Genomic DNA, 72,089 nt, shown 5'->3' with positions numbered 1-72,089 from the left:
CCTTGCTCCAATGAGCTTTTATTGTCTTACTGGGCACATTACAAGAAGGTCCTTATTAACTATGCACAGGCTTGCTTTAGGTGGTTACCTTTTACAGAAAACAAAGGAGCCAATGCTGCTGATCACATCACAGAAGAGGGATATTTACAAATGAAAAGGCAAAAGTAGTTGGACCAGTTACACTAGTCCTTGAAAGGTTTAGCATGGTTTTTAGGAAGTTGCTTTGCAGTAAATGTCCTCAATTCAGGGTGAGGGAATTTTAGCAAAAAGCAAGACTCATAGTGGCCTAGGTACATTGCAGGCCCGATTCCCCACAGGAGAACCTATCCGTGGGCATGGGTCCTGTGCACCTATGAGTGGGAGCTGGGCCCAAGCCATGCAGAACAGTCTACTACAACATGGCTTTGGGGCTCCCTTTGCCATGCAGCTTAGGAAGCAGGAAAGCAAGATGAAGCAGTGATGCAGAGTGCTCTCTTAGCAGTTTGGAAGAATGCAGGAGAGATGCTGTGGGAAGGAAAGGGGTGAAAGGACTCTTGCTGGTGGGCCATCAGAAGGTGCTACATGGTTTTGGATTAACTGGAGACTACGGCGGTGACACAGTTGATGGTGCTGGGAACTGAGGGATGCCTGTCAGCTGAGCATGGATTACTGGAAAGAACCAGGGGCTACCCGAGCCACAGACTTCTATTTCTTTTCCTGAGACATGGTACCCCTGAATGGGCAAAGCAGGTAAGGAAGGACTGCATGTGTCTGTGGGTGTTTTAAGGGACTTTGGGATCTTAATAAATACATTAAGTCATTGCACTTAAGTCTGTATAACCTTCGAATAAATAATTCCTTTTTACCAATCTCAGGCAATGAGAGATGCCATTGCCTGGTGGTGGGCAAAGAGAACCTAGTACAGGAGGACCCCAGGAGAAAGGGGTGGTCCATTTGGTAATAGCATTTTGTCCCTCCCCATGAGTCTGTTTCTGTAGCAGTCTGGAAATACCTTTTTGCTTTATCAACTCATATCTGTAGCCTTCAAGGAGTGTTTAGCTCAGTGATACCTATGTCATTGCTACTTTTATATCAATAGTGTCTGCTCTCCAAAAGTAAGTCGAAAACCCTTTCAGGCTAAGATTTTAATTCTAATACTTTATTTTCTTTAAAAATTAAAACATAATTCTCCTTTTTTGTGTACAATTCTGCAAGTTTTGACAAATGTACACAGTCATGTAGTTACCTTCATGATCAAAAGGTAGGGCACCGCCTTCACATCAAAAGATTCCCTTATGCCCCTTACTAGTCAGCTTCCACATATATCCCCTGCTCTTGGCAACCACAAACCTATTTTCTGTCCCATGGTTTTGTCTTTGCAAAAAGTGTAAAATAGATGGAATAATGCAGTAGCCTTCTGTACCTGGCTTCTTCCACTTAGCATAATGCACTTGAGATTTATCTATGGTTTTGCAAGTTTCCAGCAGTCCATTCGTGTTTATTGTTGAGTAGTATTCCATGTAATGGATACCTCACAGTTCATTTACCAACACTCCAGTTGAAGGGCATTTGAGTTGTTTCCAGTTTGGGGTGACTATATGATAACTTATAAACATGAAAGTACAGTTTTTTATGTGAATATAGGTTTTTATTTTATTTGAGTAACAACCTAGGGCAAGATTGTTGGATCCTACAGTACAGGTATGTTTAACTTCTACTATATTTCTTATTGTACCCCACTACCTTGTATGCTGCCTTATGTAATTGAGACATTAGTTGGGCTCCCTAGCCTCAGCAGCCTGGGTAAAATTGATTCAGACTATTACAAAGTACAGAGCTTGTACAAATTTAAAATTCTCCCCTAATGAAGGCTTATTTAGGGGAATTTCACTTGGGTAGGCAGCACTGCATCTGATTTCTTGGTCTTTTCATGGTGTCCAACCCTACCACTCCACCAGCCCACCACTAACAACTCAAATTCAAAATTTGCAACATTCTCTAATTACTTATATGCTGCCCAGTCACATGAAAGCACGAGCAAGCATTATAGATTTTGGTAAAAGTTCATAGAAACCATAAACTGTGAGGGCGGAAGTTATATTTTATAGCCCACAGAAAACAACTAAAAATTACATTTTAAACATCCCTGTTATTTCATGGAATCCCAACTTGGGCACTCACCATTCTGTTTTTATTCTACTCTTGTTCATTTAGGAGTTAGTCTTATTAACTTCTCTCCTGCTCTAAAGCAAGTTTTCTCCTTCTCTCTACAGAGCAACTCAGCTCTCTCTGGCTGCTATTCCTGCCGGTGCATATGTATATTTAGGAAAGCAGAACAAAAGCTTTTCTGTTAGGATTATTTTTCCTGCTTAGAGAGTGTATGACAGTTTCTTCTTAAGGATGCGTTTTAAAAAATTAAGTTAAAATTCTTTGAAAGTTGAATATTTATTTGTGGTAAAAGTCAACAACTCCTAGTGTACCAGTTAGCTGGTACTATGAACAAATTACCCCCAAATTTAGTGGCTTAAAGCAACAAACTTTCTTTATTGCTCATGAGGTTTCAGCTGAGCTAGGCAGTTCTGGTCTTAGATGGTTTTACTCCTGTCTCTACAGGAGTAAACAGGAGTTGCCTGGGTTGGCAGCTCTGCTGACCTAAGCTGGCCTCCCTAACATCCTTGGCTCTAGGATGTTTTAATATAACCTTGGCTAGGGCTGGTGAGTTCTCATCCATGTTGTCTCCCATTTTCAAATGAATAGTCTGGCTTGTTTCACAGAGAAAGTGTGGCAGTATTCATGGCTCCCTCAGAGCTGGCACACCAACACTTCCATGGCCTTCCATTAGTCAAGCATATCCCAAGGCCAGCCCAGATTCCAGAGTGGAGAAATAGACTCCACCTATCAATGGAAGTTGCCACAAAGGCACATTACACAGAGAATGCATGTAAGAAAGGTGAAGAACTAAAGGCATTTTTGCAATCAATTCTTCACACTTACAAAATCAGACTATTCTATTAATGAGAAGATCTAATTTTCCTATAATTCTAAATAAACTTTTCACTTTATTCCACTCATAAACACAAAGCTAATTAAACTTCCCACTTCATTAAAAGATGTTGTACTTCCCTAATGAAAAGCAAAAACCACATTATTGGATTCCTTTCAATTTAATAAACTAAATATAACCTAAAGCTAAAACAAGATCACTATGGTCTCCTGTAAGTTATTTTAATCAATATGATTGAATCAATTTAAATAAAGACATTTAAATTGTTGTATAAAAATCTTTAAATAGAAAGAAAATACAAAATAAAAAGGAAGCTAGTAAATAACTTAGAATTTCCTGTTTTTTTTTTTTTGAGGGGGCAATTTTATGATGTTATACATGTGTATAATTTAAAGAGTAAAATAGTTTCCCAATGCTTGTTATGAAAAATGACGGTTTTCCATGTCTCTGCAGTTATTGGTCTCTTCTAACAGGCAAGTATTTTCAAACTTTTATGCTATTCTTTTGTGCTGGACATCCACATTGCTTAAAGTTGTGTGCTTATGTTCTTCCCTTTTAATTTTCCATATTGGGTGTTATCAATTCTCTCCCTATTTTAGGAAATGATGATTTCTTCTTCATTTCCTCACTCTCTTATCCCCCACCAAAGGCATCTTGTCCCTCTATCCACCTTCTTAGGATAGTTATATCCCAACTTCAGTTATAACAATATGTAAATATTACACAAATGCTATCCACAGCTGATCTATGTGATATACTATAATTACTTTTCATTTCTTGCAAACTTTTAGTTTTGTTTAAAATTAATAATTGTCTGTTTTTGCTTGTTTCTTTAATTCTTCAAGGATTTTCTTCTTGCAGCTCAACCCCAAATTCTCTGCAATTACTTTGATCTCTTCTTTAATATTCAGATGTGTCATTATTCCAATAACTTCATCTTCTCAAATAAATTACTCCCAAAGCCTTCTGGCATGCTCTTATGCCAGAAGGCATGAGACTTGTCCTTTGCCTTGTGACTCAACATCCCCATGGTGATTCTCTTTATCTCTTTTGTGTATTGGATTCTATGTTTCTTAAAACCTGTACTTTTTTTCTTAATCTATTTATTTGCTTTAGCAGTACACATCTTCCAATAGTTTGCTGAAAAACAATTGTAGACATCTTGTGTGTTTCAAAATGTTCTCTCCTCACACTGAGTCACACATTGCCATGGTATAGAATTCTAGGTTGAAAATAAATTTCCTTTGGAATTGTGAAGACATTCTGCTGTTGTCTAGAGATTCTAGTATTAGTTATGGGAAGTTCAAGACCATTCTCAACTTTTATTCTTTAATTGTGACTTTTTCTTCAGGTAGTATCTTTTTTTTTTATCCCTTCTTTGCCATTACTCTAGTGTCTTGGCATAGGGATATTTTCACTCATTGTGCTTGACATTTGCTGGGCTCTTTTAATCTGCAAATTTATATCCCTCCAGTTTCGGGAATTTCTTGAATTATGGTTTCCTTTTCTTTGTCCCCTGATTTCTCTGTCTGAAGTTCCCCCCCCCTTTTTTTTTTGGACTTTTAGACCTTCTGGACTGTTACTCTATCTTCCCTTTTCTTTTTTAATCTTATTTTCTATCTCTATCTTTATAGTCGTCCTTTTGTGTAGAAATTCTCAGATCTTAATTTCTAAGAGCTCTTTTTACTATCTGAACATATCTTTTTATAACATCCTGTTCTTTTGTTTATATATGCAAAATCTTCTATGATTCTGAAGATGTTAATTAGATGTTTTAACATTTCTTCTGGCACAATATGTTACCTTCTAAAAAACTTTTTTCCCCTGTTTCTTTTGGTCTTAATCTTTTATGCTAAGGATTTCCTTAATGCCTACTGATCCTTTGCTGTCTGCTTATAGTTAAGCCTATGTCCCTAAAGAGCTGATTGGATGCTCTGAGTTAGTGGGTGGGCATTACTGTAGAGGCATCTAAGGGAGTTCTCTGGGGAAATCATTAGTGTCAAAGTCTTTAGTCCTTTCTTGTTGGGAAGGTCATATTCCCCTTCTAATTTCCTGCCTGGAAGACATAGGCCCTCCTGACAGTACTCTGGGAACTAAGTAAATGGGAAAAGACTTGAGTATATAAATACAGTACCACACTTAAGCCTGGCAAGGGGACCAACCATCATTATTTGTCCAGGACTGAGAACCTTCCTGGGATGTGAACTTTCAGTGCTGAACTCAGTACAGGAACACGGATCACTTTAGCCAGGACAATATTCTTTAAAGGGCACTGCTCCAGCCCTTTTTTGGAGTGCCTTTCCCCAAGGTCAAGGGGACCTGCCCCTCATTTCTAGACCGTGCTTCAGGATTTCTGTCCAAATAACCTCAAATCTGCCTCCAGGGGTTGCGTGGACCTCTTCCCTCAATCTGTCTTTCTTAGGGTTACTCACTCCACATACCAGTGTAAGTCCCCCACCCAAAACCAAGGGATGAGCTAGAGGGCAGTTTGTGGGGATTTGGTAGAGCTTGAACAGGAGGGCTGGGTCTTCACAGTGCTTACCCTAATGGGGAAGCAAGGGATCAGGGTGGGAATAGAAGGGCCAGTAGGGTCAGGAGCCATTGCTTACATGGGTACACTTGCTTTGTGGTCTGTAAATGCCAGCAGAAGGCCTGAACTTCACTGATTTCACTATGACATCCACCCTACTACCAACTGTGCCTGGAGCCCTTCCCAGTCCAGAGACCTCTCAATTACCCTTTCCCAAAACTTAAATACGTATATTTTACCAGGATGCAAAAAAAGCAATTGTACAGCTACATAAAGTGGACAGTAGAATCTTGGAATAAACCCTCCTCAAGAGATTCCCAATCCATCCCTTGTCTTGTCCCCTTCTTCCTACCCACTTCCTGGAGTACCCAATACTGCTAATTTCACAGCCTATTGGAGGTCACTGAGGGTGTTAATTGGATTGCTTCTCATCTTCCCCCACTTCAGATTTATAATTGAGCTTTGTTTGGTTTGCTAATCAACTTCCTGTAATCCGTCCAGTTTCCAGTTTCCAACATTTTGTGGTGTAGTTGCCTCTCCTGTTCTTTGTACTTGCTAGTAGTTCTTATTCTGTTTAAAAAAAATAACTGTACTGTTTTGTTAATAGGGCTTTGGAGGGGAAAAAAATCAAATGTGTATATTGAATCACCATCTCTGCTAGGAGGTTAAAATGTCAAAATATTTCTCACAAAGGAGTAAACAGGAAGAAAAATAATAAATTTGGAGTAAAGGTGTGGGTGACAAATTGGGACAGAAACAGTCACTTCTCTACTTGATCCACTAATGAAACAATATCCTGAAATTCTATGTGATAACATCTACCAGTTTGTTTGGCACCAAATGTATTATATCAAACAAACATGCAGCTGCTCTGGTAAGGGCTGAGAAAGCAAAGGTAATTAGATTTCTTTTCAAGACTTTATTTCTAACCTCTGCTGGTGATAAGCTATAGTGATTGTGCTACTTTATGTATAGATGGAGGAAAAAGCAATTATAAGTTCTCAAATGGTGAAACACATTAAAAATGTTTTTAAGAAATTAAATGTTGAGGACTTCCGGCCAAGATGGAGGCGTAGGTAGATACACTGTGTCTCCTCGCACAACCAAAAGAAGGACAACAACAATTTAAAAACAAAATAACACACAGAACTGACAGAAAATTGAACTGTATGGAAGTCTGACAACCAAGGAGTTAAAATAGACACATTCATCCAGACTGGTAGGCCAGGTGGAGCCAGGTGTCTGGGTGGAGAGGAATCATGGCACAAAAAGTGGTGGCACCAGGCACTCAGGACAGAAGCGGACAGACCCTAGGCATACAGATGGCAGCTGGCAAACCCCAGGCACGGGGTGGCAACGGGCAGACCCAGCGAGGCAGCGATTGTGAAGTGAGGCATGGCACACAAGGTGCCTGGATGACCAGGTGGTCCCACATCCGTGCCCAGATAAACCAGATGAGACTGGGGAGCAAAATAGACTGTGCAACTCAGGGTCCTAGCACCAGGAAATAAAGCCTCAAGGCACCAACTGGGGACACCTATGGGGGTTGAGGTGCAGGGAGAGACTCACAGCCTCATGGGAGAGATGGTTGCAGAAACCCACAGGGTCCTACAATGTACACACACCCACCCACATGGGAATCAGCACCAGAAAGGCCCAGTTTGCTTGGGGGAAGTGGTGAAAGGGATTGAAATCCGACAGAGAGTGGAGCAAGTTTCCCTCTCAGATCCCACTCCTACATACAGCATCAAAACAGAGCCACTGGGTTGTCCCGCCCTAGTAAACACCTAAGGCTCCACCTCTCATACATAACAGGCATGTCAAGACACAAAAAAATGGCCCAAATAGAACAGATCAAAGCTCCAGAGCAAATACAACTGAATGACAAAGAGGTAGCCAACTTATCAGAAGCACAGTTCAAAGCACTGGTGATTAGGATGCTCACAGAATTGGCTGGATTTGGTCATAAATTAGATGAAAAAATGAAGGCTACACTAAGTGAAATGAAGGAAAATGCACAGGGAACCAATAGTGATGGGAAGAAAACTGGGACTCAAATCAATGGAATGGATCAGAAGGAAGAAAGAAACAAGCAAACAGAAAAGAATGAAGAAATAAGAATTCAAAAAAATGAGGAGTGGCTTAGGAACCTCCAGGACATTGTTGAACATTCCAACATCCAAATTATAGGGGTACCAGAAGAAGAGGAAGAGCAACAAGTGGAAAAGTTATTTGAACAAATAATAAAAGAGAGCTTATCCAATCTGGCAAAGGAAATAGACTTCCAGGAAGTCCAAGAAGCTCAGAGAGTCCCAAAGAAGTTGGACCCAAGGAGCAACACACCAAGACACATCATAATTACATTACCCAAGATTAAAATTAAGGAGAGAATCCTAGAAACAACAGAAAAGGAGGCAGTTACCTACAAAGGAGTTCCCATAAGACTGTCAGCTGATTTCTCAAAAGAGACCTTGCAGGCAAGAAGGAGCTGGAAAGAAGTATTCCAAGTCATGAAAGGCAAGGACCTACATCCAAGATTGCTCTATCCAGTAAAGCTTTCATTTAGAATGGAAGGGCAGATAAAGTGCTTCTCAGATAACGTCAAGTTATCACCAAGCCCTTATTTTATGAAATGTTAAAGGGACTTATCTAAGAAAAGGAGGATAAGAAAACATGTATAGTAAAATGACAGCAAACACAATTATTAACAACCACACCTAAAACAAAAACAAAAGCAAACTTAGCAAACAACTAGAACAGGAACAGAACCACAGAAATGGAGATCACATGGAGGGTTCTCAACAGGGGAGTGGGAGGAGGAGAGAGAGGAAAAGGTACAGAGAATAAGTAGCATAGATGGTAGGTAGAAAATAGAAAGGGGGAGGGTAAGAATAGTATAGGAAATGTAGAAGCCAAAGAACTTATATGTATGACCCATGGACATGAACTAAAATGGGGGGAATGCAGGTGGGAGGGGGTGTGCAGGGCAGAGGGGAGAGAAGGGGGGGAAATGGGACAACTGTAATAGCATAATCAATAAAATATATTTTTAAAAAGAAATTAAATGCTTTAGTAAAAGCATTTTAATGTAAAAGAAGCCCAGACTATAGCCTCACTTCAGCCTCTGCTCCTAGTCATGCTGCATTTGAGGGATTGTAAAGGCTGTTTGGCAGTATGTGCAAAGCTAGAACTTTTGTGAGTGTGAAAGGATGGGTGTTCTTCTGGACAACACTCTGGATTCACTACAGTCCATTCCTTTTGGCACAAAGATGAAAGCTGGCCAGACAGAGTAGCAGGTGTTTCTTAAGGCCAAGCCAAGCTCGCATTATCTCAGAAAAAAGGCACTGACATTGACTATGTGCCTAATATGGACTCATGTAATGCATGGGTGCATTGAAGCCGTCCAACAACTACTTTACATGCAAGCAAAATGGAAGATCAAAGAAGTTAAGTAATTTACTCATGGCCCACACTAGCTAGTCAATGGTTGAACTGGAAAGCCCATCCGATTCTATCTAGTCCTTTAAATTATATAAAAATAATTATAAGTCTAGGCAGACGCAAGGACTTCTGCATATAGTTGCTGCTACGGTTTCCCAGGCAGCAAGGTGAGGAACCTCTGGACACAGCTTTTCTCCACCTGGGTACCGGTGCACTGGGCCTATCCTTGGCAACATGCAGAGAGGGCCCAGCTCACTTTCAGACTTCAGCTCTTCAATCCATGGATGATGAGGGGTCCCTCACCCATTTTAGGGGGAATAGATTCATACTACTACATGTGCAGCCCTGTCCTGGTTCTTGTCATTCTATATTTTGTTGTCATTACAATTGTGGAATGGGTGTATTTGTTTCATATTAAGAAACTTAGCCAATTGGATCAGATTGGGACATATTGTAAGATTAAGAAATCCTTTCCTTCTTAGGTGTAGGATTTATTTTTCATCATTTTGAACTACTTTAAAACTGATTCTCTTCCCTCCCCCAACTCACTGGGTTAGGTTTATTCCAGGAAAAGTTCACTGACATTATATTAAGTACAGGAAAACAATAAAGTAATCTAGATAAAAATGCCCATGGTCGTACCAACAGCATTCACTCAGGTCTTGAGAAGAGGCTAAGAACTGAGTGAGGCCAGCCCTCAGGTCCTCTGCAGCATAGCTCAGGGACTTCAGGATGAGGCAGTTCTCCAGAAGAGTGGACAATTGTGAGTTCTTCACAGCCAAAACTTGCCATGGAAGGTAATGGCTGCACTGCTGTAGCCAGCAGAGGGGCTCCAGGCATAGATCCTACTAGTATCCCCTTTCTGCAGTCAGCAGCCTGACTCAGCGATTTTCTCAGCCTCTGCTTCCTTCTGATGGTCTTTCCCAGTTGCTCCCACTTCCAAATAATTGACATCATTTTTCTGGTATTTTTTTAATTGTTGTTCAGTTACAGTTGTCCCATGTTTTTCCCTGTTGCTCTCCCCTGCCCTGCCCCCCTCACTCCCACAGTCAATCCTCCCACAATTGTCTGTGCCCATGAGGCCTCTATTCATATTCCTTGACTTACCCCACCCCCTTCTTTCCCTTTTATCCCCCTCCCCCCACCTCTCTGATCACTGTCAGTTTGTTTTTTATTTCCATGTCTCTGGTTCTATTTTGTTCGCTTATTTGTTTTGTTGTTTAGGTTCCACTTACAGGTGAAACCATATGGTGTTTGTCTTTCACTGCCTGGTTTATTTCACTTAGCATAATCCTCTCCAGTTCCACCCATGCTGTTGAGAAGGGTAGGGAGAGGTTCCTTCTTTCTTTCTGCTGCATAGTATTCCATTGTGTAAATCTACCACAGTTTTTTGATCCACTCATTTACTGATGGGTGTTACTTAAGCTGTTTCTGGCACTTGGCTATTGTAAATTGTGCTGCTATGAACATTGGGGTACATACATTCTTTGGAATTGGTGACAGGATTCTTGGGGTATAATCCCAGCAGTGGGATAGCTGGATCAAAAGGGAGTACCATCTTTAGGTTTCTGAGGAAATTCCATACTGTTTTCCACAGTGGCTGCACCAGTCTGCATTCCCACCAACACTGTATTAAGGCTCCCATTTCTCCACAGCCTCTCTAGCACTTGTTGTTTGTTGATTTGTTTATGATGGCCATTCTGGCTGGTGTGAAGTAGTATCATTGTGGTTTTAATTTGCATCTCTGATGGCTAGTGATGTTGAACATTTTTTCATGTGTCCCTGTATGTCCTCCTTGGAGGAGTGTCTGTTCAGGTCCTTTGCCCATTTTTTAATTGGGCTGTTTGTCTTCCTGTAGTAGAGTCATGTGAGTTCTTTATATATTTTGGAAATCAAACCCTAGTCCAAAGTATTATTGGCAATTATGTTTTCCCATACAGTTGGGTCCCTTTTCATTTTATTGATATTTTCTTTAGCTGTGCATGAGCTTTTTAATTTGATGTAGTCCCATTTGTTTATTCTTTCCTTTATATTCCTTGTCCTAGGGATATATAATTGACATCATTTAAATTATTTGATTTTATTTTAGAAATTAAAAGTTATTGAATGTGATTTTTTTTTAAATGGGAAAACTTCTCATATGGTCATCATCCAGAATTAACAATCATTATATCTAGTTATATTCACTTTCAGAATCAAATAAAACATTATGAACATAGTTCCTTTATATGAGAAAACCTCTGGTCCCCATCCCTATCCTCTTCCCCAAAGGTAGTAGTAACAAATGGTGGGTTTATTTCTACTCCATATTTTACACCTTGAATAATAACTGTGTTTTCTATTTACATAAGTGATGCCAAAAAGTGCATCTTTCCATTTTTTACTTTAAATTATATTTTGGAGATACAACTATTTGATTTTTACATATTTGTGCTTTTACATACATACACCTAACAGTCATCCTTTTTGATTGCTGTATAGTATTTCCATCATATGAATATGTCACATTTTATCTACTCCTTCATTAATAGACATTTAGTTGCTTTAATTTTTCTGTTAATACAAAAGCATTGCAATAAACACTCTCACAATGTGTGCTTATGAAAATATGAAAGCTAATGTGGATTCTTAGAAGTGTAATTCTTAAGTCAAATGTTAAGCGTATTTTCAATTTTATGCTGCCAAATTGCTGTCTAAAATGAGTGTACCACTTGACATTCTCAAGGTAATGCTTGAAAGTTCTGTTTTTTAAAATACTTGGTCAAGACTTGGTTTTAGCAAATTTAAAATTTTTTCTTCGATTGAATGAATGCAAATGCCCTTTCCATTTTTTTTTGCTTCTTTCCAACTGTTGATTGATCATTTGAGTTTCCTTTTCTGTTTTTTCTTAATATATAAGATGTTTGCTCATTTACTCACTCAACCAATATTTTTAGATTATTTATGATGGCTGGGCCCTCTTCTAGGCACTACCAGTGCAGAGGAGAATAAGACAAAAACCTCAGCTCCCTGGAAGTTTGAATTCTAGAGGTACTAGGAGAAGCAAGGAGTAAACTTAAAAAAAATAAAATTTCAGAAAACACCCACAAGAATTTCAGACAGTAAGGAAAATATACACATGATTTGATAGTAACACAGAAGGAAAAATAATTTATAGTGAATGATGAAGGAGAGACTCCCTGAGAAGAGAGCATTTTAGAAGAGATTTTAATGATGAGATGAAACCATGTGCAAACTGTGGGTGGAAATTTTAGAAGAGAAAGCAGCAAGTGCAAATGCCCTGAGAGCACAAGTGTGGTGTGTTCTAAGGATGGAGTGAAAGCCTGGGAGGTTATATTCTAGTAAGAAAAAGGCAAGGAAGTAAGAGCTTTTACCCAAGGGGCCAGATGATTTTTATTCATGCTAAATAAGACTTAGGAGTTAATGTAAGAGCAATATAAAGCTTTAAAGGATGCAGGAGAGTGATGTAGTCTAATTTACTTGTAAAATATTATCATTCTAGCTGCTGTGTTGAAATGAATTGGAAAGAGGGAGTAGGGAGAACAGTTAAGAGACCATTGAAATGATACAGGTCTTGGGTTGTTAGCAGTGGAGATGCAGAGAAGTGGACAGATTCAGGATATACTTTGGAGAAAGAGGTGACAAGACTTTGTGATAGACTGGATAGGGGGTGAAAGTTGAGAGAAATTCAATAACTGAAAATGGTTCAGTTGGGTTTGAACAACTGGGTGAGTGGTGGAAACATTTAGTGAGATAGCTAAGATGTGGGGAAGTGGGGATGAGTGGGAATAATTGGTGTTGAATGTCCTGGCACTAAGGCCAGGGCCAGGACACAGAAGTCCCTGGAGACTTGCTCAAATCTCACGACATTTCAGCCATGGCTTAGCAACTCATTCAAGATCCTGCTGGGAAACAGAGCCCAATGTAGATTGTTCAAGAGACTTACAGAGGTGTGGGTGAGGTTGAAGGAACCCACAGGGTGGTTACAGCACCCAGGGGACTAGCAATGGTGGAAAGCTATGGCTACCTTGGGCCGGGGCCTGCAAAGACAAAGGGAGAAAGTAGTGTTAATGAACCTGAATGAGTAAAGGGGCCCTTTGGCAACCATTGCTGCAAACATGATAAAGTTAGGGAAGGAACCAGAGAAATGAATATCTTGACTCCTCTCATTTCTCCTACCATCCTATGTCCTGCTGTTGCCTCCGAAATCCAACCAGAAGCCAGAGGACAATGGAGTCCAGGGCAAAAAGTCCATAGGAATTATTACTCTTTGGGCCATAGCATAAAGCAGGGCACAGGGGGGCAGAAAATGAATCTGGTTGGGTGAAGAGGTGGGCAAATGAAGAATAACTTGCAAAGCAACCTATAGAACATCTTCTGTGACACATGGGTAAGTCACTCCAATATAACTTTTAGTGCTGGCTTTGAGGACACAATAGTTGGTAAAATAATCTTTTCTCTCCCTATGTATGTTTATTAGACTCAATGAATGTCACTCATTATATCCTCATTCTCGTAAATAAACTAAGAATGATTTCATTCAAAATGTAGAGTCCACAGGATCTATTTTCATGTCTGACTTCCTGCCTAAATCCAACATGGTCTACCTTTGGTCTCTTAAGAGCCTTCCATGGATCCACACTGTTCAATTAAAAAAACAAAACAAAACTATTTTTGCCTTTCATTCAAGGTTACTACCTGCAATTTGCCTTTAGTCATCATCCCCTTTTCTGAGAAAGAGCCTTAGATTGTGATCGTTCTGAAATATAGTCATAAACTTTCCCCATCTTTGTGCCTTTAATTTTGCCTGTGTCCTCTTATAAAAATTATTTGTAAGGGCCAAATGAGGTGTCACTTAGTTACTTAGCCTTATGGGCTTACTATACTCAATTTAGCTAGGCAAGAGCTTCCCCCCACTGCCTCCTCCATGTGGCATACAAATTGTCACTTGTGGATGAAAATCACAAGGGTTGGAGGAATGAGGTAAGAAGGGCATGCATTGAGAATGTGTGCAAGCTCACATGTATTATCTCTTTTATTCCTGGTCAATAATTCAATGGAATCAGAATTATCCTAATGAGGAAACTGAGGCTGAGAAGGGCACAGCATTCATTATATGTGGATTACATATCTTTTCACAGTTGGGTGCTATAATATTCTCCCATTTTTCACATGAGGAACTGAAACTCTCAGAGATTAGGTAACTTGCTCAGAAGCTCATAGATAATGGGGCAGAGGCTGGATGAAAACTCAGCTCAACACCACATCTCCCAACAAATGAGAAAATTACTGGTTGGCCTTTCTGGCCCAAGAACGGTGTTGGGGGCTTTCATGTAACATTGTCTCACTTAATCTTAACTAAAATCCACAGGAAGGAAGGAATGTTCAATGAGGAGAGAGAGCAGAGCACACAGAAAAGATCAAGACTCTATTAAATACATGGTGGTTTCATGTTAGGGCCTTTCTCTTTTATAGCCCTCAATTAATTTGATCTGTTGATTGAAGCATTTTATGAAAAATGAAGTTGGGGAGTTATAAAAAATTTGTTTACTTCATATTTCTTCCAAATGATGGTTTTGATAGGCTTGGTAGTGGCAGCTCCAGGAAAGGGGAAAAGCAGCTACATTGTGGCTGGTGAGAAAAACACTAACACTTTCTTTGCAGCCAGTTAATTCTCATTGACTATTTATCACTGAGTCTCTTGTCACAAATTTACAAAATTGAAAAAGTGGTTCAATTGTTTCTTTCTCTGACCCTACCTTAAAATCCAGTAGCTTACTTAAACATACTTTGCAGAAAAAAACAAACATCCACATCTGCTTGCCATTTCACCTACTCTGATTGACACACACACACACACACATACACACACACACCCCACTCCTCATATCCAGGTTGGTGCTGGCTTTCATCTTTATTCCCACTAATCTTTTCATTGCAATATCTAAATCTTGCCTTCCACCTACATTTCCTCTCTATGGTGGCCAAGCAAATATTCTGAGATAAAGCTTCATTTTCTAAACAGACAACCAGGTTATATAATCTTAAAATAATTTCTAACCTCACTGCCGTTTCCCCTTACTTACAAATAATCTATTATAAATTTCTATTTAATTATAATATAATAGCTTATACTCTGTAAGTCAGTGTCCCAGCAGGAAACAGCATTTTTTTCAATCAATGGAGAGACTGTTTATAGAGGTATGGGCATCATTAAAAGAACCACCAAGGAAGGATGAGATGCGCAGAGACTAGCAAGAGCGGGAAGCTGCTGTTACCCATAGATTTGAAAGGATGTGGGTCAGTGTTGATGTGACCAATGGAGCCATGGAAGATGGGCTGCCAGATGGATGCTATATATAATTATTGATGGACTCAGACATTTCCAGAACTGAAAACTGAAAGCTGACAGGGAGTATAAAATAAATGCTCTGAGCTCTTTTCTCACTGTGATCTCCCACCGAGCTTCTCATTGGCCAAAACCAAAAGGGCACCAAATTACAAGAGAAGCAGTTAATGCCATTGGAAGCGATTAGCTTTGTGGGGCACAGAGCTGAAGAGAGAAGGCAGGGAATGGGTGGGGAATAATAAAATAGCCAATATGTCCACCTTCCCAGTTCCACAGATCCCTACCATCAACAGTGGTCCCACTTTAGCAAAATCCTGCTTCCCTATGTCTTCATTCACTCATTTATTCATTCAACTGGGATTCATTGATTTCATTATTAAATTGTGGGGAATATAAAGAAATTAAAATATAAGAACAAACTTTACCCATAAAAAAACATGTGAGTTAGATATGTGAGAAGACATTCCTGTGTAAATAAACCTTAGAATCATTTTCTCAACTCTCTTGTATTTTGCAGTGAGCTCTTTGTCATGAAATTACTTTTCACAAAAATATGTTAGCATTATCTCCTAGTGATCTGTATATAAACTTTATTGTGGATCACATTTCAGTCAGTGATAAAAACATATACTTCTGGCACATTTGATTAAGTTCAGTGTTGAATCTGTTGATCTTGGAAACCTTCCAGTAGCAAGAAAGTTTGCAAACATTTGTGAGCAAAATCTTCAGGAAAGTAACAATTTGTTGTTAGCCTACATCCTTGAAACTCTATCATTATGTTGAATTGGTATACCAGAAACAAGCCTTCCTAGACTATCTTAGTTTAGTTCTCCACAGAAAAGTCATCATTAAGCTAGGGTTTGATACCTTGGGTTTAATTGAAAGTCAGTTTGAGAAATGGCCATATGAAACATGTTTCTATTTATTTTATAAAACCATGTTCATAGATGATGTCTGTTACATGCTGTGGTGTTCTTTATGTATGAAGCCATATAAACTCCTCTTCGAAGAGCTTCTCTGAAAATGAGATCTCTAGTTTTGTTTCTTTATTTACCATAATTGCTAAAGCAACTGCAATATATCAGGTTTCTGGAACATTGCTATTATAAAATGGTTCCTCCATTCTTTCCAACATTTACTCATAATGACCTATTTTGTATCATTAAAAATATGTCACTTCAAATTCTTTTTAGAAGTGGAATATAGAATAAAAATTAGACTTAAAGTGTACTTGCATCCTCCCACAACCATACTGAAATTAACAACTACAGAACAACAATCATTCAGAATCAGCTGAAATCTAGCTGAATAAAGTCCTACAACTAGCAATTTAAAGAAGAAGCCACACTGAGACTGGTAGGAGGTGCAGAGATACAGAGCAAGCTGGTCCCAAACCCATGTGTAGCAGATAAAAATTAGGAGGTATGTCTTGGCTACAGATGTCCCCCTGAGGAGTAAGAGGTCTTAACCCCACATCAGGCCCCCAAGTCTAAAGTTCTAGTGCTGAAGAAAATGTCCCAAAAACTCATGGCTATTGAAGCCAGTGAAAATTGAGGCTGAGTGTGATGGAGGGCTTTTGGAGTACCAAGCAATTTCTCTTAAAGGGCTCATGGATGGATCACTTCAGACTGACTCTTCCTGAGCTCCAGTGCTTGGAGAGCAGCGTGAAAGGCACCAGGGATGTACAAGAAGTAACTGAAGTTTCTGGCATCAGTGTGAGACCTTAGGGGGTGGGCAGCTTACTCCCAGAAAGAAGTGCTGGCAGAGGCCATTGTTCCTTTGATGAGCCCTCCACCCCACAGAGATGGCAGGCAGGTACCACATTTGAGTCTCCATCAACTTAGCTATCACTGTTTATTCACCCTGGTGATTCCCTGAGACCTAACCCCATTAAACTTGTGGGTCCACTTAACCTGTTTCCAGTGCCTTTTCTATAGCTTGTCTTGGCTCACACATCAGACTTTTCTAAAATTTCTCAAACAAGCAGCATCTGACCTTAGCATGCCTCATACCTTTAGCTAGCAGCAGCCTGCCTTGGTACATAGCTTGGCATCTCCTAGGTACCTCCAAGCCTAGCATAAGTAGCAGCCAGCTGCAGATTGTTTTGTAACTCATGCTGGGTGGCCTAGGCAGAACACAGGCAGTGGCTGACATTGGTCTGCACCTTCTGGGGGGCTCCAGAGCCAACACACACTGTAGAAATCTTCAGACCACATTGAAACACCACCCAACCACTTCCGCAGCACCATACTCAAAGGGAAGACACCCAAAGCAGGCACCAGAGCCCCAGTGAAGTAAGCCCTGTTCTGTGGGGTGGGCCTCTGCACGGCTGATCCTCCACAGTGGTTGCTGGTCACAACCAGTCATTGTAGCTGTTTAGCCTGGGGATAAATCCCTCCCATTAACACACAATAGCAATCAAGGCTCAACTGCAACAGGAGGTGCACACAGAACACAGGAGGTTAGAGGAGCACAGGTGGAGTGCCGTGTGTGGAACAATGTAGCACAGAAATGATGGTGTGCCAGGTCTGAACCTCAGGAGAACTTATGTCCTTCTTTTTCTTTTGGAACCCTGACTTTGGCATGAGGCTAGTCTGTTGCAGGATGAGAGCACATGAGAAGCTACAATAAATCATCCCAGCCAAGCCCCCAGATGTGTTAAGGATCACACCAATACTCAACAAGTTATTTAGTAGGTCAGGAGCTAACTGAGATAAAGAAGCCCACCAAGACCAACTCAGATCAACTTAACTCCAAGTTGTGAAAGACTTATGAAAAACGATAAATGTATGATATTTTATATCATTAAGTATTGAAGTATTTTATTATGCAGCAATAGCTAATTGGAGTATTTAGAAGAAAATCAATCAAGGTATTATGGAAGCATAATATAAAGTTATAACAAAGTGTTCTCATAAAATCAAAGAAACTTTTATTCTCAGTTATATTGTTAACTGGCTGGTGCCCCTGAGCAATTTATGTAAGTGAGCTCTTTGGACTTTAGATTTCATGTCTGAGGTTTAGATAAGGGAATTTCTGATTAATGATAGAAGAATAAAAGAATTTTTATTTCACATCCCTCTTGAAACACACCACAGAAAGAAGAATGATAAACAGAGGGGAAAATGTTCCACATGTAAAGAGAAAAAGAGAACCTAAAGGAATTGAAAACATGTCCACAAAAAAGTAGGCACACAGATGTTCATGTATTGTTATTTACAATAGGCCAAAAGTGGGAACAACCCAAATGTTTATCAGAAGATAAACAGATGAATAAAATGTGGTACACCCACACAATGAAGTATTATTTGGCAATAAAGTACTACTACATGTTATAATATGGATTATCCTCAAAAACATTATGCTTAAGTGAACAAAGCCAGACATAAAAGACCATATATTGTATGATTCCATTTATATGAAATGTCCAGAATAAGCAGACCTGTACAGACAGCAGATTAGTGGTTGTCAGGGACTTATCAGGAGGAGGACTAATGGTCAGTAACTGCTAATAGGTATAAAGTTTCTCTTTGGTTATATAATGACCTGAATGTACTAAAAAAATTAAAATTAAATTGTACACTTTAAAAGGGAGAGTTTTCTGATATGTAAATTTTATATCTACTTTTAAAAATGTGAAAAAAACCCTGGCTGGTGTGGCTCAGTTGGTTGGAGCATCCTCCTGTAAAACAAAAGTCATGGGTTCAATTCCCGGTCAGGGCACATGCCTAGGCCCTGGGTTTGGTCCCTAGTCAGGGCGTGTATGAAAAGCAACCAATTGATGTTCCTCTCTTACATCAGTGTTTCTCTCCCTCTCCCCATCTCTCTAAAATCAATAAGCATGTCCTCAGGTGAGAATAAATAAAATAAAATACTAAAGAAAGAAGCTACAACTTTAAATAAAACTATAAAATAGATTGCCCCAGATGATGAAGTATGCACTAAAGTGACAATGCATTACCGTTGTCATGAAACAAGAGATAAGAACCCTAGTTGTAATGCTAAAGGAGGAGAGAAAAAGATTGTCAATTTTGAATAAGATCTCAGGGTTCAGAAATTTAGTTATAAAACATACCAACTTTATATAACATTTTAAAAAAGCTTTTATTTATTTTTAGAGAGAAGGGAAAGGAGGTAGAAAAAGGGAGAGATACATCCATGTGCAAGAGAAACATCTTTTGGTTGTCTTGCATGCCTCCAACCAGGGTCCTGGTTCACAGTCCAGGCAGGTGATCTGACTGGGAATTGAACCAGTGACCTTCTGGTTTGTGAGCCAATGTCCAACCCACTGAGCCATACCAGACAAAGAACCAACTTTTTTTTGCTTTGTTTACTTTTTTATTTTTTAATTACAGTTTACATTCAATATTACTCTGTAGTAGCTTCATCTTTGTTTACTTTTTAAAAATTACTAAATTTACTGGAGTAACATTGGTTAATAAAATTACATAGGTTTGAGTGTGTACTTCTATAGCATGTCATCTGTATATTGCATTACATACCCACCACCCAAAGATAGGAAAGAGATTTGGCACAGTATACAAGACGCAAAGACACAAACTCATATGATGATAAGATTACAGAAGTTCAAGGATAAAAAAAAATCACATGAGAATCACAAGCAGGGAAAATAAGTGACATACAAGGAAAAAAATTTATATATACTTCTTTTAGTAAATATCAATAACAGAAGACTAGAGTGAGACTGAGAGGAAAAAAGTAGGAGCAAAGAATTTTATACACTCTAAATTGTCCTTCAAGTGTAAAGACAAAACAAATGTTTCAAATACCAGGTCTATCCAGAAAAAGGCCAATAAGTTAATATAATGAGAACAGTTTGCATGGCATCAATATAACCTGGCAGCCAAGAAGAGTGGACTGGAATGCACATGTGTGAACAATGATGACTTCACTGTACTAGTCAGTGTGGGCAGTAGACTCCATTGAGTGAGCATATGTACGGTGTGGCCGTCACATTCAAAGTGACTGAATGAGTAGGGCAACAAATCTGCATCAAATTTTGCATTAAGTTTGGACATTCCTCCATGAAAACTATTTGGATCACTCAGAAGGCTTTTGGGGATGATGTAACAAGTGCAGCACAAATAAAAGTGCAGCACAAACACTTCAAAGATGGTGGAGAATCTGTTGAAAGTGATGCATGTTCTGGAAGTCCTGAAACAAGCAGAACACCTGAGAATGTTGAACGTGTACAGGCTGCAATCAACAAAGATCAGCGATTGACAATGCAAGAACCAGAGGTTGATCTAGAGATTCCAAAAACTACTGTGTCCAAGATTTTGATGCAGAATCTTGGCATGTAACATGTGACAAAATTCATTCCATGGCTTCTGCTACCAGAACAGAAGGAACATTGTGCTGCAGTTGCCAATGACTTGATTCAAACTGCGACCAATGAACCAGGCTTCCTTGAGAAGGTCATAACCGAAGATGAATCGTGTGTCTGTGGCTATAGAGCTGGAAATGAAGCCTCAGTAATCCCAGAAGAAGTTGCCTTGTTCTCCATGCCCAAAGAAAATGTGGCAAAGACATGGCAAATTCACAGCAACATCAAGACCATGCTAACTGTGTTTTTTTTTAATTGGGGAGGTGGCAACTTTGAAGGGAATGAGGCATCATTGTCCTATGTACAATGTTTCTTGTATCTTTAACAAATATCTCTATTTTTCACATTGTGTGGCTGGATACTTTATGGACAGTCCTTGTCATATACAAGCTGTCATGCCCATGAACTCTTTTAAAAAAGGAAATTTTTGAAAATGAAGTCCAATCCAGAGTTGAATAAAAATTGAAAACCTCAGGAAAGAAAGTTAAATAAAGTCGTTGATGGTGAACATTGAATGCATTTAAACATAAAACTAAGACCAAAATGACACACTCTGGAAGCATACCTTTAGAGCCCCACCTGGATACCTTTTGCCCAGATGCCCCAGATAAGCCAAAGTGCCCACCTCCCAGTTGCTGTGAAATTAGATGCTAATGGCTAGAAGCTGATCCTTCTCCAGAGAATTGACCTCAGTGTGTAAGAGATCTCTTGCCAGGGAAGTTATGTCTACCCCTATGCAACTGGGGATGAAAGTACAGCCAGTGACTGACTTGGGTAGGGGAATACAAATTTGTGATGTGGCTTATACTCCAGAGCTCTCCCATGAGTTCAGTTGAGGCTAGACCTTACTTATAACCACATCCTTGTGATCCTGCTTTATCCCCTTTGTTGTGGGTTTTTCCCAAAGAGCACTTCTTTGGTATATCACATAGGTGTCTCAGTCTCTGCTTTGAACCTGACCTACATGCACTATGATTTGATAATCTTTGTACTCATTCCTTCTTCCCTTCTCTTATTTTAAAAACATTTATGAATCTCTTATTGTGTGCAAGTCATTTGCCAAACATCAGGAAGCTGTGGTAAGGCTATTAGTGGTCAATTTGATTATTACTTTAGAAGTCAGTCTTGGTGTGGAGATCTTTACACAGAGCTTCAAAAGAATTTTGACTTATATTTTGTCTGGTCAATTTCACAATTCAGCAAAAATAGAAATAAAACAGAATCTTCATGCTTTCTGCAAATGTGATCTTTAAATGAGTAACATATTCATAAAGTCCTCCCAAGATCCTATTGTACACATGTACCAAATACACTCTCTAGTTCCATTTAAACAAGAACTTAATGTAAACTCATAACTCTAGGTTTATTATGTTTGTATTTGCAACAGAAACAATGCTTGTGGTTGAGAAAATAAAAACTGAATTAGGTTAGTTAACTAGCCAGTGTTATTAAACAGTTAACTTTATGTGCCTCCTAAGGTGGCTCATTTAGTCACACTATACTATAATAGAAAAACTAATAAAAATTGTTATTTATGGTACTCATACACCTTATTCGAAGAAGGGAGTTTAGGAGCTAACAAACGGCTTATCTTAAATTTTCTTTCTAACACTGGTAAACTATTGGACTAAGCATAAAACTGCACAAAAAGGCTACTCAGTAGAGACAAGGTAGATGATAAAAGTGAAGCTGTAAGCTGAATTCTCCATACATTTCAAGTGAGTAGTGACAAAATCTTCATGACAGCAGATAAAACAGATAGCATAGGCCAATAGGTGGTGCTATTGCTATGTGTAGTGCCCAGAAACACAAGGGGGAGAATGTTTTTGAGGAAAATATTTGCCAGAAAGAACTCAAGACAAAAACATACTCCTCACTTCTGAATTCTTCAAGAAATGGCAGTGTCATTTCTTAGCCTCTCCTGCTTGAGTCTGAGCCATCATTTATCATTATCTCGTTGAGTTGAATCGAAGGGCTCAAGTTATGTCTCAGACCAAAGCTATGGCCAACATGTCCTTTTCATGTGGATATTGCAAGGAAGGATATCTACTCAGTGGACCTCTGATATTTCTTAACTGACTTGGACAGACATCTCAACCCACATGGATAATAATACCCAATGGGACAAAGGGCTTTGAAAATGGAGGAAAGTGTAAAGCTCCTCAGAGAACATCTGATTTCTACAACATATAGTAGAATGAATGATTCCCAGTAATCTTTTGGGAAAAGCTTAGAATAAAATAATCTTGAATTCCTAAGCTAAAACAACAGATACTTTGTGATAAAGTTCTGTAAAATTCAAAATATCTCTCAAAAGAAACATTAGCCATGCTAAAGGAAAGAAGAACCATATGGGTTGTTAATAAATAGCCAAGAATCTTTAAAGCATTGTTTTGTGCATGAAGAATGGATTTTTTTTCTTTTTCTTTTTTAATCTGTGATGAATTCATCATCTTAGTGTTAATTTTGTGAAATCAATCTCCATGGTTTAAAAAGAGGTACAGGTATAAAAAGAAAGTCACTTTGGAATTAAAAATTTGACACAAATAATCAACCAAACTGTGAAATTTTACCACTTTCGACATGCATTTTAAGACTGATTTGTGGAGACAAATTGTTTTTGACTCCAATGGTCTTATAAAAAGAAACTGGTCTCATCAAGTGAACCCGTTAAACATCCTAAATTATTGTTATCCCTCAAAGAATTGCAATCAAAGCAAAATAAATCATGTTGTACAGCAAAGTGAAAAATAAAAGACAACAAAACAAAGCTTAATAAACTTTATAAAGTTCTTTCTAAGCACTTGATAGTCTTGGCAACTTTTTGAGATAGGCAAGATAACTAATGACAGCTTACATTAACTGACCAAAACAAGTCACATGGCCAAGTTTGATGTTAACAGGCCTGGAAACTTTAATCCTTTTATGGGAAGGAAGGGTCATCCAATATTAGGAATACTAATGCAATCATCAGACTTAGTGAATTATATTAGGTTCAGGGAGCTTTCTATTTGAATAAATTAATAGGATAAAAATGCAAGTAAACTCTACCAGCTTCAACTTAACCTCATAAAAGAAATACCGAGGAAGTTCAAGCATTGAACACTCTGGACCTTTCTCAGCAGCTGTCATTTCAGGATGTGGAAGTTGATTAAGGGGTAAGCAGCAGAGCCCAGGGGGCTACTGAGCCCAAAGTGCCACCAGTCCTCCATCACCAGCTACACAGCAAGGGCCAGGTCACACAGCTTCTTATCTTGTAACACTGGCAAAAATGCAGGCCTTATTTTTAACTCAGTGCATTGCAGTTCTTTTTCAAGTATGTTACCAGGACTTTATAAAGATTGATAGAGTGCTGGAAAACTATTGGGTTGAAGGTCCAGATGTACATAAATCAAGTCGCAGCATCATTTCACTCAGAATGTTTCTGCCCAAGTCATTATGGGGTAGAAGTAGAGAGATTTATAGTGAGTCTTAGGGGATTTGATGGTCTGAAAGGTAAGAGATATTAAATGTATGATTTAACTTCAGGAGTCACTGAAATAGTTTTACATGGATTGAAACCTTAGTTGCTGCTGGTTAAAAATGTATTTTAAATAATTGGAGATGAATTTGTGGGACATTAGGATGAAAAGTTGCATGTGATCTTTGGTGCTTATAATTAAGATCCATAATTTGCATAAAGAAAAAACCCATCCATTAATAAAAATGTATATCAGCAAACCTCTTTACATATGAAAGCACTGATCTCTATTATAACTAGCTCTAGATCTAATAATATTTTAGGATAAGAACCAAGGATTTGTGTGTTTGATGAAAGAATTCCCCTGTTTTTTAATCCTGAGCCTGAAATCAATCTACATTTAAACTCTTCTTAGTTTTGCCCTGGCCAGGTGAAGTATCATCCCGCACACTAAAAGGTTGTGGGTTCAATTCCTGGTCAGGGCATGTACCTCGGTTGCGAGTTTGATCCCTGGTTAGGGTGTGGATGGGAGGCAGCCTATCCCTGTTTCTTACATCTATGTTTCTCTTTCTTTCTCCCTTTTCCCTCTCTAAAAAAAAAATTAATAAACATATACTTGGATAAGAATTAAACATAAAATCATCTTAGTTTTTTCACTGAGAGACATGAAAAGCCACAATCCCAATTTATGCCCACAGGGTCTCACACAACTGAAGCACATCTGTTTTAAGCCTGGAAGGAAGGTAAGACTTGCTATAACCTCTGAGCCCAGCCTTTCTGTATTCCTTCTTATGTTGAAACCTTTTATTCTCTAATGCTTCAAACTCACTTTTCCTACCAAAACTTATTTTTCTAAAATACTATATTTTAGGTCTGGCTGGTGTGGCTTAGTGGATTGAGCACTGGCATGTGAACTAAAATACCATATTTTGCTATTATAAATGCATACTTTTTTGTCCAAATTTTTGAGGGAAAAAATAAGGATGCACATCATACATGGGTATAATGAGGACATAATCCCATGTACAATGTGCTCAAAAATGTGTGTGTGCATTATACATGGCAAAATATGGTAAATGATCTTTATTAGAATATACCAACAAATCTCAATACCTCCACACAACAAATTTAATCTGTTAGCATAAACCATTGAATGAATATTTCAATTTAAAACAAAATTTTAGCCAAAGAAAAGATGTTCTAATTAGAAATTAAACAGAACCAGAAATAAAAGTGGGATATATTCCTCTCTTTTGTAAAATTACACAGTGGAGACAATTTAAAAGCAATGATCCAAAAGGACAATTGGTTCATACTTATGTTACATTTCTGTCTACCCCTCTGAAAGTTTTAGGTGTTTTTGATGGAAGAAATTCTTAAGGGAACAAAGAAGTTTCTTCCTTAACATGACCTCTGAAAACATACCCTTCATCATGAAAGAAAGACCAAACTCATATTTTTATAATTATTACTAAAATTAATTAAATTTTATATAATATTTTGAAGAAATTTTGAGTATACACTTTATTTTACTAAATGATGCATGCAACTTTAGTTTTATTAAGTTTTCTTTAGTTGCAATCATAACAGAAAATCTGAATTCTTTCCCTAATGATGTTACTTCTCTAGCACCTTTATAAACTCAAGGCGTTGAATTTACAAGATAATATTTAAGGGTGTCTGATCCTGAAGTTCTTTGTCATTTCCTTTAGTTAAGGAAAAGCACTTATGAGTTCCAGCCAAGATGGAGGTGTAGGTAGAAACCCTTTACTTCTTCGCACAACCAAAAGAGGGATAACAACCAACCTAAAATCAATAAACAATCAGAAGTGCCAGGAAATCAAACTGCATGGAAGTCCAACAACCACAGAATTAAAGAAACAGTCAAATAGAACAAACAGACTGGCAAGGTGGTGGACAGAGAGAAATCCAGCAAGGCAGTCAGCTGCATGAGCGGGGCTGATTTAAGGGGAAACTAAGACTCACAGTGGGCTGAGGACTCCAGTGATTGCTGAAGTGGGAGAAACTCCCAGTCTCACATGAGAGTTTGTTGAAAAGTGCACTAGAGACCAGCAGGCAAGCTACACTGTTCTCTCCAGCCTCTCCCCTACAGGCAGCACCACAGCACAGCAAGGAGGGTTGCCCTAGCCAGTAAATACTTAGGCCCCACCCCCTTACACCTTAGAACTTAACTGGGGCCCTGAACAAAGAAATAGGGCCAAAATGAAGGAACAGAGCAAAACTTCAGAAAGAGAGCTAAATGATGAGGAGATAGCCAACCTATCTGATGGAGAATTTAAAGCCCTGGTAATCAAAATGCTCACAGAACTGATTGAGCTTGGTTGAAAAATGAAAGAACAAAAGAAAGATACCCAAAATGAAATAAAGTGAAATATTCAAGGAACCAACAGTGACATGAAGAAAACCAGGACACAAATCAATGATATGGAAGAAAAGGAAGAAGTAAACATCTAGCCAGAACAGAATGAAGAAACAAGAATTCAAAAAAGTGAAGAGAGACTTACAAACTTCTTTGACAACTTGAAATGTTCCAATATCCTAATTAAGGGGTGCCAGAAGGAGAATAGGAAGAGCAAGAAATTGAAAACTTATTTGAACAAATAATGAAGGGAAACTTCCCTAATCTGGTGAAGGAAACAGACTTCCAGGAAGTCCAGGAAGCCCAGAGAGTCCCGAAAGAAGTTGGAACCAAAGAGGAACACACCACGGCACATCATCTTTAAGTTACCCAAGATTAAAGATAAGGAGAGAATCTTAAAAGGAGCAAGAGGAAAGGAGAGCATTACCTACAAAGGAGTGCCCATAAGGCTATCCACGGATTTCTCACAAGAAACCTTACAGGAAAAAAGGGGCTGGAAGGAAGTATTTGAAGTCATGAAAGGCAAGGACCTACATCCAAGATTACTCTACCCAGCAAAGCTTTCATTTAGAATGGAAGGGCAGATAAAGTGCTTCCCAGATAAGGTCAAGTTAAAGGATTTCATCATCACCAAGCCCTTATTGTATGAAATGTTAAAGGGACTTATCTAAGAAAAAGAAGATCAAGAATACAAACAGTAAAATACAAACAGTAACAGTATCATTTGTTGATAGTTGTGAGTACAAACTCACAACTATCAACAAATGAACCAAAGAGAAAAGAAAAACAATGAAAACAAAAGCTAAGCAAACAACTAGAACAGGAACAGAATCAGAGAAATGGACATCACATGGAGGGTTTTCAGTGGGGAGGGGGAAGGGAGGAATGGGGGGAAATTCTAGCATTTAGCATATTAAACTTCTGGAGAAACTTCATCAGAAACTCATATTAAACTCTGGAGAAACTGCTTGAATGATCAAGCAGTATCATTCAACCCTTTGGCAACACAGTCTCACATTCTTGGTCTGTTACTTAGAGTAAAGCTTCGGAATATTAAGCATAAACAGAGTCTCATGTGTCATAGTTCATTGCTTACTCAGAGTCGTGCTTCAGTTTGTTTGCTTCATTTGAGGACCATGCCTTTATTATTCAGCTTTATGTTCTTGAATTCTCTTATTACATTTCAGTTACCTTGTTAACTAAGAAATATCCTGCATATCTTGTTTTTAGATCAACATGCTTTTTAATCATACCATTTAATACAGGAAGGCGACTGTTTTCTTAAAGAATATCTCTGGTAGCCCACTAACTAACTTCCTTTTCTAATGTGAATTTATTACCTGTATGTCTGCTGCTGAGCAGTGATTCTTGGCTTAATTAATTAGCTAATTAATTAATTTCTCTATGGTTAAATTCTATATACCAAGTAATCCTCTTTTAACAAATAAGATATTGTATTGGATTATAACTTCTAGCAATTTTTTTCAAACACATGCAAAAGAGGCAAACTTTTAGAGTCTTTGCATGTTTGAAATGGCTTTATTTTTATTTTCATGCTAGACTGGTATATTTTAATTTTCAAAAAGACATCAGATTTCTATAGTAGCCTTGCATGTTATAAATGCATCACATTAGTGTGTTCCTACCCTATGAAAATCCCAATCGAAGGGAATCAGTTACAGAGTTAGGGGACAAAATAAGTCCCTGGACTTCTCTCCACCACAGCAGTTATGGTGAAGCAATATCCCATGCTTCACCTTTAGCCACTGTTTTGTATTACTTGGGAAATCAAAAATTGCACTATATTGTACAGCCTTCCTGGTAGATGCTGGGAAGAATTGCAACATACTTTAGCATGTCTGGAAATGTGTTTTTTCCTGCCCACATCTTAAAAAGACATAATTGCACAGTGGGTGCCTTTGTGATTTTTTTAAGTGCCTTCTGTGAACAAGGAGAAATGCAGACATGTTGGCAGAGCTGATCATTTTCATTGTGGATCTCATGCTTGCTTTAGCCATTTTTGTTATCCTATATGCTGTTTACTTCATAGCAGCCACAGGTATTTTTATCTTAGTCCTTCTCTATATTTTCAAAACGGAGATGGAAAAAAACTGTGACATCAACAAGGGGAGAATCTGGGTACTGGATTCTTCTAACCATAGTTCTGGGAAGCTATTTGCAGGCAATTTAGAGAAAGTCTGCTCCAGGAGGGTTCCAACCTCCTGGAACAGACTTTCAGCCTCAAGAGAAGGGGCTTTCTTGCCCAAAGAAAGTTATCTCTTCTAAAGAGTGATGAGCTCTCTGGAGCAGAGGAGACCCATGGAAAGACTTCCTGGAACACCGGACTCAACCAACTGAGAGGTATCTTTTTAAAAGGACGTCCTGCCCCCCAATCGTATAAGCTTCTGCTTCCATTAACTCTGTGTTCACTACTCCTGAGTGATATTTTTACTGAACAAAAGAAACTTGTGCACAATATTATATTTATTCATCAATGAATTTGGACCAACCAGTATCTTTATTCTATATGAGAGATATTGTTTAAGGTAAGTATGTGGAATATTTAGTTTAATTCTCCCTTTTGTGAATGAGATAATACAAGAAATATGCATGCTTGATGTCAGAGGGGAAGAATAAACTAATGCTTTTGATCACTGTCTTCCATTTTCCAAAAATGGACTTGGTGGCCTCTATAGGGACTATAATAGTTCTTGTTTTCAGCTCAAAGTACCATTTATTCTTCTCCTACCCATGTTACTATCTCTCCTGAGCAATGGTTAGACACAGATCAAAAGGTTGAAATTCCTGTTTCACTCTTCTCTTAAGCAGTTTGGCTATAGCCTTAGTAGAAGAGAAAGTATGAGAACATGGATGTTCTTTCTATCTATGGGTTGCTGTTTGTTCCTGGACTCCAAGTGGCAAAAGTAATCAGTACCAGTCCTTGAATGGACAGTGTATTTTCAAAATGGTCCTTGGAACAAAAACAATGTTTGAGAACATGAAATGGCAGGAAGGAGATTTAGTCTTTTTGGTTTAGTGTCCTGTGAAAACTGGAGATTGTGAGGGAAAAAATTCAGGGTGATCTAATAGTTCCACTTCAAACCCAGAAATTGGACTCATTTGGAATCACCTGGTACCTTATTTCTGTTTCATTGCTTTGGCTCAGGGAAGCAAATGAATCAGGTTTGTCTTGGTTATTGTCAGATAAATGGCCACAATAGGTGTCATGTGTTTGGGTTTTTATGGTATAATTTTATATTTTTATAGTACATAAATACATTTTTCACAGGAACAATATTTGGTTAACTTGCAGAAGACTGTGGTAAATTGATTCTATTGTAGTCATTGTGATTACTACTTCTTAAAGCCAAGCCCTTGTCCTCATATTTCATCTCCAATGCCTGGAGGATTTTTGACATCATAACTCTTTGAAGTATTTCTTTCCAAAAAGCTAAAAACTTATTTTAGTCTCTATGTAAGGTAACACTTAAATGAACTCTTTATGAAAAAAGTAGCAAAATTGTGCTCAATAAGAAAAATAATAAGCTTAATCCCATGGACTATAAATACTTAAACTTTTAGTAGATCGTAAGTGTTCTCACCACAAAAAAATTGCTAACTATGCGAGGTGATAGATATATTAATTACCTTGCGATGATTACTTCACAATGTATATTTGTATCAAAAAATCAAGTTGTATACTTTAAATATACCACATTTTTCAGACCATAAGACACACCTAGGTTTTAGAGGAGGAAAATAGAGAAAAAAAATTTGAAGCAAAAAATGTGGTAAAATATTTAATAATATAAATAACATGATATTTCACCAATGTAAATGTAAACAGAACTCAACAACAGCATTAACAACCATTATTCACCCCAAAATTGAGGGGGGGTGCATCTTATAGTCTGAAAAATACAGTATACAGTTATATATAACAAGTTGTATATGTTGAATAAGTATAATTTCTAATCAGTAAAGCTCAAAAAGAAATAGGAAAATGTGTCAAAAATAAAAATAAACCAAAGCACAATAAATAAGAAAATGCTTAAGCTTTTAGAAAGTGAAGAACTAACTTTCATATAATAATGTTATACATGTTTTAGCCATGGCATTTGTCTGAGTGTAATAATTCTCCACAGAAGAAATGAATATATTTTGTTGAATGAGTACAGGTTGTAGTAAGGAATTTTAAAATAATTCATCATCATGTGGTTTCCAAATTTATACCCAGATGTAGAGGGGGTGACCCATCTTGTGGCATGTGGGGTATATGACTAGACCAGACCATAAACCATTGCCCATAACTGCTAAACACCTGCATTGAATTACAATTACAGAAGCATTATTTTGTGAAATGGTTTTTTCAGCTCTAAGGAAACTCAACTATTATGCAAATATGGAAGAATTACACAGATTTTTTTGTCTTTAAATGTTAATGAGCTCATTGACTTATCTAGAAGACCTGGAGGGATGAGGACATAGCTTAGGTCAATTTCGATTAAGCAGTGACAAAAGAAAATGTCTTGAATAGAAAGAAGGGCAAGGGTAAGAGGGAGAAGTATGGGCAAAGGATGAAGGGTCATGACATGCAAGCCTTGGGTATGATCAAACATAAATCTTGCCTTGCATAAGTGTTTGGATACCTAAGAAACATCTGGACTTGAATGTGCTACTGTCCAGGTGTGGTGGGCTATAGCTGTACCCCAGTGAAAAATTTCTTGCACAGTCTTTGCTATTTGTCCTAGAGCTCTCATCTCCTGTCTGTTTCTACTATAAAAAAAATAGGGTCAATGGTAATGATTTGGTAAGAAAAGAAACCAAATCTGCTTTATATTTTGAGTATTTTTGAGGCTTGCCTTCAACCTCCACCATGTGCCATCTTACAGCTAGCTGCCTTTAGAGCACCTGCCGGCTCTGCAGAGCATCAGGATGGTGTGCCCCACCAGGCTCCTGCAGCTCCCTTCAGGTCCTTTTCACATGCGAAAGCCATGACTGTCCAGGGGTGGGTTCCAGAAACCTAGATTTAGTTCTGATAAATTCTAAATGCTGTTAGGTGAGAATTCATTTCTAAGATGTATTATTTACCCTCAGAGAGATTCAGTTAAGATTCCTTTTGGCTTCATTTTACAGAATGTAGCAACACAGTCTTAAAATTCAAAAAGACCTTGAAAATCTTAGTGCCCTTCTCATCCAATTAAGAAATGTCTTCCTTGATATCCCTGAAAGATGGTTGTCCCATTTCTGCGTAAACATTTTTCATGAGCTGTACAGGGAGCCTGTTGTTAAGAAGTTCTCTATAATATCCAATACAAATTTAAGCCCCTACAACTCCCTTTTCTTTGTCCTGGTTTTGCCCAATTAAGCAATAATCGGGAAATAGTTGACTAAGTACAGTGACTTCACTGGAATAAACAGTTCTCAGAAGAGAAACTTCTCTTTTTCCAAATTTCTAGTTGCTACTCGCACCATGAAACAATGTGCGAGTAGCAACTAGAAATTTGGAAAAAGAGAAGTTAAACATTTTGGAAATTTTGTCCTTTGCAGTGCAAATAGGCCCCATTTATGATCATAACTCCTAAGATAGTCTAGGTTTTATTGTATACTTTAAGAGGAGATTCTTAATTTGTCTTTTCTGACTTCTTATATGTATTTGTTCATCAGGAATTTTGAAATTCATTTCTCATAAGTTTCCTGAAATCTGGGAGTGTTGCCAATTTGCGCTGAAGAACAGCATGTTATTAAATTCACAACTATTAGCACATTCATAACTATTAAAATGCAATTCTAATGCACTGACCCAGTTTCACAGCATGTCGAAAATTTAATTCAACCCCAGGTGACCCATACAGATGTCCAATAATTTTCCAGTGGATGTTGTTATTTGGAAGGTCAGATGAATTTAAACATTTTGGAAAATTGGCAATCTTGTCAATATAATTTTGTGTGAATACAGAAAGAGCAACACTTTGACTATGTTAATCTTTATAGAATAAAGCCCCTTTTATCAAAGGTAGCTGAAAGTGGGGAAAATTGGAAAAGGGTTCATCATCCTGTTTCTGAAGGTAGTGGAACCCACTCAAGTGGACCCAGGGCTGTGAGGGGAAGGTCCCATGGCTTTGGTACTAGGCTTGGGGGGTTAGAGTGCTAGATGTCAAATATGTTCTGGCTTTGTAGATGGCTGAGGGAGAGCAAGCTTTCAGAACCTGCAAGACAAGGAGGGAACACAAGACCTGGAGTGCATACCTATTGTACCTTTTTTTTGTTTCTGCTTCTGGTGATATTTCTAACAATATATAAACTTTTGGATCTGGGAGTCCAATTAGGATCTTGACCACACCCCTTTGGGGTGTTTATTTGTGTCAAATCACTGCCTTTCTAAGCCTCCTTTTAAAAAGAAGGGGGTTATAAGCCCAATGACTTAGAAGACTTCTTTAGGTGTCAAAATACTGTAAACTTTACACAATAAAATGAGTTAGATACAAAACTCGGTCAGCCAAGATGGCAATTTGCACAGGAGGTCTCTTAAAATGTCTTGCTAATAATTGGGGAATGCATGAGACATGGGAGTACCCATGGGACAAAGTCATAGTTTTCAGGAGCATTTATAGAATTGAGGGAAATCTCCTGAGGTAAATTTTATTTTTTTTAAAGATTCTATTTATTTATTTTTTAGAGAGAGGGGGAGGGAGGGAGAAAGGGATGGAGATAAACAGCAATGTGTGAGAGATATCAGTTGCCACTCACATGGCCACAACTGGGGACCCTGCCTACAACCCAGGCATGTGCCCTGACTGGGAATCAAACCAGACCGCCATTCAATCCACTGAGCCACACCAGCCAGGGCTGGAAGTAAATTTTCTTGGAGACCAAAATATATCCCCATGTTCCTATTGCAACACCTGCTCACAATGAAAGAGTGACATCATATGCACACCTGCATTCCACAGGTGTCTATTACCCTATTGATTCCGACAGGCTATCCAGACTTCTAAGCCCATGCATTTTGTATCTGCAAGCTTCTTTTCTGTATTCAGTATTGATTACTTAGAATACTTTTTTTTTTAGGATTTCAATGTGTTCACCCATTAAATGAATACATGGCATAAATAATAACTACTGTTGGGCTAATGTTTTATTATTTTAAGGGTTAATTGAGTAGATGCTTTGAGCTACCCGCTGTACTGGACAGTTTGACAAAACAAAGACACAATACTTAGACTTCAAAAGGTTCCCATCATATTTCTCTTTGAAAGAATCCATGGGCAAGACATTAATGAGAAGCCTCAGGCAAAGTAATCAACCAGTTAAACAAATTTAATACTTTTTCAAAAGTTAAAGTTTCAATAAAACCTCAGAATTTTCCAATGTTAATTTTATTCATTAATATCCTGTGTTTTGAATGAGCAAATTAATTCAGGTTATTCAACTGATTTGCATTGTAAATCATCTTTGTGTCTTAGAAGACAAACTTTGCTAAAAGTAAATGGATGGTTTAGCAATAATTTCTTGAATGTGGCACCAAAGGCACAGGCAAAAATAGTGAAAATATTTAAACTATACTACTTCAAAATGAAAAACTGTGCATCAAGGAATACAACCCACAAACTGCATAAACAACCCAAGAGATGGTAGAATATATTTGTGCATAATGTATCTCATAAGAGGTTTATATGCAAAATATATAAATAATTCCTACAACTCAAAAACAAAAATGAATCCAAACCTGATTATAAAGGGGGCAAAAATGTTAATAGACACTTCTTTAAAAAATGTATACAAATAGTAAGTACATGACAAGATGCTCCACATCACTAATTATTAGGAAAATGTAAATCAAAACAATGAGATACCACCTTATATTCATTAGCATGGCTACTATTTTTTAAAAGAAACTCTTTTGTAATGGCTTAATATATTTCTTATTTTATTTATTTATATTTTTATTGAATTTTTCTTACTATTTGTCATCCTTATACTCTCTTCCACCTCCATGTACCACCCCCGTAATCATCACACTGTTGCCCCTGTCCATGAGCCCTTTTTCTTTTTTGCTTGATCCCTCCATCCCTAACAGCCCCCACCCCAAGCTATCAACCTTCTCTCTATCTATGAAACTGTCTATTTTCCTTATTTGTTCAGTTTATTCATTAGATTTCACATATGAGCGAAATCATGTTGTATTTGTCTTTCTCTGACTGAACTTATTTCACTTAGCATAATGTTCTCCAGGTCTATCTATGCTGTCACAAAGGGTAACATTCCCTTCCTTTTTCACAGTCAAGTAGTATTTCATTGTGTAAATGTACCATAGTTCTTTTATCTACTCATCTACTGATGGACACTTAGGCTGCTTCCAAATCTTGGCTATTGTAGATAATGCTGCAATGAACATATGGGTGCTTATATTCTGTCAAATTAGTGTTTCAGGTTTCTTCACATGAATTCCCAGAAGTGAAATTTCTGGGTCATAAGGGAGTTCCATTTTTAATTTTTTGAGGTAACTCCATAATACTTTCCACAGTGGTTGCACCAATCTGCATTCACATCAATGGTGCAAAAATGTTCCAATTTCTCCACATCCTTGCCAGCACTTGTTGTTTGTTGATTTATTGATGGTAACCATTCTGACAGGTATGAGGTGATATTGCATTGTGGTTTTAATTTGCACTTCTTTGATGATAGTGACATTGAGCATCTTTTCAAATGTCTGTTGGCCATCTGTATGTATGTCCTTTGGGAGAAGTGTCTATTCAGGACCAGTGCTCTTTTTTAAAAAATTGGATTGTAAGGGTTTTTTCAGTGTTTAGTTTTATAAGTTCTTTATAAATTTTGTATATTAACCCCTTATCAGATCTATCAGTGAATATGTTTTTGCATTCAGTGAGTTATCTTTTCACTTTGTTGATGATTTCCTTTGCTGTGCAAAAACTTTTTAGTTTTACATAGTCCCATTTGTTTATTTTTTTCTTTTGTTTCCCTTGCCTGATGAAATATATATAAAAAAATATTGCTATGAGCAACATTTGAGATGTTATTGCCTGTGTTTTCCTCTAGGATTTTTATGATTTCTAGTCTAACATTTTTTTTAAGATTTTATTTATTTATTTCTAGAGAGGGAAGGGAGGGAGATAGAGATAGAGAGAGAGAGAAACATTAATGTGCAGTTGCTGGGGGTTACAGCCTGCAACCCAGGCATGTGCCCTGGCTGGGAATTGAACCTGGGACACTTTGGTTCCCAGCCCACGCTCAATCCACTGAGCTACGCCAGCCAGGGCGATTTCTAGTCTAACATTTAAACCTTTAATCCAAGTTGAATTTGTTCTTGTGTATAACATCAGAAGGCTCGTTTCTTTTTTTTTTTTTTTTTGCATGCACCTGTCCAATTTTCCAAACATAATTTATTGAATAAACTATCTTTAGCCCATTGTGTGTGCTTGCTTCCTTTGTCAAATATTAACTATAAAGGCAAGGATTTATTTCTGGGCTTTCTATTCTGTTCCATTGATCTAAGTTTCTGTTTTTTATGCCAGTACTATACTGTTTTGATTACTATGGCCTTGTAGTATAGTTTGATATAGTATGGGTGGCATGATTTTTTCAAACTTTGTTCTTTCTCAAGGTCGCTGTTGCTATTCGGGTCTTTTGTAGTTCCATATAAATTTTTGAAATATTTGTTCTACTTCTGTGAAATACATCAGTGATATCTTGGTAGGAATTGCATTGAATCCATAGATTGTTTGGGTAGCATGGAAATTTTTAATGATGTTAATTACTCCAAATCCACAAATACAGTATGTACTTCCACTTATTGGTACCTTCCTCAGTTTCTTTCTTGAGTATCTTTTAATATTCTGAGTACAGGTCTTTTACATCCTTGGTTAAATTTATTTATAGGTATTTTGTTCTTCCTGTAGCAATTGTGAATGAGATTATTTTCTTAATTTCCCTTTCTGATAGTTCATTAGTAGTGTATTAAAATGCAACAGATTTCTAGATATTAATTTTGTGTCCTGCTACTTTGCTGAATTCACTTATCAGTTCTAGTAGTTTCTTGGTGGAATCTTTTCATCTGCAAATAATAAGGTTTACTTTTTCCTTTCCAGTTTGGATGCATTTTATTTCTTGTCTGATTGCTATGGCTAGGACTTCCAGTACTATGTTGAATAAGAGTGGTGAAAGTGACCATCCGTGTCTTGGTCTTGATCTTAAGGGAAAACTTGTAGTTTTTGCCCTTTGAGTATGATTCTGGCAATGGGTTTGTCATATATGGACTTTATTATGTTTAAGCATGTTCCTTAATTCCCACTTTGCTGAGAGTGTTTATCATAGATGGGTGCTAAATTTTATCAGTTGCTTTTTCTGCGTGTATTGATATGATCATGTGTTTTTATCCTTCATTTTGTTTATGTGGCATATCACATTTATTGATTTGTGAATGTTGTATCAACTCTGCAAACTCAGAGTAAATCCCATTTGATCATGGTGTGTAATCTTTTTCATCTATTGCTATATTCAGTTTGCTAATAGTTTTCGAGGATATTAGCATCTATGTTCATCAGAAATACTGGCCAATAATTTTCTTTTGTAGTGTCTTTACTGAATTTTGAAATTAGGATAACACTGGCCTCGTAAAATGAGTTTAGGAGTATTCCCTCCTCTTGAACTTTTTGGGAATAGTTTCAGAAGTGGTATTAATTCTTCTTGGAATGTTTGGTAAAATTCACCTGTGAAGCCATCTTGTCCAGGGCTTCAGTTTGTTGGGAGTATTTGATTACTGCTTCAGTTTCACTAGGTATAATCTGTCTATTTGGATTCTCTGATTCTTCCTGATTTAATTCTGGAAGATTATATGTTTCTAGGAATTTATCCATTTTGTCCAGATTGTCCAATTTGTTGGCATATAGTTATTCATGCTATTTTTTTTACAGTTTTTATTTCATTTGTGTCAGTTGTTATTTCTCCTCTTTCATTTCTGATTTTATTTATTTGTGTCCCCTCTTTTTTTTTCTCAATGAATCTGGTTAAAGGTTTGTCAATCCTTCTTATCTTTTCAAAGAACTAGCTCTTGGATTCATTGATGTTTTGTATATTTTTAGAGTCTATTTCATATATTTCTCCTCTGATCTTTATTATTTCCTCCTACTCACTTTGGGCTTTGTTTGTTGTTCTTTTTTCAAGTTCCTTTAAGTGTAAAGGTAAGTTCTATTTGAGCTTTTTCTTGTTTCTTGAAATAGACCTGTAATGCTATGAACTTCACTCTTAGCACTGCTTTTCCTGTATCCCACAGATTTTTGGGTTGTTGTGTTCTCATGTTCATGTGTTTCAAGGTATCTTTTGATTTCTTCCTTGATCTCTTTGTTGACTCATTCACTGTTTAATAACATGTCATTTTTTTTGTATTTCTCAGTTTTCTTCCTGTGATTGATTTCTGGTTTCATAGCATTGTGGTCAGAGAAGATGCTTGAAGTAATTTCAATCTTCTTAAATTTAATGAGACTTGTTTTGTGTCCTAATATATGGTCTATCCTATAAAACATTCCATGTGCACTTGAAAAGAATGTACATTATACTGCTTTGGGGTGAAATGCTTTGAAGATATCAATTAAATGCAATTAAACTAATGTGTCGTTTAAGGCTGCTATCTTGTTTTGATTTTCTGTCTGGAAGAACTACCCATTGAAATCAATGAGGTGTTAAAACCACATACTTAGACTATTTTTCTGTCAATCTCTCCCTTTAGGCCCATCAATATTTGCTTTACATATTTAGGTGCTCCTATGTTGGGTGCATGAATGTTTACTAGTGTCATATCCTCTTGTTTTTTTACTCCCTTAATCATTATGTAGTATCCTTTGTCTCTTACTATAGCCTTGGTTTTAAAGTCTTTTTTGTCAGATGTAAGTATTGCTACCCCAACTTAGTTTCCTTTCCCTTTGCATAAAATATCTTTTTCCATTCCTTTACTTTCAGTCTGTGTGTATCTTTCATTGTGAGGTGGGTTTCTTGGAGACAATATACATGAGGGTTTTGTTTTCTTACCCATTCAGCTATCCTATGTCTTTGATTGGAGTCTTTAAGCCTATTCCATTTAAAGTGATTATTGATAGATTTGTATTTATTGCCATTGTATTTTTAACTATTTTCCTCTTTTTTTTTCTTTTTCTTTGTTTTTTTCTTCTTAAAGTAAGCCCTTTGACATATGTTGCAATATTAGTTTGTTGGTAAGAAACTCCTTTAGACTTTTCTTGTCTGGGAAGCTCTTTATTTCTCCTTCAATATTAAATGATAACCTTGCTGGGTATAGTAGCCTTCATTGTATGTTATTGCTTTTCATCACCTTGAATATTTCATATCAATCCCTTCTGGCCTGAAATGTTTCTGTTGAGAAAACAGATGACAGTCTAAGGGGGAACTCCCGTGTAGTTAACTAACTGCTTTTCTCTTCCACTTTGTAAGATTCCCTCCTTGTCTTTAAGTTTTGCCATTTTAATTATAATGTGTCTTAGGGTGGGCCTCTTTGAGTCCATCTTGTTTGGGTTTCTCTGCACTTTCCTGGACTTGTGTGTCTTTTTTCTTCACCAGGTTAGGGAAGTTCTTTGTCATTATTTATTCAAATAGGTTTTTAAGTATATTTTATTGATTATGCTATTACAATTGTCCCACTTTTTTACCCCTTTTATCGCCCTCCACCCTGTACCTCCTTCTCTCCAGCATTACCCCCTCTTAGTTCATGTCCATGGGTTGTACATACAATTTCTTTGACTTCTCCATTTACTGTACTATTCTTAACCTCACCCTGTCTGTTTTGTACCTACCATTTCTGCTTCTTATTCCCTGTACCTTTTCCCCCATCCTCCTCCTCACTGCTAATATCCCTCCATGTGATCTCCATTTCTGTGATTCTGTTCCTGTTTTAACTGTTTGCTTAGTTTGTTTTTGTTTTTTTTAGGTTCAGGTGTTGATAGATGTGAGTGTTGTCATTTTACTGTTCATATTTTTTATCTTCCTTTTCTTAGATAAGTCCCTTTAACATTTCATATAATAAGGGCTTGGTGATGATGAACTCCTTTAACTTGATCTTATCTGGGAAGCACTTTATCTGTCCTTCCATTCTAAATGAAAGCTTTGCTGGATAGAGTAATCTTGGATGTAGGTCCTTGCCTTTCATGACTTTGAATATTTCTTTCCAGCCCCTTCTTGCTTGTAAGGTTTCTTTTGAGAAATCAGCTGATAATCTTACAGGGACTCCTGTGTAGGTAACTCTCTACTTTTCCCTTGCTGCTTTTAAGATTCTCTTTATCTTGAACTTTTGACCATTTAATTATGATTTATCTTGGTGTGGCCCTCTTTGGGTCCTATTTGTTTCGGACTCTCTGAGCTTCCTGGATCTGTATGCCTATTTCCTTCACCAGACTGGTAAGGTTTTCTTTCATTATTTTTTCAAATAAATTTTCAATTTCTTACTATTATTCTTCTCTTTCTGGAACCCTTATGATTCAGATGTTGGAATGTTTAAAATTGTCCCAGATGTTCCTAAGCCTCTCCTCATTTTATCAAATTCTTTTTTCTTCATTCTGTTCCAGGTAACTTTTGATTTATTTCTTTTGTTCTAAATCATTGATTTGAGTACTGGCTTCCTTTCCTTCACTGTTGGTTTCCTGTATATTTTTCTTTATTTCATTTTTATGGCCTTCCCTTCTTCCTTTATTTTGTGGCTGTACTCAATCATTTCTGTGAGCATCCTGATTACCAGTTTTGAACTCTGCATTTGATATGTTGGCTATCTCCTCATTGCTTAGTACTTTTTCTGGAGTTTTGATCTGTTCTTTCATTTGGGCCATTTTTCTTTGTATTTCACTCCCATTATGTTCTAAGAGGTGGAACCTTAGGTATTTTCCAGGGCAGGGCAACCCACTTTGCTCTGTTGTGGCGCTGTATGTGGAGGAGGCACGAGAGAAGGAACAATGCCCCTTGTTTAGCTCTTGCCCTTCTTTTAGTCATTTTGCCTGCTACTCACAAATGAGGTGAATGTTTCCTTCTGGTGTGATTCCCAGGTGGGTAGGCTTGTGTATGTTCTAGGACCCTGTGGGTCCTTCCAATGGACCCTCCTGTGAAAGTAGCAATTGTTCCCACTGCCACAAACCTACAGGTTTTTACAGCCAGAGGCTTTGAAGCTTTCTTTTCCTGCACTAGAATCCTGTGTTGCTGGTCTGTCTCACTCTCCAGTTGTTCCGGTTTATCTACATGTGAATGTGGGTCCTCCCGGTCTTGCAGTCGCAACCTTGCCACATATCCTCTCTATCCCAGCTACCCATCTCTGCCCCTCCTACCAGTCTGAATGAATGTTTCTTCTTTAACTTCTTGGTTGTCAGATCTCTGTACAGTTCAATTTTCTGGCAGTTCTGTTTTTTTTCCTTGATTAGTTGTTATCCTTCTTTTGGTTGTGCAAGCAAGTGAATATCTACCTATGTCTCTATCTTGGCTGGAGCCCTCAAATAGGTTTTGATTCCTTGCTCACTCTCTTCTTCTTCTGGTATCCTCATGACGCAGATGTTGTTATACTTCATGTTGTCCCAAAGGGTCCCTTAAACTCTCCTCATTTTTTAAATTCTTTTTTTCTTTTTGATCTTCTGATCATGGGCATAATAATCCCATGTATAACTGGCACAAAAACATGGGTGTGTATTATACATAGCAAAATTGGTAGCTCTTCTTCTGAAGAATTTTCTCCATCTTTCAGTTTGGGTCTGTTTCTTTGTATTCCCATTCTGGCTACCTCTTTGTTTTTGTTTCTTTGTATTAGGTAGATCTGTAAAGACTCTTATACTGCCTATGTCTGGCCTGTGTCAGATATTGTCTGTGTCTAGCCCTGGACAACCTGTTGGAGATATCAGATATCTACAGCTTGTAGCTCCCTCTGTTGGCCCTGAGTGTGTACAGAAAGAAACAAGCTGCACACCAAAGCCAGCTTTTACCAGCAATGGGCCTGAGGGAGGTTCAGCTAAAGTCTCAAAGCTCCCTGTGATCTGCCTTCACCTGCAGGCTTTCTGTCAGGCTTAGTCACTGAAAGTGCTTCCAGCCGTACTCCTCAGAAGCTGGGCTTAAGCTCCACAGCATGGGGAGAAAGGGATTCCTGCCAGTTGTGCTACTAACCCCCTCTAGGTTGATGCTGCAAGCGGGGTGGGGGGGCGGGTACTCTGTCCAAGAAAGATGGCTTCTGCAGTATGGGAATTGACTCAGCACAGGGATCCTTGTAGCTAACCCTTTAACTCTCTTCACAGAGCCACCAACCCCAGACTCTCCTCTCATGGCTCTAGCCCACTCTGTCCTCTGCCAAGCCCAGGGTAAGTGGCTGCTAACAAGATTTTGTGCATTGACTCTTTAAGATCTCTGCATCTCTTGCCTTTTCTCCCACTGCTTTTCACAGCCAGGTGTTATTTGTGTTCCTTTCCCAGTCTGGTGCTCTAGGTCTGGGAGCCCAGCTTGGTGAATGACCCACACTTCTCAGAGAGAACTCCCCAACTGTTGAAATATCCCTTCAGAACTTCAGCTGCCACCCTTGGGAGCCCAGCCAGCCCCCTCATGCCTCTACAGTTCTTACCAGTCTTGTTGTGGTGGTGTTGTTTCTTCTATAAGTCCTTGGATATAAGGCTTCTCTCTAGCTAGCGTTCAGTTGTAATTCAGAATGATTTTTCTATAATTTAGTTGTAATTCCAGTTGGTCCTCAGAGGAGGTGAATGTAGCTTCTACTTATTCCACTGCCATCTTGGATCTCTTGAATGGCTACTATTAAAACCAAAAAATAACAAGCGTTAGTCAAGATATTGAGAAATTTAATCACTTGTGTACTGTTGATGGGAATGTAAAATGGTGCAGCTGCTATAGAAAACAGTATGCTGATTCCTTAAAAAAGGAAAACTAAAGTTACCATATGATCCAGCAATCCCACTTCTGGGTATATACCCAAAAGAATTGAAAGCAGGAGTATCTCAGAGAGATATTTGCACACTCATGTTCATTACAGTATTACTCACAACAACCAAAGTGTAGAATGTCCATTGACAGTTGGATATATAAACAAAATGTAGAATATACACACCATGTAATATTATTAAGTCTTAAAAAAGGAAAGAAATTCTTATATATGCTACATCATGGATAAACTGCGAGTATATTATGTTGTGTGAAAGAAGATATTCACAAAAGGACAAATATTGTATGATTCTGTTCACATGCTGTATCTGGAATTGTAAAATTTATAGAGACAGAAAGTGGTATGATAGTTACCAGAAACTGGCATGTAAGCAGTGGAAATTTATTATTTAATGGGTACAGAGTTTCAGTTTTGCATAATGAAAAGAGTTCTGTGGATAGATGGGGGTGATGATAACAGAAAAATGTATATATACTTAATGACACTGAACTACACAGTAAAACTGGTTAGGCTATAAGGAATGGTGCTTTTCATGGGCATTTTGTATAGGTAAACTATTGAGATTATTTGGCTTTTAAAAAATTGTATAAAACATACATGCCCACTCTCAACTCCAATTGCACAGTTAAATCACCCAGAAAAGCTTTTAAAAATGGTATTTTTTTGGTCTGGGGTATTTTTTAATACCCTGATATTTTTTTTAAAGAATGGAATTTTTTTTAATCCTCACCAGAGGATATGTTTTTAAGTAAATATTCCCAGGTGATTGTAATGTATGAGCAGAATTAAAAATGACTGCCTTAGGCTCTCTATCATTGAATTATCTTTATTAGCCAGTGATTATTTTGTTTCTATATGACACTAATAAGTATGAGGTGTCCCAAGTAATTATCTAGCTTTTCATAATGAAGAATTTAATATTAGTGAGCCCCAGCATAGAAATCCTACAAATAAGTACTGCTAATTCTTATATGAATGGAAAATAATTCATAACATATTTAATAGCACATTTATTCAATTTGCTTTTAGTCTTGAACAAGATGAGTCAAGAGTTCTTTTGATGTTCAGATGTAGTTAATTCTTAGGGAGGCCATTCAAATACTTTTAAGAAAATATAACAATTAACTGATGGCCTTATCTGAAGACTCCTACCAAAAGAGACCAAAGTAAGGACAATAGAAAACAACTATGAACTTTTCTGTGTGCTTGTTATTATGCAAAAATTCCCAAATAGGTGGCAACCATATTTCCAGAGGTTTAGGTTCATTATTTCCTTTGGATAAATTTCCAACACTGAGTTCTTCACACAGCTCTAGCTATTCTTCATATTGCTTCATTACATGTTAGTCCTGGCACCGAATTGAAATCATGTTTTTGTTTTTCCTACACATGACTGCAAGAATACTCTTAGTAAGATGTGGGCACTTGTTTTTATGCTTAAAGATTTGCTATAGCTCCCGCTCACCGGAGAAGAGTAATGTGAATACCTTCATCAGTCTTGGTCTTTCACCCACTTATACTGATGATTCTATGGTGGGCTGGCTGAGATTCAGGTGATCTAGTTTGGGCATGGCTGTGCTGGGCTCTGAGCTTCAGGTTGGGTCTGTCTGGTCCACAAGTCCCTCATCCTCCTTGGACTGGAAGCTACATGAGGCATGATCCTCACATAGCAATGTCATGAGCACAAGGACAAAGGGACGCTTGTGTTGACTTTTAAGATGTAGGCTTGAAGCTAGCACACTATTATTTTGTTACTTTGGGTCACATTCCTTTGGCCAAAGAAAGTGACATGACATCACTAGGGCAAAGAAGTGCACTCCTTCCATGGATGTCATAAGAAGGGTGAGGAGATGCTGAACAGTAACGTAATATACCCACAAAGCATAATAGAATACAAAACTTTATAATCAATACCATTACCAATATTATTACTTGGTTCTTATTTTAAGATTTTATTTATTTATTTTTAGAGAGGGGAGGGAGGGAGACAGAGAGAAAGAGAGAAACATCAATATGCAGTTGCCAGGGGTCATGGCCTGCAACCCAGGCATGTACCCTGACTGGGAATCGAACCTGCGACACTTTGGTTTGCAGCCCATGCTCAGTCCACTGAGCTATGCCAGCCAGGGCTGGTTCTTATTTTTTATGAAATAAAATGCAAGCTTAACATTGACAGAGTGAAGTTTAATGTAGGATTTGAAATCCACATGCTTTGCTTTTTGAGATTTTCCATGACTTCAATTAAACAGATTGGGCTTATTTGCTGGAAAATAGTTTTTAGAAGCTGAGTCCATTCTTTCGGTGGCATTTTTCAGAGAAGAAAATTTTCCATTGTGTGTCCTTTGACTTCTTTTCTCTAACTCCATCAACATTGCTTGTGTCTCAGCTTCCTAAAGTATACACAGATAGAGCCAGATGTCATTGCTGCTTTGGTAGAGATAGCAGGTGCTTTAGGGTGGGCAACATCCTGGGTCCACCATAGACTAGCTGAACTTTGGCAGTCATGTCAGCTTACAAGTACACAATTTAATAAAACTTGCCCAAAATGACAAATAGGTTGCTATATTGATTAAATGAGATTAAATATGGAAATACAGTTCAAAATATTTACCAGAAAATAGATATCCTTATTTATAATGTGTCTAGGCTACAGTCTCTTTGGGTTTTAGTTTTCATTCACTGTGTTTATTTAATTAATTTAATACATCTTTAATTAGTAGCCAGGCAACATTAAGAGCAGAGCAAATTTTTTTCATTTATGGATAAATAACTACTAGCATTCCTATTTTAATTGTTCTTAAAGACCACTGACAGAAATAGATTATAATAAAGATGATCAATTAGCTAATTATTTAAATTTGGTTTTAATAATATGAGATACCATAATTGTTTCAAAATTTCCATTTCATATTACCTAATAGATTTGATCACAAAGGAGACAACTTATTGGAGCAAGTAATTTTACCCTCTTTTTATCATATGTGATAATTATCCCAATACATCTCTCAAGACTAACTAAAATTCAATCAAGTAGCACTCAAAGTATTTGAGAATGCCTGAATTCCCCATTTCACTTTACAAGTGAATGGTTTGCTGAATAAGAAAAAATAATGATGTATGCATTGTGGATATTTTTTTTATTTCAAATTTTGATCTCCAGCAGCTTTACTAAGTAACATCTCTGACACTATGATTTGATGTCATTGTTAGTCATGACAAGTTCAAAAGGACCAAGTTACAGATTTCTTTTAAAACAAGATTCATGTTTCTGAAGTAGACCTGCTACATTTAGGCAAATATATTTGGAAAGGCTTTTGTTTCTCAGGGTTATGCTCTTTACATCCCAGGTTATTTAACTGGAGAGTTCTAGTAGTATGACTGAGTAAAATAATATAAACATAACTTTCATGGAGTCATGGGGCTGTATTTGTGTGCTCACAAATCTCAGGCATATAATTAATCATTCAGAGAAAAAGCATAATACTTGAATATAGACATGACTATAATAAGATCTATCAGCAGCTGTGTAAAATCCATCTTTTTACATTTGTACTAGTGTTTTTAAATGCCAATGCATAAATATTAGTCTTCTCTAATTATTTTTAGTCTAAAAAGTATAGGTTCATGGAAAGTTCTTATGTTGTTACATAAACATTTTCAGTATTTCCAGGGTTTGAACAAGCTCAAAACTTCAAAATGAAAATGTTAATCTCAGGGCACAGGACAGCATATTATGAGAGTCCTCAAATGATTTCCTGCACAATAGATATCATTCCATTTGTGTGTGTGTAATGGAATAGTCTTCTAATGAAGAATACTGAAGACTCTAAGAAAGCCTGGGGTACATGAAGTGGAAAGTATGAATGCAAAGGACTTTAATCCTGAGTAGTAACATATGGAGCACCAATTGCTAAAGTATTTCAATTCTTTGACCTTGTGCGCTCTTCACATGGTGACTTCATAACTATTCTCTTCAGCATGTGTCTGCATCTGTTATCCTACCTCTTGAATCTGGGCTGGCCTTTGGACTTGACTAGGCCAATAGAATGTGTAAGAAATGAGAGTGAGCCAATTCCCAGCCTGGACAAACTTTGCTCTCTCTTTTGGAGTCCTGCCAGCACCTTGGGAATAAGCCCTGGCAAGACTGTTGGAGGCTGAGAGTACATATGTAGCAGAGCCCAACTGTCCTAGTCAAGGCCACACCAGACCAGCCTTCAGCCACAGACCCCCAAACATGAGAGAGCCCACCTGAGATCGGCAGAGCATCATAGCTGATCTGCACCTAGCCACAGATGCATGAGGGAGCCCACTGAGACCAGAAGACCCAACCAGCTGACCCATACATTTTTGAGCAGTAATACCTACTTAGTATTCTTGGAAATTCCTACTTAGTATTTTTAGTCACTACTCCTGGGCTACTCTAACTTATGTTGAAATGCATTCTTTTAGATCTAAGTATTTTTTTTTGCTTTTGTTTTTTTCACAGTAACTATTCTCATGCTAGATTTCCTCAAACTCCCAATGGTTTTCAGAAGAATTCCATGGCATAAGCACATTTTCTCAGAAAGTCCTGTGTAATTAATGTCTTTTTGTCCTATACCTGAGACTACTCTAAGTCTGAATCTGACACTGGCAAAGAAGTATCTAAATAATTTTTCCCAAAAGTCCAAATCTAAAAAAATTCTAGTAAAGTGAATATTAGTTTACAGATTTAAAGGCTGGTTGAATTGAATTCATAATGTTGAAAGCAGAAAAAATATCAATATGACAGAAATAAATCTAAAAATATCTCTTCTCTCAAAAATGTCAAAATTAAAATGAATAAAAACACTATCCTGGATTGAGTAAATAGCAACAAACACATATTGTATAAAACACAGAAATATAAAATAAAGGAATACTAAAAGGGTAAACTTTTAAAGAATAAACAAATCCAGACCAGTAAAATATTAATATACAGTTGAGGGTATGACATCAGAGAAAAGAAGCTTAAAAGAGACAAAACACATAAAGGTTAAAAGTCTAATTCACAGCAAAAAAATTACCTAAATAATAAGATAACAAAAAATATTAACCAGTAGACATCATAACAAAAAAGAACCATAAACTATAAAAATGCTAGAAAAAATATCTATGCATATGTAAGAATTTTAACTTTGTTCCGAACAAAAATTGACCTGAAGTTATAAAAATATATTAAGTGGCACATCCTTATAAAGAATAAAATATTTTATTTTAATCCCTCATATATAAAATTTTTCCATGTATTAGAAAATAAAGTAGAAATAGTGCAGACTACATTCTAGATGTGCACACATGCACACAAAGTAAGCCTAAAAAATAATAACCAAATTGAAGAGAAAAACTGCAACTACCTAGAAAATTTTTAGTTTTCCTCCCATAAAATATCTGGGATCAAAGAAGTAATCAAATTATAATTGCAGAGTATCTAGAAAGTTATTATAATTAAAACAATAAACATTAAAACCTGAAAGCACAGAAAAATACATAGCCTTATATACCTATATAACTAAAAGAGTGAAAACAAAAGAATTAACTAAAGACTGAACATTAGAAAATAATAACAAAATAAACCCAAGGAAAAGTAAGGAAATAAAGATAAAAACAAAATTGATGAACTAGAAAGAAAGAAAAGTAGATAAGTTGAAAAACAAAGTAATAGAATTGGTAACTTACTGATGAAGCTAAGGAAGGAAGGAGGAAGGAAGGAAGGAAGGAAGGAAGGAAAGAAGGAAGGAAGGAGAGAAAAAAAGAAAAAGAAAGAAAGAAAAAGGAAGGAAGGAAGAAGGAAGAAAGGAAGAAAGAGAGTCCCTTAGAACATTCAAGCTGGTCTGCACCAGCGTTATCTCTGCAGCCTCATTTTTAGTACACTTCCCCATGTACCCCATTGGCCGTCACTCAGAATCTCTTGTTGTTCTAAAAATCACTGTTTGTTCGTTTTTCAATGTTTACTCAAATTTATTTTGGGAATAATATCCCAATGGGAGCTATTTAATACAATTGAGCATTAGCACTCTTTTACCTGGTATTACTGTTTTGGACACACTTATCACAGCAACAGGATAATTACTAATGCAAACCTGTTTGTTCCTTCTACAACAGATTAGAAAGGCATGTTCCTCAGTCAGAAAGAAGCAAGTTAACTGAATGAAATGCAATTTGTTTTGTTTCTTCTATTTGAAAGTACATTTAAAAGAAGACACATAGATACCATGACTTGTCAATAACTTGACATTGATAAACAATACATGATTTATGTCCTATTTCCTGTTTTCACACAGTGAGTGTTTTCTCCTCTTTACCTTTGCCCTTGCTGTTTTTTTTATGAGCAGGACATTTCTTTACTCATTTATTCATGTTCTCTTTTCTTTACTGGACAAACTACAAACAAGTTTCAAACCAAAATACCTCCAATTTAGTAAAGGTTTTCCTGCTGACTCCAGGCCAAACAAATCTCTACTGTCACTGTCAGTTCATATTGTTCTTTCATACCTCTGGGCGTAGCACTGATTTTATATTGTGACTGTATTTATGCCCCTGTCTCTTCCCATTAAGCCACAGGCTCTTCAAGAGCCAGGCCAGGGCCAGGAATTTGCAACCCATAGAATGTTATAAATTTTTAAAAGGTTTGGATAAATGTATTAGAAATTAAATACTTCAACATTTTTAGATCAAACCATTTGGTCACATTGTAAACTTTGGTTCATATGTTCAATTTTGGATTGCAGTAACAGTAATGGTACCTGGCTTTGCTTGGTCAACCCTAAATATTAGTCAAAAGTATTAGTAAAATACTTTTAATGCATCAATGTGATTATCTTTCTAAAGGAAATAATTGTTCTCTATTATGAGTATTGATTAGATTTTTCTCATTAAGTTTTATTGAAGAAAGCCCCAGATTTTAATATGCCAGCTCACTCCTCATTTTATCTAGTACATGGATATATATGAGCTTATTTGGGTTCCAAATAAGTAATTAGAGAAACAAAGTATTTAGTATTAGAAAAGAATGAATTGCACCACCCCAAGGTAATCTGTTTGTCTGCCACAATAACCAATGTAGCTTTTCTTCCTATCCAATAGGAATAATAAATGCCCTATAAGTGTACTGTATGTAAGATAAGGTTTTAATAACTTATTCCAACATAGAGTATGATTCCCTTGAATGCTAATCAAGGGTTTTCTCCCAAATTGCACTATATACTTGTTCATTTATCTTTTTAATCAACAGTCACGTATTAGATACCTGTCAATTTAATAGGCACTATGCTAGAGATAGGCACTGGCTAGTGTTTTAAAAAGTGAAACTATTTTATGCTTTCATCACTTCCTTGACCCCCAAGAAGGCTTGTGCTTATCTGTGAAAGAAAAATCTGCAATTATGTTGTACTCCAGAAACTAATATCATAGCTCAATAGGAAGGAAGGAAGGAAGGAAGGAAGGAAGGAAGGAAGGAAGGAAGGAAGGAAGGAAGGTTGGTTTTCTATGTAGGGTATTGCTCGTACAATGAATGTTTTATTTAATATTATTTTATTCTTTTATTTGTTACTTTGGGACAGTGAGATACAATTTGTCTCATAATCATAGCAAATATGGAAATCAGCACCAGCAAATATTTCCTAAGCGTAAACATGCCCAGTTTGCTGAACTCACTGCTTCCACTCAGGTGTGACTATTTCTCGATGGTGGAAGAAACAGTGAGGCTCTTCCCTCAGGGCCTGAGTCACAGAGAGGGAGGGAACAGGCCTCAGGCTGACATTTTTAGTAGGTCTCATATTTGGGCTCTGATGTGATTTTCACAGTTTACATGTACAGTCACAGAGGAAAGCTGAAGGGTTGAATAATAGATAATACCACTCAAATCTTGGAAATAAACATTGAAAATATATCAAAATATTTGATACAGTTTGGTCATTTATTCATTTTTTTAAATACACTAGGTGCCTTAAAAGATAAAAATATCTTAGTGACTTTAAGTGTTGTTCATATAGCAAAATATCTTAAACTAATAGAAAACTTATTAATTCAGAATTCAGATTTCTCAGAACCCTGCAGCTGAGAAATGCTAAGAAATATTTTCTTGAGTAACTCTTCTTGAATTTTTTCTATTTTTAATTTATTTAGCTTGCATACATTCTAAAATTTATAAACATTTTTTTAAAAGAAGATTTTATTTATTTATTTTTAGAGAGAGAGGAAGGGAGAGGGAAAGAGAGGAAGAGAAACATCAATATGTGGTTGCCTCTTGCATACCCCCAACTGGGACCCAGCCTGCAACTCAGGCATGTGCCCTGACTGGGAATTGAACTGGCAACCCTTTGATTCACAGGCTGGTACTCAATCCACTGAGCCACAACACCCAGGGTTATAAGCCTATCTTTTTAATCTAGCTGTATATAATTTTTGGCTAGCAGGAAGATATTCAAAAGAAAAATAATAATTATTTGTAATGTATAGATTTATTTTTTAATTAAACAATAAATAACTGAAAAGTTAGTCTTCCATTTTTTTCACCATGCCATTTCCCAGAGGCAGCCATTGTGATAAGCTTGCTATTTATTCTTGCAAGCATTGTCTATGCACACACCTATGTCTATAGCTCATCTAAATGTGTGTTCATACTCTGTATAAGTACCTGAATCTATTTACATATCTTGGACAGCAATGTATCTCTTTATCAGTGTTAATAGACATTCAGGTAATTTCCAGTTTTCATGTTTATGTAAAATGGTTCAGTGAACATTCTAGTACAGATTTTTCTATAAACATATGGGGATGTAGCTATAAATTTCTAAAGTGAAACTTTTCTTTCAGAATGTATGCCCACTGAAAAGTTATAGATGTGTCCTCCAAAGAGTTTGTGTCAATTCACATCTTTACCAATTGTGCATCAGCCTGGGTTCCCCTCCCAAACCCTGGAATAATGATGCCACTCTTTACTCAGTTTGATGCGTAGAAAAAATTTCTTAAAAAACCAGCATAAAATTTCATAATATTATTGAATATAACTGAATACACTACTTGGACATTTACCATTTGGGCAAATATAAAACATAGTGCATGAAAAGAGCACTATTGTAATTAAAGATCCGTTAAATCTATAACTGGGCTTGTTTTAGGAGGAGCAGAAAATCTTTACTAGAAATTAGTATTTCAAAATATGCATATATATTCTAAAACCCAAGTACCTTAGTCACCAGGTGTCTCAAGAGTATGCTGTGTGTCAGGTATTACTGCAATTAAAGCCAAATTTAGTTCTTAAGACTCATAAAATTATAGTTGTAGAAAACAGTACTTCAAGATCTTTTAAAATTTAAAGTCCTTATGAATCACTGGACATCTTGTTAAATGCAGATTCTGAGACAGTAGTTCTGGGCTGGGGCCCAGGATTCTGCATTTCTAAAAGCCCAGAGGTGGCATGGATGCTGCTGGTTTGCAGACCACACTCTGTGTTAGGGTGGTCTTAGACCTCAGCTAGCTTAGCTCTTCATTTTATAGGAACAAAAAAGTTATTAACACACCCTAATACCAACCTTTTTAATTTAAAGAAACAAACAGAATTTGCTTAAATATCCTGTTTGTGAGTCATAACTAGTATGTGAACAGACAGTAATATAACATCTGTAGCTCTCAAAAAATAATAAATAGTTCATTAAGGATGGCATGGATTATATAATCATTATTTTTAACATTTTGTTCTTTCTAGGTCACACTACCATCTACACATGAATAACAATGAAGTTCTCATAAACGAGCAGAAATACCCAGGAAACATGAAGAGTTGATTGCTTCAAAAACTCATGTATTATGACATTACAACCTCAGAAAAGATATGTTTTATAACTCTAAAAACTCAATTGTGGAAAGAGTAAACAAGCTGTTTGATGGCAGAGTACCAAAACTTGTTGAAATACCTTTGGAGCTTTAACTATACAGAGTCACCAAAATGTTTCATGAATTTAATTGAAAAATGTTCCTTTAAAACTGCCTTAGCCAATCAGAGCATTTTTGCCATTGCCTCTGCTGGTCTCAGTGTGGTCCAGAAGAATCATCGTCCACTACCTCACTGAGAAACAGCACGAAGGCTCTGCTATCTTACAGCTTTGACTGTATGTGATTTCTCTCTCCACCATAACACCTTGTCAAAGCTTGCCACACTTATTGCATTCTGTATTTTACTTGCTTTGGTTATTTGTACAGTTTTCCCTATTTCATCTTCAAATTATCCCTAAATTTTAGCAATTTCTCCTCAGCTGCTCTGTATTCTCAATAGTGCTTTTCCAAGTGCCATGAATATTAATAAATATTTTCCTGAGTCAATGAACCCACCAAATCTGAATCCACAGTTATAAATGCTGTATATTTCAAGGAAAGGTGAAAATTAATGGAGGACCATTAGCAGAGGAATGAGCTTATCAGAATTCTCAAAATTCAACAAGAAGGTCCAGAAGTTAGGGTCTGAAGCGTTTGTTCATGTTTTTACAAATGGTTAATTCCTTAAGAATAGCTAATCAGCAGCAAAATTCCAGTTTTTCAGACATTCACACTTTTGTTCATGGGAAGCCAAGAAGAGACCATGACAGAGATAGAAGAGCAACTGGGCTGGGAAGGTATGTGAAGAGCCATTGGGAAAGGAGAAACAGAGGAAGCTTGACATTCTGGAATGTGAGCCTACGCAGTACTTGGTTCCCCAGAAAGCTGAGCTGGGCACAGTATGTGTGTGCAGAAAGTTTACTTTGGGCACTTCCATCCCAAACTACTGGAAGACATGGAGTTGTCAAGCTAAACATCATAGGCAGTTTTGGCTCAATCCTCCAGGGGGCGCTCTGAAAAGATGCATAGAATATACCTCAAAGTTGTCCACCAGAAGGACCAACGAAAGAAATTATCCATCAGCTTTCTTCTCCCTTTGGTCAAGAATTTCTCTGCAGGGTGTGCATGACCTTGAACTTCTAGGATTGTGTCTAATCCATGCTTCAGAACAGTTGAATGATTTCCAGAAGGCATCTTAAGAGATGGCAAAAGAGAAGCTCCAGGACAGAAAGCAAGAGATCGGTGTTGCCCCTGATGGAAGGTGCTGCCAAGTGACGCCACCATCAAAGTGGCTACTGTAAACAGGTGGGCCAGAGGAGGTGACCTGGGGCACAAGAGAATGACTGACATCACTCTTTTAGTAGTACAGGAACCAAATACAAGACTGTCTGCTCTGGAAATAATGAGCACAGGATCATATCCATCCATTTTGGACAGAGAAAGGGGCACTCAGACCAAGGGGCAGCCAGAAAAAAACACAACTGGAGATCAGAAGACACCAGGGCCTCGGGGGCATTGCCCTTGCTAAGAACCAAACTCCACCTTCCCTCTGCTTCAAACAGAGACCAACACCGGGTGGGAGTGTTTCTTCCTATTCATGTTTTTGGTATTTGGTTTCTACTTATTTTAACTTGCCAGCCCTGACAAAACAATGCCATCTGGCAGCCACTGCTTATCTGCATATAAATTGTTTTATCTCTTTAGGTGCTCTGAGTTTTGTGAATGTTATGAAAACCTCTCAGGTTTTAATACTTATAACCCTAGTTTGAATTTCTCCAAAAGCAGGCCCTGAGGCAAGGGCATGGTACAAATAATTTATTTGGGTGGTGACCCCAGGTAGTGCTGCAAGGGAGTGGGAAGTGAAGCAGGGAAGAAAAGGCAGTGTGTGTACATGAGCAGGTTTCAGTCTTTCTGATTACATGCACCATTGAGTGACTGGAGCTGGGTGTCTATGCACAGGCTCTAGATCCTCACTAATTGAAGGTTCCTCCTGGGCACAAACCTATGGCACTTTCAGGTTGCCCTGCATGCAGGCAGACAAGGCAGCAGAGACATGCGGCTGGTTGAGGTGGAGGGGATGGGTGTACACAAAGCTGCAGTGAATCCAGACATTGGTCAAGGGCATATAGATTGGAGCATTGTGGCTTCTACTATGCACCCTGAGATAATTTTGCACAGGTCAAAATGTCCAAACACGGAGAAAAACAATAGCAAAAACCTCCTCTGGTATCTAGGTGGAAAGAAGAATATTTAATTAGTAAAGAGTTAGAGGCAACTAAAATAACTTTGAAACTGAGATTATTTATTAAAATTTGCAGACAAAAACTTCAAAATGGCGTTAATGAAAATCCTATTGGCTGTGGCTGAAGAACAAATTAGGAAAGAAACCGACATGCTTATTGCTCTACCCTACAAACAAAGGCCCTCACCAAACTGTGTTAAATAACCTGCTCTGCTCTGTTCCTGTATGAACACATGGAAACCACTGGGGATTTTTTGATTCTGTGGCATTAGTCATTGCTCTGGACTGTCACTGAGGTGGAGTCACTCAAAGAGAGAAGGGTTGTGACCCTCTTTTTTCCCACCCAGTGTTTTCTGATGGAAGGACAATGACAATTTATGAAAATTTGACTTAAATGAAGTTGATTTCACAGGGAACAGAAGGCTGAACAGAGCATAGAAGAGAAGCTAGAAAGAAAATAGTCTCAGTGGCTTCATAGATTAAAAACTCACAATTCTTCATTTTCTCCTAATAAAATTATAAATACACCCTTCTGCCGTGACATTAGGGTAGACTGAGTGAACAGCTTGGATTCCGGGCTTGGCCATGTGACTTGTTTAAACAAAGTTAGCAGACATCACATTAACCTGAATGTTACACTTGTCTTCTTGGCAATTGTGATCCTCTATGAAGAGGACACATCCCAAGTAACTGTTCTTCTTCAGCTTTAGCTTAGGCTCCAGAATGAAATGTGGAGCCAACTTGAACCCAGATCCAGACAGGTGTCTGTTTTGGGACAGAGAACCTGAGGCAGAGCTGCTCAGCCAAGGCTATTTTAGATGAGACCCCCAAGCATGAGGACAAAGTGCTTACTGTTGTGTAAACTATTGAATTTGCAAATAAATTTATTACGTAGCACAACTGTGACATTGTAAAAGTCCTCAATAAATACTAACATATTCATTATACTCTTCCCATTTATTTTTATTTACATATACAGAGAGTTCATTATACCAAATTATTTATTATCTACAAAAGAAAGAGACAGAGGGAGGAGAAGGGTGGAGAATAAAGATGGGCTTTTCTTTTATTCTCCCCATATCTATAATTAATGAATTTTTATAACAATTCATTACTGTGTAATTTACAAAAGGAAAATATGACAAAAATGTTTCCATAAGTGAAAAAAAGTTCATGAAACAAGAATATTATATTTGGTTAACATTTCAATACCAAATTACCATTTGTATTTCCTGATAACTGCTATTAATGAATTGAAATCTTGCCTCTCAAAGTGAGGTCCTTAGAGGAGCAGCAGTGGAATTACCTGAGAGCTAGTTAGAAATGCAGAATCTTAGGCCTCAGCTCAGACCAGCAGAATCTATAACAAGATCCCCAGGTTATTATTGTGCACAGGAAAGTCTGAGCAACATTGCTCTAAAACATTAAGCATTTCAATTTCTGCTTCAGTCACTGAAAAAAAACCCTTTAAAAATTAAAATATTATATTTAAATTTCTGTCCTAACATATGAAAAAAAGTACTAAAAAGTACCTTTAAATATCAAAAATAGTTTGTGAAGATAATCCCTTTACAATATTTTTTTAAATGCTAAAATGTGAGCCTTGACCAGTGTGGCTCAGTTGAGTGTCTTCCCACAAAGCCAAAGGTCACTGGTTTGATTCCCAGTTAGGGCACATGTCCGAGTTGTGGGCCCAGTCCCCAGCTGGAGTGTGTGCCAGAGGCAATCAATCAATATTTCTCTGACATATCAATGTTTTTCTCCCTCTCTTTCTCCCTTCCTTCCTCTGTCTAGAAATAAATAAATAACTGAAGAAAAGTTAAAATATTAAATACAAAACTAGAATTTTTCAGTATCTAGAGAGGCAGAACAACTGAGTAAAAACAAAACAAAAATTGGCATTTACATATTTCTAAGAAGCAGCGTGAATTTTGTAAATTATGATTTTTTCCTCTTACATCAAACATCAATGTTTCCACTTTCTGAGTGGAGAGGCAGCCAAGCCCGGGCTGTCTGGATTCTGCATTCCCAGGTAAACTTGCCCAGTGCATCAAGAGACAACTTGGAGAAGCAGCCTCCTGTTAATTCCTGATTTCCAGACACTCTACAGAGGCTTCAGCTTCTGGCTTTAACACATAAATCCATTTTCTTACAACCTCTCATATAAATCCCACCCCAATTCCTACCTAGCCTTTCTCCAAGAAATCTCCCTGGACCAAGTCTCAATCTGCCTCTAATTATTTGTGACTGTATTGCACGTGTTTTTCCTCATTATGCTGTCATTAGAATGAGGAAGGGGTTCCTGTTCCCCAGGGCAACCAGAAGCAGCACAAACATTGTCTATTGATGGCACCCCACCTCTAGGTTTTCTAATATACTTTTGGGTCCTCTTGTATTTATGGTCAAAAGAATGCAATCTTTTCTCCAGTTCTGCTTCTTTTCTTGTTTTGTGGCTGTCTCTTCAGTGTACAGCTGGTCTAATTTCTCTTGGACTTATTAGCTTAACTTCTCTTACTTCCACCACCTAACACCAATGATTTTGTTTCCTTTAGTCAGACTCTTCAGTTGAATTGCTCTGATTATGACTGCCAGCTCAATATTTTGCTCTCCTTTCAGACATCTTTCTAAAATGTTATAGTCACCATAAAAACAAACCTGTTCATGAAGTTTCCTTGTCTGTCCTGATTGTCTCCTTCCTTCTCTTGCTCCAGTTTCCTACTATAATACAAGGCCAATAGAAAAATGATGCTCTCTGATATCATAATTACCAATACTAAGATACATAAAATATTATCTGCCAAAAATCTTTTTCTAAAGTACTTTTTCTTAACTTTCACTGCATGTTGTAGTGTAAAAACAAAACAAAACAAAACACTTGTGCTTGTGTCCACCCAAGAGATTCCAGTGTAAGTGGTCTGGGGTGCAGTGTGACAGTATATTTTAAAAAACTTTCTAATGTGCAACCAACGTTGGGAAGCATGAAAGATAATAGCTTTTCAACCAGGCCATCTGATTTTTTTGTTGTTTTTATTCCTTGGCATTCATGATGATAAATGATAAATAAATCCTTCCTTTAAGTCCTTGTGCTAGTGTTTGGTCCATTTTCTCTCCACTCCATTCCTCTTCTTCCCGTGTTCTGGGCTGATTCCATAGACTGTTCCCAGGCTGGGAACAGCTGGTATGTCAGCTGGTTTCCAATGATTTTCAGCCATTAGGAGGCCCTTCCAGGATCCTAGAGTACTATGGACAGAATCTTTGTTTCCTCCCAAGTTCATATATAGAAGCCCTAATCCTCAATGAGATATTATTTGGAGGCAGGGTTTTTGGGAGGCAATTGTCATGAGTATGGAGCCCAGTTGGGTAGAATTAGGGTCCTTATGAAGAAAGCAGGACAGAGATGAGCTTTCTCTCTGCCGTGTGAGGAAATAGCAAGAAGGAAGCCAAGAAGAGAGCTCTCACCAGTATCCAAATAGGCCAACACCAAGAGGTTTAATTTTCCAGCCTGCAGAACTGTGAGAATGAATTTTTTGAAAGCCAACCAGTCTGTGGGTCTTGTTATAGCACCCCACATTGATGCGGAGGGTGGGAGAAAGGGAGAAGCCAGGGTGTTTCTTCTGTCTTTCCTACCTGTGTGGTGCCTCTAGCTGTGTCCCTCTGCATTTCCCACTCCTGACAGAGAGTGGGACAGACTCACTGTTTTCAGTTTCCTGGGTATGATCTGGCCTATGGAATTTGTTAATACAGGCTCTGTCTTTAACATCCAAGGCATATTAGGGGTTTCCTACTGTTACTAAAATCTAGGGTGTCCCACTATCCCATTTGTCATCTTGTTTACCCATCACCTATGCAAAAAACTCCCAGTAAATTTTCCTCTGTGTTAAATGCTTTGAATGGATTCTATTTTCTTGGTGGGAGTTTTGATATAACCCAGCTTGATATAGTTCTCAACCTACTGTCTAGTTTCCCAGATGTAGCATCCTTGATGTTAGTTCCACTAGAGCCTACTCTGACCCTAAGGGGGTAGGGTTGGGTGGGTGATAAGATGTGTGATATACACACCATCTTAAGGAGGTAGGACCATGTCCCTTGTGAGAATGTACATCACACATTAACCCAGTATCTGTTGCTCAGTTACCACTTTAACATAGGAGATATAAGAGAGATGCCTCTTTCCAGCAAAATACAACTACACTGCTAGTATTATTTGCAGAAGTATGCCACACCCAGACCTCAGAAAGAGGTCTCTAAACCCTTGTTATACTAAGTGTGACTTGTGAACCAGGTGCATAACATCACCTGAGAGCTTTAAGAAAGTGAGAATTCTGGGTCACACTCCAATCTTGCATTTTTATAATTCACATGCCATCAAATTTAACCATTTAAAGTGTACAATTCAATCTGTGGCCATACCACCCTGAACACGCCTGATCTCATTTAAAGTGTAAAATTCAGTGGGTTTGATGTATACTCATGACATTGTACAACCATCAACACTCTGATTCCAGAATATCGTCATCACTCCAAAAACCAGTTATAAAACCAGTCATGGAGATGTAAAATATAGGGAATATAGTCAATAATATTGTAATCACTATGTATAGTGTCATATAGAAAGTACACTTATTGAGATGATCACTTTGTAAGCTAATACAGGTCTAATCAGTCTTGCACACCTGCAACTAATGAAATACTATATGCTAAATATAGTTGAAAAGCGAAAAAAAGAAATCCTGGACCCATGAGTAGTCACTCTTTATTCCCTCCTCCCTGATCCCTAGAGAACCACTAACCTGCTGTCAACATGGATTTGCCTATTCTGAGCATTTTATGTAAGAGGAATCCTGTAAGATTTGACTTGTGTGTCTGGCTTCTTTCACTTAAAATAAATTTTGCGTGGTATATCTATTTTGTGCCATGTATCAGTACTTTATTCCTTTTTATAATTGAGTATTTTATTTTATAGATATATCATATTTGGATTATTTGCATCTTTTGGCTATTCTCAACACTCATGTAGAACATGTGTAGAAGTTTTCATGTTAACACGTTTTCAATTTTCTTGGATATATAACTAGGTGCGAAATTGCTGGATCATATGATAGCTCTATGTTTAATGTTTTGAGAAGGTGTAAACTTTTCCAAAGTGGCTGCACCATTTTACATTCCTATCACTAAGGTTTAAGAGGTTCAAATTTTTCCACAACCTCACCACCATTTGTTTTTGTTCATGTTTTTGGTTATAGAAATCCTAGTGAGTATGAAGTTGTATTTTATTGTAATTTTGATTTGCATTCCTGAATGATTAATGACATTCTTTTCCCATGCTTCTTGAACATTTGTTTATCTTCTTTGGAGAAAATAATCAAAATCCTCTGTCCATTTTTTAATTGAGTCACTTGTCCTTTATTGTTGAGTTATAGGAGGTCTTTATATAATCCTGACCTGTAACCTTATCACATATATCATTTGCAAATATTTTCTTCTAAGTCCATGGGTTGTGTTTTTACTTTCTTAATAATGTCCTTTGATACATAAATTTTTAATTTTTTTATTAAAACAAATTCATCTGTTTTTTCTTTTTTAAATATATTTTATTGATTATGCTATTACAGTTGTCTTATTTTCCACCCTTTATTCTCTTCCACCTGCACACCCCTCCCACCCTCATCCCCCCACCCCACCTCAGTTCATGTCCATGGGTTGTACATGTAAGTTCTTTGGCTTCTACATTTCCTATACTATTCTCAACATCCCCCCGCCATGTGCTACCTACCATTTATGCTATTAAATCCTTGTACCTTTCCCTCCACTCCCCCTTCCTCTTCCCTGCTGATAACCTTCCATGTGATCTCCATTTCTGTGATTCTGTTCCTGTTCTAGTTGTTTGCTTAGTTTGTTTTTGTTTTTATTTTTAGGTTCCATTGTTGATAGTTGTGAGTTTGTTGTCATTTTACTGTATTTTCATAGATAAGTCCTTTTAACATTTCATATAATAAGGGCTTGGTGATGATGAACTTGTTAGCTTTTCCTTATCTGGGAAGCACTTTATTTGCCCATCCATCCTAAATGATAGATTTGCTATAATCTTGGAGGTAGGTCTTTGCCTTTCATGACTTGGAATACTTCTTTGCAGCCCCTTCTTGCCTGCAAGGTTTCTTTTGAGACATCAAATGATAGTCTTACGGGGACTCCTTGGGAGGTAACTGTCGCCTTTTCTCTTGCTGCTTTTAAGATTCTCCGCTTATCTTTAATTTTTGCTAATGTAATTATGATGTGCCTTGGTGGGTGCTTCCTTGAGTCCAGCTTCTTTGGGACTCTCTGAGCTTCCTGGACTTCCTGAAAGTCTATTGCCTTTGCCAGGTTGGGGGAGTTCTCCTTCATTATTTTTTCAAATAAGTTATCAAATTCTTGCTCTTCCTATTCTCCTTCTAGCACTCATATGCTTTGGATGTTGGAATGTTTAAAGTTGTCCCAGAGGTTCCTAAGCCTCTCCTTTTTTTTTTTTCTTTTTTCTTCATTCTGTTCTGATTGAGTGTTTATTTTTTCCTTCTGCTCTAAACCGTTGATTTGAGTCCTGGTTTCCTTCCTGTCTGTTGGTTCCCTGTACATTTTCACTTATTTCACTTTTCACAGCCTTAACTTTTTCCTCTATTTTGTGACCATAAACAGTCAATTCTGTGAGCATCCTGATTATTAGTGTTTTGAACTGTGCATCTGATAGGTTGGCTATCTCTTCGTTGCTTAGTTGTATTTTTCTCTGGAGATTTGATCTGTTCTTTCACTTGAGCCATATTTTTTTGTCTTGGTGCACCTATTATGTAGTAAGGGGCAGAGCCTTAGGTATTCACCAGGGTGGGCAACCCAGTCACTGCCTTGTGGTGCTGTATGTGGGGGAGGGGTCCAAGAGGGAATAGTGCCGCTTGCTCTGCTCTCAGCTCTCCGCTGGCTTTCAGTCACTTCCTCCACTACCCACAAGCAAATTGGTCCCTTCTGGTGCTGATTCCCATGTAGGAGGCTTTGTGTACATTCTAGGACCCTGTGGGTCTCTCCAACAAACTCTTCTGTGAGGCTGAGAGTTTCTCCCACTGCCTCAACCTTCACAGGTTTTTTTCAGTCAGAGATTGTGAGGCTTTATTTCCCCGCAGTGGAACCCTGGTTTGCCTGGTCTGTCTCACTCCCCAGTTGCTCCTCCTGGTTTATCTGATGCGAATGTGGGACCCCTTGTTCCTCCAGCTGCCACCTTGCCATGAGTCCTCTCTGCCCAACTGCCTATCTTCACCCCTCCTACTGGTCTGGATGAATGTATCTTCCTTAACTCCTTGGTTTTCTGACTTCCATACAGTTCGATTTTCTGGCAGTTCTGGTTGTTTTTTGTTTTTAAATTTGTTGTTGTCCTTTTGGTTGTACGAGGAGGCACAGTGTGTCTACCTATACCTCCATCTTGGCTGAAAGTCTATTTTTCCTTTGGTTGCTTTTACTTTAGGTGTCATATCTAAGAAACCATTGAGCAATCTAAGGTTATAAAGAGTTACTCCTATGTTGTTTGCTAAGTTTTATAGTTTTATCTTTTATATTTAAGTCTTTAAACTATTTTGAGTTAATTTATTGTAAAAGATATGAAGTAAAGATCCAACTTTATTTTTTTACATACTGATATCCAGTTATCCCAGTATCATTTATCAAAAAAGTTTTTTCTGCATTAAAAATGAGAAACCTTATTAAAAATAAATTGATTATAAATGTTGCATATTGGTTTATTTCTGGACTTTGATTCTGTCCCATTAATCTATATGTCCATAATTATACCAATACCATGTTTTTTTTAACTGTAGCTTTGAGCTAAGTTTCTTAATCAAAAGTGGTAGTCCTCCAATTTTATTCTTTTTCAAGATTGTTTGGCCATCTGAATCCCTTGTATTTCCATACTAATTTTGGGATGAGCTTGTGAATTTCTGCAAAAAGACAGCTTGGATTTTGATAAGGATTTTGTTGAATACGTAGATCAATTTGGGGAATACTGCTATCTTAACAATGTTAATCCATTATGTAGATTAATGGAATCCAATTCTATGGATTATAATCCATGAATATGGGATTTCTTACCATTTACTTAGGTATTGCTTAATTTCTGTCAACAATGTTTTATAGTTTTCAGTTATAAGTCTTGCACTTCTGTTATCAAAAGTTTCCCAATGTAGTATTTTTTGTCATTATTGTAAATAAGTTTTCTTAATTTCATTTTTGTGGCCTTGCATTTTAAAATCTGCGTTTTTAGCAAAATATCTCAATGATTCTTATGTACATTAATAGTTTAAGAAGTCCTGCTGTATTCAACTAAGTCATCCTAAACAACATTCCATACAAAACTACCAAAGTTTGTCCCATTAGCTGCTATCTCTGCAAAAGGAAGTGACTTGAAGCAGCATAGTTATAGAAAACAGCTGAAGGGCTGAGGATTCTGACTAACTGGGTAAATTAAATATTTTTAATAAGAGGAAGCAACTAGATAATGTAACTAGGGTTTTCTCTTTTAATTTCTATGCATTGGAAAATTAGTAGTAAATATACATTTAAGCCCTGGCTGGTGTAGCTCAGTGGATTGAGCACAGGGTGCAAACCAAATAGTCACTGGTTCAATTCCCAGTCAGGGCACATGCCTGGGTTGCAGGCCAGGTCCCCAGTGGGGACCATGTGAGAGGCAACCACACATAAATGTTTCTTTCCCTCCCTTTATCCCTCTCTTCTCCTTTCTCTAAAAAAATAAATAAATAAAACCTTTAAAAAATATCCATTTAACTTAGGATAAAATTACAATGGTGACTTTTACCTGAATTATGTAGATAAGTGAACTATTTGAAATAATTATATTGATAACTATCAATTTTCCATTTATTTTTCAATGTATTTTCATTCTTTTTAAAGATAAGAATAACAATTACAACAGTTATACCTTATAATGAATATGTTTATTACATCCTATTCTGCCTTTTAGTTCCAGACATAACACTAATTAACTCCATGCCTTTGAATAAGTCACTTAATCTTTTAATTTGCAGTTTCCTCAGCAGAGTAATACAGAAATTGGACTAGATTTCTCTATCATCTCTTTCTTTTGGATCTATATTAAGTAATTTTAAATTTCTATCATATTCAAACATACCATTTAATTTTATGAATTATGTGTCATAGAGTAGCCATAACATAAAGTATGATTCAGAATTAAGGCTGAGGTTTGTGACATTTTTATACATAGTTACAGCTACAGGTCAATTTCAACACAACATTTATGGTGAAACAATATATTCTCTTCACTTGCAATGTGGTTTTAACAAATAATAGTTAATAAAATAAACAAAATGCAGTTCAAAGAACTTATAGTGAGAATCCCCTGGAGTTAGTTAAAATGGTATTTACACATTTCTTCCCCAAATTAACTCTGTTCTCTATATTTAATACTGATTTTCTTTTTCCCAATTTCACACTAATAATTTTATAAAAGTCAATGCATAAATTACTGTTTTGGCATAAACAACTACAAACATGATGCTTTCCAAACATGAAGTGATCATTTTGGTTAAAAGCCACAAACTGAAGACATTTAATAATAATATTTGCGTTTCTCATTAATTCAATTTAGCTTTCTCCATCGGTCCAAGTTACTAACAATTTACTATTAATAAACACTCTAAGATTTCTTCAGATAATTCTTGCCTTTGAGAAAATCTATTTTCAGAAAAATGTACAAGTGACTTCTTTCTCTGTAAATCATGGAAAATATTGTATTTCATGCTCTCTCAATGTTTCTGTGGAATTGATGATATGCTCATGTGTCCTGACAATTAAATCAGCTATCCAATTATTAAAAATAACAGTAATAATACTTGTCTTCTGATGGTATCACTGGCGAAGAGTACTTAGCAAATTGTCCAATGCTTTATGTCTTCTCTCAGGTTTCCTAGAAACAGCATGAGGCAGGGATTCTTAGCCAAGTATTCTGTTGAGGGAGTACTCTCAGGGGATACCAATGAGAGACTGAGGAATTCAGGAGAGCACCAAGAAAGGGAGCTAAGCAGCAATGGGGATGCCACTGAGATCCAGCCTCTATCTGATCACAGAGCAACTCTGGTGTGTAAACAGCACCACAGAGTCATTCACCCCTGCACCCAGGCATTCTCTGGTGGGTGAGCCCCAGTGACTTAGGGCAGTCTCATGAGAATGGGCAGCTATGACCATTATGAGCAATCACAGCAGCTGGAGGGAAAAAAACCCAGTCAAGTAGAGGGTCAGCATCTATCAGAGTCCAGTTCCACAACAGATGCAGAAATATTTATTCAAAGTCTGGTTATTTAAAAAAAATAAGTGTATAACTTTGGTATATCTCCTTTAGAAAAGTGACAAAGAGAAGCAGCTTTTTAAATGAGTTTTTGTTTCTCTGTCTCTAGCCAAAGCCATGCTGATGTTTGATTTTTCCTTGAGAAAGAAAACTACTTCATAAATTTTTCTACATTGAGGGCAACTTTTATGATTTTAATTTCAATGAGTCCCAATATGTTGAACAAAGATTCAATCTGGATTCAGTATCCACCTCCACTGCCCTGGCCAGGTGGCTCAGTTGGTTGGAGTGTTGTTCTGTACACCAAAATGTTGCGAGTTCCATCCTCAGCTGGGGTACTTACCTAGATTGTGGGTTCCATCCCCCTTTGGGGAGTTATGAGAGGCAACTGATCATTATTTCTCTTTCACATCAGCATGTCTCTCCCTTCATCTCTATCTAATATCACTAAACATATCCTTGCGATAAGATTTAAAAACATATATTTTTTAATATATTATACACACACAGACATATTCACTTCCATTATCCATATTTATTATTCTAATTGTCCAGTAGGGGAATATTGGAGTCACATGGCTTCTCTTAGCCAACTGCCTCAATCATCTCCATGACTGCCATCTGCTTCTTGAAATACAATAAATATGGTTCATACAATAATTCCATAATTTTGTGTCACAACTTCCTCTACATTTGTAAGTTTATGAGTTGAGATGCTCTGCTGATCTTGCTCAGTTCAGCTGGGCAAGCTTTTCTGGCCTTGAGTGGGGCTCACATATGTTGAGCAGCTGCCAGTTGGCTGATCTGGAATGATTTCAGCTGGGATGATGGGCTGTGTTCCACATGCTTTCCCATCTTCCAGCAGGGAAGTAAGTCTCAAAAGAGAACAAGAATAAGCAAGGAGGCATTAACTGAGCCCATCAACTGAAATCAGTCTGTCGCACCACCCTAGTCCAAGACATCAGCCTTCATCTGAACACCTGCAATCACCTAATTTCTCTCCCTTCTTATTTTTACTGCCTTACAAATCAATTTTCCACAGATCAGCCAGAGCAATCCTTTTGCGTTCTGTCAGGGGTGTCAAACTCATTTTCACTGGGGGCCACATCAGCTTTACAGTTGCCTTCAAAGGGTCAAATGTAATTTTAGGACTGTATAAATATAACTACTCCTTAACTAGGGCAATGAGCTCAGTGCTGCTCCCAGGTAGAAACAAGATGCCAGGCTGGATAAAACCAGGTGGAAGGCTGGATTTGGCCCTCAGGCCTTGTGTTTGCCACCTGTGCTCTAAGTAAAATCTTATCATTCCTCTGCACAAATACCTCCAATGACCTCCCATGTCAGAGTAAAAGCCAAAGTTCTTACCATGATTTTCAAAACCATTTACGAAGTACTGATCTTCCATCATCACCCAAACATGAATACTATGTTCCAGCCACAGCACTGTCCTTCTGCTTATTGATCTGCCTAGTACAAGGATGCCTCAGCAACTTGGAGTTACTATTATCTGTATTAGGAATACTCTTTTTTCAGAATCCTCTGGGCCCACTCTGTTCTTCAATGTCATCTTCTCACAGGGGCCTTCTCTGGCCAACCTATATGAACTAGTACCTCTACCCAGCACACTGTGTAACCTTTACCATGGTTTATTTTTCTTCATAGAACCTATTATTTCCAGAATTGTATTTTTTTGTTTGCATGTGTCTCTTCCTGTCAACTTGTATATAAGTGTATGAACTCCATGAGCATAGAGAATTTATTCCTTTTGTTCAGTGCTGTGTTTCAATGTCTAGAACAGTAGCTGGCACATGGTAGTTACATAAAGATAATTTGTTAAATAAAGGAGTCAAGGAATAAATATTATTTTGCTTAGAAGATTATGTTTAAAAATTGTTCAATTATTCAAAGGTCCCTTTAAAAAATGAATGAATGAGTTGCTGTGATGCCAATGACAGTTGAATGATGATGTAATAAAGACTGAGATCTAAATCTTACTGTCTGCCATCACTCTTACCAGTTGTCTTGACTGTGTGTCATGGTTGGATCTCTTCCAGATGTAATTCAAACAAGGATTCAACTATAGCATGATGCGAACCCCAGCTTGTGGGGTCTAAGACATTATGGATGAGATATGAGACAAATTCGCACAGACTACTGAGTCCTGTGGAGGAAAAGGGACAGCGCGGCCACTCTCTCAAGAGGACAGTGCCCCGTCCCTTGCCTTGAATGACTTTTATTGGGTTCAATTTGCACAGAAATAAAGCTCATCAGTCATTGTCAGGCAGAAATGATTAAATAATAGATAAAATTCAAAGAACTCTGAGGGCTTATTTTGAGTCAGGGTCAGATAGCTAAAGGGTCATAAAACTTTGGGGAAACAAATTAATTTCAGGGTTGGACCCTTATCCTTCAAATTGGGGGTATTAGCAAAGCAGGTTTCACAGGATTTTATGCATTCTTTCTTAGGCCTGACCACCCTAGGGAACCCGCCCTTTCCAGCACAGGGCAGCACCTACCTCCAGTTTCAGGCTTAAGGCATTGTTTCAGGCTTAAGTCAGGCAGGGGAAGTAAGGCAGCTAAGAGGTTAGGAGACTTCTTGCAGACAGAATGAGGATTCAGGCTATGTCAAAGCCGAGGGGTGAGGGTCCATCACCCCCTTTCTCCATAGTCCCCCAAGTCCTTCCCTGGGAGTCCCCGTGATCGTGCCTGTCTTAGATCATCCTTTCCTTGAGGAATCTTACCTGTCACTGGCTAACTGATCAAGCATTGGGGGCTAGGCAGGATGAAATAAAAGTAGCAGAGGTGGCATCCTGACAAGGGAGATAAGCTTTGCCTCCTTAGCAGCTTGTGGTCCGAAGGTCACTCATTCAGCCTTAGCCATGGGGGCGGGGGGAGGGTGGTGGTTACAGCTTCTGAAACCAGACAGGACAGTTACCCACAACAGCACGGGTGGCAAACACAGGCTCGTGGGCTGAATCTGGCCCTCCCCCTTATTTTATCCGGCCCAACACCTTGTTTCTACCTGGAGTGCCGAGTTCTCACTTAACTGTTAAAGAGTAGTTACATTTATACATTCCTAAAATTACATTTGGTCCTTTGAAGGCAACTGTGAAGCTGATGTGGCCCCCAGTGAAAATGAGTTTGACACCCCTGAACTATAGAAACTAAAACCCAAGTTACCCCATTATGTTACTCCATTGAATTCTTCTTCCTATATCACCAGATGCATAAGGATAATTTCAAAAGCAATTCAGGAGAAAAAAATGTTTACCATAATAAAATATGAATTTATTTGTACTTTTCCTGCTAAATGATCTTCCTAAAATGTCTGAAAGATACCTTCAAATCATAGCAACATGATTTTAAGCAACATGAGGATAGCAACATGAAAAAAATAGTGAGTTTTCTTTTCAAACTCTTTTATAAAAAGAAGTCTTCCTTCACTGTTTTAAACATGAATTGTGTGAAGAATTTAGTACAGAAAAACTAATGAAATAATAAAATAATCATTTTATTGGTTGCTCATATGAAATGAAAATAATGTCATGGATCTTACTGGCAAAGCTGGACAGAGTAGTAGGAAATAATGACTGAAAGAATGAAAAACTAATCAGACTGTGTCCCTGGTGTGTCTCAAGTATATTAACAAACTCCCCACTTCTGGCCAAGATAGAGGCATAGGTAGAGACACTGTGCCTCCTTGCACAATTAAAAGAAGGAAAACAAAAAGTTTAAAAACAAAAAAAACCACAACCAGAACTAATAGAAAATTGAACTGTATGGAAGTCTGATAACTAAGGAGTTAAGGAAGAAACAGTCATCCAGACCGGTAGGAGGGGCAGAGACAAGCAGGTAGGCGGAGGGGGCTCTGCTGCCTAAGTGGAGGACCAGAGTGGGCAACAAAACCTAAAATAATGCAAAAACAAAAACAAACTAAGCAAACAACAAGAACAGGAACAGAATCACAGAAGATCACATGGAAGGTTATCAGCTGGGAAGGGGAGGGGGGATGAGGGAAAAGGTACAGGGAATAAATAGCGTAAATGGTAGGTAAAAAATAGACAAGGGGAGGTTAAGAATAGTATAGGAAATGTAAAAGCCAAAGAACTTTAATGTATGACCCATAGACATGAACATGAACTAAAGGTGGGGGTGTGGAACGTGGGTGAGAGGGGGTTTGCAGGGTGGAGGGGAGTAAAGGGGGGAAAATGGGACAACTGTAATAGCATAATCAATATAACATACTTTCTTAATTAAAAAAAAATAAAGAAAAACTCCTTGTCCACATTCATACCTAGATGCAGCCTATGGATATGAGCCTATTATAGCATAAAATGAGATCAAAGTAAAATTTCTTGTAGTGCAAGACAAGACAGTCATTAAACTAAGATGAGGCAAATGCTATGAAATATAAACATATGGTACATGAATTCTGTTAATTCAAGAGTCTTCAATGAGCTGAGATTATTGTTTTAACAAATTCACTTACTGATTTGAATATGTATTATATTTTAATTGTTGCAATCATAAAAAGATGCACTGGATAAGGGTTCATTTAATAAAAATATCTAGCCCTGGCTGGTGTGGCCAAGTGGATTGTGTGCCAGCCCATGAACCAAAGGGCTGCCAGTTCAATTCCCAGTAAAGGGACATGCATGGGTTGTAGGCCAGGTTCCCAGTAGGGGGCTTGTGAGAGGCAACCACACATTGATGTTTCTCTCCCTCTTTCTCCTTCCCTTCCTCTTGCTCTAAAAATAAATAAATAAAATCTTAAAAAAAAGAAATTTATAAAATAATTATCTAACCAGCTTGAGGTTAGTCAATCATTTAAGGTTTTCTTCATGAAGATCTTGTTTCTACAACAACTGCACCTATAGTTTTTGTAGGTACATCCTTATTTTGGTCTAGATAGGACAAAAGTCATTCTAGAATTGTATTAGTTTATTTCAACTACTTTTCTAGAGAAGTGTTAAATAGGAAAGAAAGGTTTTGGCTTTTCCATTAGTTGAAATAAATGTATAATAGCAGTGATCAGGAAATCCTGATTTTTGGCTATGGTTTTTCTAATCAAGGCAATGATTCAAATTTGCTTCGCCTATGTATGGAATAGTACAGGAAGGTTGAGAAGAAATAACATTGTAATTACAGACCAACTATAATTTCTGGATGGATATTCAGATCATATTTATATTACATAGATGAGATAGACATCAAAATATTTATTTAATGAATGTATTAAATGTTGATGAACCATTGGTTGAGTACAAGAGGATGCTGTGTTGGGATATTTTTGGCTGTAGGGGACTGATCTCAAAATGGCTTAAAAATACTAGGAATCATTACCTCATTTGGTATAAAGTTAGAGACAGGGAAGGTCCAAGTTAATTCAAGTTAACTAAACCCCTACATTACTGGAATTTTTCTGCTAGTGGTAGCTGGTTGGCTTCTGTTATGGGGCTTGTCCCCTCATGGTCAGATGAGAGGGTTGCATTACCTCCTTACAATGAAGCCTAAACACAAGGTGCAAACCAGTTTGTCCCAGTCAGACCACTAATGCACGGTCACCCTTTCTATAACCAACTGTATTATTATTTGCAGAGCCCCTGTTCTCACTTGGTGATGAGACAATTAAATGTTTTTATTTAATAATCTAGTCCAATCTAGGATTTTCTGTAAAATTTGTTATTACAATAACAGTCACAAGTAATGAGCCAGTGAAATCCAAGTACTGTCAGTATCAGCACATTTTCATCACTGGTCTGTGCTTGTGGGAGGGAGAATGGAGGAAAAGGCACAAAGAAAATCTGCTTAGATGAGTGATGGTGACTAATGGTTCTTTCATGGAAACAGCTGGACCATGTTGTCTTCTACTACTGGGGTCTTCAGCTGGTCCTGCCCAGAAACTGGGCAGATAGAAACAGTCTGACTTTTAAATTATTACTAATGTGCTTGTTTCCATATAGCTAATAGGTATGTTTTTTTAAACCCATTTAATCTAAACTCAGCTGCATTTCCCTTTGGAGCCCACAAACCATGTATGCTCATTGAAGAATTATGTCCATCTTCCTTCCACTGCTTCAGCACCAGGCTAGCTCAACTAACTAGGGGTAAAAGTCACAACTAACTTCTACCCCTCAGCTAATCTCAGATATCTCTCTTTGCTATCCTTTGAGATAAAGAGGAGGTGAGTGACTATTTACCCTGCAATTCCACTATCTCCTGTTGGCTCAGATTCTGCATAAAGTCTCTTGCCTTCAGAAATCTCCACATGAGAAGCAGATAGCATAATGTAGGTCCAGCTTACATGCAAACTTCAGAAGTGTTATGTTCAGACCTCAGTGCACCCTACCCAATCTTAGGGGATTTAGGAAGTATTCACACACCACACTGTGACTTCCTCCAAATTCTGTCTCCTCCAGAATATTTATTTCCCCCTATCTCCTTTTTACACTTCCTGCAGCATGGTTAGAGACAAGATGGAAAGAAATCAAACATTTTGTGGCAAAGTCTCCATTAAGCCTGGCCATGGACCATCTAAGGATATGAGAAAGGAAAAATACTGATGCTTCCATCCAGAGCTTCAGGCACCTGAAGGTTTTACTGTAGCTGAAGGATCTACTTTTTAGATGACTGAGTCAAATGGCTATTGGGTGGATGCCTTAGTTCCTTCCCATGTGGGCCTGTCTATAGGGCTATTTGAGTTTATTAACACAGCAGCTGCCTTTCCTCAAAGTGAACATTCTGAGAGAGATTCAGAAGCCACAGTATCTTTTATGACCTCATCTCAGATGTCACACACTGTCTAGTGACAAGAAGTAAGAGACTAAATTCAGGATAATTTTAAAGAGACTAAATACATGAAACAGGAGTAAAATTAAGTTACACTTTTTGAAGGGAAGGTCAAAGAGTGTGGGTATTTTAAACTACTATGATGATATTATTCTTTTATCATTATTCTGGACCACAAAAAATTTTTTATTTGACCAAACTTACATGGTTAGCAGGCAGGTGAGCTGAGACACAACAAACCCAGGTAGTCTGATTTAAGTGCCCAAGCTCATACCTGCAATGTGAAATTGCCTTTCAATGAAAAAAGATGCATATTTTGGGAATGTGCCCTATGCTTTTTGGAGTATATTTGCTATATTACAGCTGACCCAATTTTCCCCCCTTTGCCCCCATCTGAGTGGTACGCCCCTTCCCTCCAGCAATCCACCCCTTAGTTCATGGCCATGGGTTGTACATATAAG

General features: G+C 37.6%; 1 long non-coding RNA gene across 1 annotated transcript; it reads left to right on the top strand.

Annotated features, from left to right (window-relative positions):
- The first annotated feature begins 28,328 nt into the window (after positions 1 to 28,328).
- LOC118496792 lies at positions 28,329 to 55,451 on the top strand. The gene is made up of 2 exons (XR_004899344.1): positions 28,329 to 29,036; positions 52,158 to 55,451. It is a non-coding gene; the product is annotated as an uncharacterized LOC118496792 (long non-coding RNA).
- The last annotated feature ends 16,638 nt before the right edge of the window (positions 55,452 to 72,089 follow it).

The sequence above is a fragment of the Phyllostomus discolor genome, chromosome 9 (genome assembly GCF_004126475.2).
Source record: "Phyllostomus discolor isolate MPI-MPIP mPhyDis1 chromosome 9, mPhyDis1.pri.v3, whole genome shotgun sequence".
Taxonomy (NCBI): Eukaryota; Metazoa; Chordata; class Mammalia; order Chiroptera; family Phyllostomidae; genus Phyllostomus; species Phyllostomus discolor.
This window is presented reverse-complemented; position numbering and strand designations above follow the sequence as displayed.